Below are 58,456 nucleotides of genomic sequence, written 5' to 3' on the forward strand. Positions count from 1 at the left end.
GATGTAGGATATGTGCTGCCAAATCCATTTTAACTATAAGATCACGGCAGTTCGACAGCACGCAGTGTGAGTAGGCCTATATATCGCCCACTCACGACCCGTAAACTTTTGAATCGGATCATGACACTTCTGATGCACGTAATGTACAATTTTCTCGTGATGTTATGTAGCGTACGTAGGCCTTGAAGCCCCGGTTACTTGCGTAACTGCTCACTCACGACTGGTTAAAGCTTAACCGCAGTAAAACGTCACAGATTTCAATACCGGGCTTGATGCAACAGAAATTGAACTTGACCAGAGTAAGCTATCCATTTTACCTCGGTTAAGTCGTAACAGAGTTTGACTACTTCGGGCAGAAGTCTATATCCGTAGCAAAACAGCTAATATGGCTAGCTGCTATACGCGAACCTGCGTAGGACCATTTTTCTGCTATGTCTAGGACTGCTATGATGATCTAGGCTAGCCCTGAGAATAGCAGAGGAGGAGGTATTTCTTTTCGTTCTGATAAAATAATGTTCTCGCTCTCTTTAGTTGATATCAACAGCGTCTTTTGGTTGGTTTGAGGTAAAGTAATTAAATTGACGATCACCACCCTTCTGATAAAACAATGTTCATAAATTATCCTCAGGAATTTTTTACTTTGTTCCATTCTCTGGTATTTCGAAGTTTACATATTATCTACAGTATATGAATTAATCTTGCCTCCTGCCATTTCTTGATTGGTACAGTACTATTGTATCCATCTCTTGGCACAGGCCAGAGTAAAGTGTAGCTTCCACCGAAGTCCCAGTCTCATCCATGGCTGTGACAGTATGGAAGCTGCTGGGGTATGGGTGGTGCTGAGTAATGACATTCAGAGCACGACTAGTGCATCCGAGTGTTATGAAAGGTGTTGCTCATAGGGTCAGTCGTGCTGCAATAGCACTTTCTGACTCAGTGAGGAAAGCAATGGCAAACTACTTCACTCGTCGTCTTGCCTAGTACGCCTCAGTTTGGTGCTGCCATTGGTTTTTGTGGTTTCCTTATAACCGCATAACCTTTGGTGGTGCTATTTGAGGATCCAACCAGCCTATGGGCTGATGACCTAACAGACAGACTGATGAATTAACCGCAGTCGAAGTGTAGCGCTTATAAAAGTAAGTAAAAAAAAGTGAAAATAAAAACGAATTAATGAGAATTCACAGACACCGTAGAAACTCAGAACCTGGTATCGCAGAACCCCGTGATTCCTAGAAAATTCCAACATTCTCAAAACTCCCCGAAGGATAGTGAATGCTCGGGGGTGAAGGGAGCGAGGAGGGCACGCGATTGAGGCTCACAAGCAGCAGAGTATAAAAGTGTTATCGTAAGCATTATTGTACCAAGCGGGAACCATTTTACAAAACACTGACGCATAGCTTTTCGGACATCATGTTTTATGAAAGTTCAAATTTATTTTAACATCAAACTCCGTGAAGATGACATTATCTAGACATTACTGGGGTATGGGCCAGCCCCGGGGTGTAGTCATAGCGTGGCTGCCCCTTGACTCTTACCAGGAGGCCACTGATTCGATTCCCGGTAAGGTCAGGGATTTTTACCTGGATCTAAAGGCTGGTTTGAGGTCCACTCAGCCTACGTGATTCCACTTGAGGAGCTATCTGACGGTGAGATAGTGGCTCCGGTCTAGAAAGCCAAGAATAACGCCCGAAAGGATTCTTCGTGCCGACCGTACGACACCTCTTAATCTGCAGGCCTTCAATCTGAGCAGCGGTCAGTTGTTACGCCAAAGCCCTTCGGGGCACTACTGCCGTGGGGTTTGTTTCGTTTATAATGCGGTAACTGATCAATAAAGAAACGCCAATGAAATGCACGCGTTGGTTGGAAGTAGGGGTATGAGCCTGTTAAACGTCATTTATCTCGATTAATTGGTGTTGTTTTCATCCGGAATAAACAAATGTCAGAAGATACGTCGTGTGAGGTACATTGAAGCATGCGCTTAAGAACAAAAATGTTTGTATATAAAAAAGAAATTACGTCTGTCTGTCTGTCTGTCTGTCTGTCTGTCTGTCTGTCTGTCTGTCTGTCTGTCTGTCTGTCTGTCTGTCTGTCTGTCTATCTGTCTATATGCACACGCATCACGAGAAAACGGCTGAAGAGAATTTAATGAAAAACGCTATGTAAAGTCGGGTGATGAACCACTACAATCTAGACTGTAAATTATTTTATTCACGCTGAGTAAAATAGTAGTTTAGGGGAAGGCCTTAAATTTAATTCTCAAATATGTATATTATTAGCGGTCCTATCGGTAAATATTACATGTAGAATTAAATTTCCGTTCATTTATGTCTTGTATATTTTTACGGTACCAGCTATGATAAGAAAGATATTAGTAATTCTTTTGTGGCTAAGTCCACATTAACGCCGAACCGCGAGAAAATGGGTGAACAGAATTGAATGAAAATCGGTATAGGAGATTCGGGGAATAAGAAACTACAGTATAGGCTATAAACAAATTTTATTCACCCTGGATGAAATTGTAGTTTAGGGGAAAGCACCTAAAACTTAACTTTTAAATACCTATGTTATTGGTCCTATCAAAAATTACTAAATAACAAAAGTTAGAGATAATACAATTTCCGATTTTTTATGTTTTATTCAGTTTTACCGTATCGACTATTATAAGAGTGGTATTTCAGAGTCGGAAGAAAGCTAAATGTGAAGGCCTACAATATCGAAAGCGCATGACATTCATCAACAATGACATTATACTCACCATTGTTTGTTGTGATGTTCTTTGTCTCTTACACTGCCACTAAACTCCGATATATGGGATTAATGCTGCGTACCGAGTATAACAGCCTGACTGAATATTGGCGGGAAATTTCTGGGGAGGTAGGAAACTTTCTTCTTTAGGATTCCATTCCTCTGGTTCATACATTTCCTGATACTGCTAGTACGTAATACACTGGTTCATCATAGTATTCCATCTATTCGATCCCTACTCTGACGCGCTGTTTTGAATGCGCAGTGTGCACATTTAAGGCAGAGGCTCACTTAGTAGTATGATAGATTTACAATTTAGGCCTATTCCAAATTATAGCACCACAATTCACTAAATAACTCAAAATTCAGCCGTGAAAAGAGGCGTTTCTTCACTTTTATTAAATTATACATTCATCTTATTCCAAATCAGCAGTGAAGAGGGGGTTTCTCCTCTGGCTTGGAGGAAGAATTTGCCCCCAAGTCAGATAGTTCTTTCCGCCGCCAGTGTAATGTGTGAATTAAGATTTTCCGATTTTTCGGGTACTCCTAGGAAAGAGATTAGTAAAAGGGCATAATTTTAGCCCGGGTTTCTCCACTATTCGACCCCCTACCCCTCCCTCTTCCCCCCGCCGAAAGAAGACGAAGAGTAATCACGGCTCTCTGCGGCTTGGTCATTCCAGCTCTAGAACTTTGGATTGTTAGATCGGAAGCATAGTACTGTTCGTTACAAGTGAGAAAATGCGTGTTTTTTTCATTTGCTCGAGTATTTCATATAAAAGCATTGCTTTTAATCGTGCCATTCCTACTGAAATCATTGTAATGACCTATGTTCATTTCAGTTGGGAAAACTACTAAGATAGTCTTTCTGAGGATGTACAGTAAAGAGGCAGGTGAAAATTGAGTGTCCGCCATTATAATGAAAACTCCCCAACTTGATTGTGATTGATGGTAGGCAAGTGGGCCTACTGTTACAATGAAAATTGGTGACTTCCCCGTCGCGTTTCTAGGGTAACGTTAAGAGCTATGCTATTTAATACAATCTTGCTCACAACGTATACACTGCCTAACCTACAATTCTGTATTCAATGTGGAATTCCGTAGCGAAGCACGGGTACATCAGCTAGTTATTAATAGTATTACTTCTTCATTAGTGGACAACCCTGTTGAAACTGAACATAATTTATGCTAAGCTCCGTAGAGTTTTGGCAGCGATAGTCGAATGAATGCACCGTTCTTTGCAGAAGTTGTCCAAACGAGAAGGAAACCTCCAGCCATGTAATCAGGTCCATTTCCCTTCAGTTCATTGGCCATCAGCCATGAAGCGACCCATAGGCTATACTTAATCAGCTGTTGAATGATAAAGGATATGTCACCTGTGATTTGTTCTGAATTTCAGTAGTTACAGACACTAGTAAAAATATGACAGTTCCTCATCAGATAACGTGACGCATGTGGTAAGTCCTCGTGGCTGATTACCACCGCATTCCAACCCTCTAGAATGAACCGATAACAGATGAGGTTACAAAATGTACCAGAGAATCATACAGGAAGGGATGATAGTGGTTACCTGAATCAAAATTAATATTAGTCATGTGTAATTAGTCTTTATTGAAAAAAATGGAAACCTACAACCTGTTTTCCAGTCTTTGACCGGGTCAGGGATGTGATGTATGAATCATATATAGGCTATTAGTACGATGGGGTCGCCACTCCCAAAGTGATTTATGAATGACTGATAGATACCATGAAATGAGAATGGAGAGTGTTGCTGGAGTGAAAGATGGCAGGGACAACCGGAGTACTCGGAGAAAAACCTGTTCCGCCTCCGCTTTGTCCAGCACAAATCTCACATAGCGTGACCAGGATTTGAACCACAGTATCCAGCGGTGAGAGGCCGACGCGCTGCCGTCTGAGCCACGGAGGCTCTAGTCTTTATTATAGCCTATGAAATATTTTATCGCAATGTTGACGCCTGAGCGAGCTCTTAAGGGGTTCAATATAACAATTTTAACTTGAAATTCAAGTCGATCAACTGTTAAATACAACTGCAACAAGATGAAATACACATTTCTGTCATATTACAAAATGAAACGAAAAGTGTTAAGTAATAACTGACTTGCTGGAGATGGACGAATTTAGTGGGTTGAAATTACTCTCTAAAAAGCTAATTTGTTTTCCATAAAATCTGTAACGAATCTGTTGAATTTCACTGTAAGTTTGTGTCATGATGAACGTTAGAAGAGAATTTTAACTTGTTAACCATTCTTCTTTAATCAGGTCTGACCCCTTCTCAGCTATCATAATTACTGGAGCATTCGTGTTGCCAGTGACAATTGATGGCATGATGGAAGCGTCAATTACCCTCAGTCCTTTCACTCCGCGCACTTTAAGTTCGGGATTTACTACCGAATCAGGATCCGTGTCAGGACCCATTTTGCAGGTCCCCACAGGATGATAGAGTGTGGTCGCCATCTGAGGCAACACACAACGCCAGTACTCTGGAGTGTTGAACTCCAAATGGCTGCACGCCGGTACAGTTATCTGTTTCAGTTCTGCTCCATGCTTCTTCAAAGAACTTGTTTTTATGTGCTTGTTAGCAAAATCAACCGCGGACAGCAGGGTGGTTAAATCTTCAGCGTTATTGAAGTATCCAGGGTATATTAAAGGATGCTCTAAAGCATTTCCATTTTTCAGTAATATTTTCCCTCTGCTTTTCGTATTTTGCACTACAGGTACAAATAACAAAATATCGCTCTCTTGAATTAACTTATGATATTCCGCTTCCATCTCTTCGGTGAATCCAAAACCGCTGAAGTAATCTGACGCTGCAGTATCATTCTTTGGGAATAAAAAGTAATGAAACTGAATGTCTGGACAAGAATTCTCATTTGCTTTCTCAGGTGATTCCCCAGTGTTAAGAAAAACTGATAAACACGTTATATCACAATGAACTAGTGTTCCCGTGCGATACATCATAAAATTGTAAATAGCATCCAGTTTGTAAGTAGGAGATCTCACTTTGTCCTTATCCACTGCAACTGGAAGTATAGGAAGCATAATGTGGTCATGCAAATTTTCTCCAACTTTTAAGTCTTCAATTATAGGATTTATTCCAATCTTCTCCAGATGTTCTCTGGGACCTATCCCAGACAGCATTAGCAACTGAGGGGAACTGATGGTCCCTGCTGACAGAATTATTTCCTTAGACACCTTAATTTCATGCATGTCACGACCGTTCTTCAAGAATTGAACTCCATAGACTGCTTTTGTTTCTGGGTTTACTAATATTTTGGTGACCTGAGCATTTTTAGCCACATGCAAGTTCTTTCTGTCCTTTGCGATGCTAAGGAAAGCTTTTGCAGTACTGCATCTTGTTCCATTTCTCAACGTTCCGTGTAGCTCCCCGATACCAATAGCATCCTTGCCATTAAAATCATGAAGTCTTTTATACCCAAGTTCCACACCTCCGCTGATCAAATCTTCGCCTAGAGGATTCTCGTGTCCATATGGTTCAACTGTTAGAGGTCCGCCTGATCCGTGATATTGTGAATAATATTCATCCTTCATGAGATCTGAACGGAAGTCTTCGGATTTCTTGAAGTACGGTAACACTTCTTCGTAGGACCATCCTGTATTACCATCCTGTGCCCATTTATTGTAATCACACCGATGACCTCGAATATATACCATAAGGTTGAGGATACTGCTTCCCCCTAACACTTTACCTCTCGGCCAAGAACAGCGACTGTCTTTAAATCCTCGACAGTTCATCTCTTCGGGTTCTGTTCTGTAAGACCAATCTACCTCGGAGTTCTGTAATATGGGGAATTTCATTGGGATATCAGACACTGGTGGTGGATCGTCTCCCGCCTCCAGTAGAAGTACGTTCCATTTCTCCACCTCCGAGAGACGGCTGGCCACAGTAGCTCCGGCGGATCCTCCCCCAATTACGATGAAGTCGTACTCCGGCAGCAGGTTGGTCGCGTCTGCAGGGTAGATAGAAGTGTCTCCTACCAGACTCTGTTGATCCAACAAGGCGGAGATGAGACTAGTAAACAATACAGCTCCAGCACCTGACAGCCCTGGGGAACCTGAGCCATGAGGCGATGTCCAATGAGAGGATGTGGGCTCACACACAGATGCCATTTTGCCTGCAATAAATATACGGAAAGTTCACTTTCATGCTGTTTGTTAATATGCCATCAAGGTTCTATAAAAGTGCTCTTTCTCCTTCAGCTTCTTGTTAAATTTCAGATTTAATTATATGAAATTATGTGAAGCCGTAGGCAATAACAATACTGAATCTGTAACTACATATTATAGGATAGACATAAAATAAAAATATTTTTCTCTAAAGTTATATTTACAAATACAACTACAGAGGAGATATATACTTTGTACATCCTCACTTCTTCTACATGACCTGACAGCGTTGCTCAGTTAAGGAAACGCGTGCATTTGTGCTCAAATTTGTGGGGGTGAAATCTACTGCAGTATTTGAGAGTTCCTAAATTGAAGAGCTATTATCATGCGAAAGTGTAGAGAGATATTTATTAATTATTTAATCTATTTATTTATTTATTTTATTTATTTATTATTTATTTATTTATTTATTTATTTATTTATTTATTTATTTACGAAGCACAAGATACAGCTACACTGGGTAAATTTCACTTATACTGTCAACAGACTAATATTAACATATCAAAACTTTCATGATAAAATATAACAAACGCAACAAAAAATATCAAGATTAGGTACACAGCCTACTAATAACAACTGTCCAAGTCGAAAACCATGAGAATGTCCATATTCATAGCCAAGTCGCCGAGGGTCAAGATGGCGGTATAACCACTTCACGTGTCAGGCTCCATGGCTAAATGGTTAGCGCGCTGGCCTTTGATCACAGGGGTCCCGGGCTCGATTTCTGGCATTGTCGGGAATTTAACCATAAATGGTTAATTCCCCTGCCACGGGGACTGGGTGTATGCGTCGTCTTCATCATTTCATCCTCATCACGACGCGCAGGTCGCGTACGAGCGTCAAATCAAAAGACCTGCACCTGGCGAGCCGAAGTTCTAGGACACATCCCGGCACTTAAAGCCATACGTTATTTCGTTTCATTTTTACCACTTCACATCAACTTATCCTTAAGATACTACGGTATTTACACCCCTCTCGAATATACTTTTATTTGATGCTATGTCAAGCTTGTTAGTGTTAAAGAGAGTTGGGGGGGCGGTTTAGGAAAGATCGCTGCAGTATTGAGTGCTGAGTGTGGAGAATGTGGAGAAGGTGGAGCGGGAAGGAACACCTGTGTTGCGAATTCCCGTTCAATCACTCGACATGCGCGCACGCATCACCACACTGTGCAGCAAAACACGCATTCCTATTTGCTAAAAAATGAAATAGCGTATGGCTTTTAGTGCCGGGAATGTCCGAGGACATGTTCGGTTCGCCAGGTACAAGTCTTTTGATTTGACGTTCATAGGCGACTTGCGCATCGTGATGAGGATGGAATGATGATGAAGACGATACACACACCCAGTTCCAGTGCCAGAGAAATTAACCAATTAAGGTTAAAATTCCCGACCCTGACGAGAATCGAACACGGGAACCCTGTGACCAAAGGCCAGCACGCCACCATTTAGCCATGGAGCCGGACTCCTATTTGCTATAAAGTTAATGAGAGGCAAACAACGGATGAAATGAGAAAACAACATAGCATCTTTTCTGAAATCTAGAGGAGTGAGTTTGACAATTTCCCGATCAAGGATAGAAGACAAGAAAACGTGATGATCTGTCTGCCAAACCTCGACACAAACCGGTACAAGAGGATCGATAATGTTATGTTATCAATATGTAAAGTTAGTATACTAATTTATTTATGGTACAAGAAAAATTATAGGGTGAAAATTATAATAATATTATAATGTAGGCAGCCCTGCGAGATGTCTGAGTCAACGAGTACCCCTGAGCTGTTAAATTATTTTTTTGCAAGTTGCTTTACGTCGCACCGACACAGATAGGTCTTAAGCGATAATGCTCATAATGCCCATTTAATATGCCGTGGAGGAAACTGGGGTCAGTTAGGGCCTACCTGTCGCCTGATGCGACGTAGTGGTACATTGATTGCCCTTAGTACCTGCTGCGTAGACATATTTCTGAGCTTGGGGTTTCTGTTCCTAACAATTGTAGTGAAGAAGGACACTGCCCTGTCTAACTGATTCATTTTGGAGGGGGAGGCTGTTGTCCAAATCGGAGAGGAGTTCAAGAGAGGTTCAATGATCGCGAGGAAGAGCACTGGGATTAGGAATTTCTGTGAAGCGGTAGACAATGCCTAGTAATTTCATAGCTTGTATATGTTTCTGTGTGGTTCTTGAATTGCAATTTTGTATCGAATATCACACCTACGTTACTCTGTTGCGTAAGTACGGCGATGGGCTTGTTGAGTAGGTAATAATATTATGATATCGGTAGAGAAGATTCACGTAGTGTTATGGTCATGTGGCTACATTTTTGTGGATTGGGGATAAGTTTGCCAGTTCGAGAGGACGTTAAGTGAGGACTGTAGAAGAGCTGCATCTGCTGGATTCCTGATCTCCCTCACGGTCGTATTTTAAGACTATTATTGTTGTTGAGAGGATGATTGATGATTAGCATAGTGACCGCACTGCTTGAATGAATCCTGGGTTGAAAGTTTCACCAGAAAAGTAATCACGCGGTTGGGTAAAGGTCATCTGGTCTTAAAATCAAACGGACAAAATCCAAAGTGAGCCAGTATGATTCCGGGAAGTATTGAACACAGCTTGTATTTAGTAACTGAGAAAACACGGGAAGTTTTTCAAGGATGGCCAGAGGGCGAGCACAGAGCAACCAGTCTTCCAAATCTATTCCTGTCTGCCCATCTTGTTATTAACATAGCACTGTATCAATGTAGCGTGTCGGGTTGAGTGACTCAGAGGGCTGAGGTGCTGACTTCTGACCCCAACGTGGGAGGTTCGATTCTGACTCAGTCCGCTAGTATTTGAAGGTGTTAAAATACGTCAGCTTTATGTCGGCAGATTTACTGGCACATAAATGATCTCCTGCGAGACAAAATTCCGGCACCTTGGCGTCTCCGAAACACTCGAAAAGTAATTCGTGGGGCATAAAAACATTAACAATGTAATTAATAGGGCATATATGCATCGACCTTATTAGTATTGTGCTTCGTGTACATGGACGAAATGAATATTAGTATCTCCCTTTGTCATAAACACAGCGAGTTGCCTATGCGGTTAGGGTCGCTCATCTGTGAGATTGCATTTGGGAGATAGTGGATTCAAACCCCACGGTCGGCAGCTCTGAGGATGGTTTCCTGTGATTTCCCACTTTCACATCAGGCAAATGCTCGGGCTGTACCTTTCTACTCCTAGCTCTTTTCAATCACATCGTCGCCAAAAGACGTACTTGTGTCTGTGATACGTAAAGCAAATTGAAATATATATATATTTACAGTCAGTGTGAGCCTGACGAATTGTAATGTAATGCACATACATTCTATCGAGGCATTCTATCTTCTTCTGCTCCCAGACTTGTAATATGTAATAATGTACTTGTACCATTTAAAAGGCATTGCGTTACCCTACAAGATAATACAGTTTTATTTTAAATTTAATAACATTTTTTTTTTTTAGACCGGGTAGTGTTTTCCTGGATTTGATGAATAATATTGTAACGTGGAGGCGGGTATAGGTAAATAAATACACGACGAGCAACGTTTGGTCTACAATTTGTTAACTAACACTAATTGCTAAACAATTTCACAGGCACACAATCACTCAAGTTTGTGCACGCTCTCTCCCTGTTCTCACTTTCTGCCACGCAAGGTATTCGCTCTGACACATACAAGCTAAAACAATTATACAACATACACTCCGGTAACTGTCAACAGAATCATGGAGCAGTTCACGATCAAATTCACCGTACAATTATAGCAGCCGAAACTTCTCAGTTTACGCGAGTGCAACCAAATTTCACTAGCCTGTATGTGGTACAAAGTTTGCACACTCACAGCTCTCTTCTTATGTTGTCGCTCGTCGCTCAGCTGTACTGTTCCATCCGTTCACAAGCAACACTAACAGCATTCAGTCAACACCATCCTCAGTTGTACTCCGTTGGCAAAACTGATCCACATTGAATTGTCACAGTCTCGCCCACCCTGTCTTATGTAGGGAGGTGGCCCTTCCAGATACTTCGAGAGAGTAAAACCTCCTAGAAATCTGTGGCATCGGAAAGCTCTGGGATCTTCTCACGCTGTCAGGGAAGCCTGCGTCTAGTGACGACAGTAGTGATGGCTGGGGAGGCTGGCCCGAGGCGTATAGCTTGTCTCTGACGGGTCACTAGCTGTGTTGAGAGGGCGGAGCCCACTCGGTGGCGTCACTCGCGGCTGACTCTAGGCGAACTTGCAATCTATACTAGACTTAACTAAAGTTGGCGTATGGGAGGTAAGGTTGGAGGGAGGAGCCATTTCACGATGTTGCCACATTCCAGCATTCCTTTCTACATTCTCTTACCCCTCGCCTCCGGCTCACTTGTTCCCTTGTTCATTCTGATCGCTGTGACATAAACTGGTCTTTCTTCACATTCTTGTTTTCCACTGTAATGGGAGTGATAGCCCACCCTCATCGGAGGGTCTGCCTTACAAGGGCTGCACTCGGCTAGATATAGTCATACTAATTTTTTTAAAAATGGGAGTGATCGCAAATGGGACAAATTTTGCTGTGACCGTGACGGATTTGGTCTCATGCTGCGTTATTTTTAACAGGGACTGGCCTGATAAGCTCAGACAGTAGAGCGCAGGCCTTCTGATCCCAACTTAGCAGGTTCGATCCTGGTTTAGTCCGCTGGTATTTGAAAGTGTTACAGAACGTAAAATCAATAACATTATTATTCTTTAACAGGGGTGGTACCTATAGCCTGACAAATCCTTCAACATTCCCTTTGTCCTATACTTTGTCTCTGTACACCTTATTGGCAGGACGTAAAACAAATAAGAAAAAGTGAATTCAAGGGCAAAAGGGTGCGCGGGGAGGACGGGGAGTCATAAATCGCGTGTACTCTTTTCCACACCACCCAGCGGTAGAGTACCCGGTGCGTTTCATCGTACTCGAAATATAAATTAAATTACTATGATTATACGTACGTAAATAGTATTTAAAATACAATTAGAGACTTACTAACGGCCACAAAACAGAAATAGAATGCCACTCACACTGAACTGCTTGCGACAAGATCTGCCCAGCTGCCCAGAAATTTTATCTCCATGGCAACCGAAGTGGCCCCACCCTCGTTTCCATGGCAACCATACCGCCATTCCCTTTATCCCGCCCCGGCAGGCAGTAAACGGACCTCCCTCTAAGAAATGTCACACACCAACTTTCGTTATTACTAGTATAGGTGAACTTGCTCCTCCGAAGGTCGCATATTAAAATGGAGGACAACGTCACCATGTTAATGAACTACAAAACGCACAGGATGAATGGAGGGAAAAGCATTGAAATTGCAGCAGGATTAAGGTATCAAACGCATATTATTACATGCAATCAAAGGTAAAGTGTGCTTTCAGTTTGAGAAAAACTTTCAATCCATAAGCTATTGGTCAGAGTTGCTACAACGTCTAACAAAGCTGCAGTCATTCGTCCTTATTGTTAATGTTTTTACTGGATGGTTTTCCCCCATGTGGACGAAATACTCTTTTAACGTCATTGCTAAATTTCAGGAAAAATATTCTGTTACAGTAGATACTACAACATTTCTTATCTTCCTAATATGATTCCAATAAACCTATATTATGGCCTTTAAAATCTAGAAGAGTGATATTCTGCTTTGACCTATTAAATGTTTTCCTATCCATGTGGTTAAGTATCTGAGCGAACTTCACAACACTTATTGGACATTCATTACTATTCGGTTCCTTTTATTTAAAAAAAATATCAACTATAGTCTTCCGGAAGTTCAATTTCAGTGTAGTTTTATGATCACCTCCTGCAATTAGTAGTGTTTGCTGATTCAATATCGCTGAAAATTTAACGTTTCTTCAGCTTCTGCCATATCTAAAACGCACGCTTATTCGGCCAATTCTCGAGCATTTCAGCATTATCCTGAGGGCATTGAGAAATTACCCCAACACGGTTATGTTCTGTGGGCTTTTTGATGTTCATGACTTGTAATCAATATCACAGCCACGGGATCTCGACTTTTAAGTGAAATCCAAACCACAGGTACGTGACCACTCATTTAAAAAAATCTCTCTTGCAATGGCTGGGATAAGACTAATAACTACATGAAAGATTTTACATAGAGAATCCTCACTGGAGGTGAAGGAACAATTCGAGGATGCAGGCCAGTCTTCAATGTACAAATCGTCCGTTATATTTTGAAGGTATGTAAATGATATTGTTGTGTAGATGGAAGTTAGTAGCCAAAGCTGGATGGACTCGATTGTCGAAATGCATCGCGAGAAAAATGAACGACATTGCAACAGTTATCTATACATAACGAGAGCTCCAGAATTTATCTAGATCGATTTTGGAGCTCGAGGTGCATTCATTTTGAATATTTAGCGAATTGTCACCAGGTCAACAACGGTACGCCCCTTGTCTTGTTACGCACCACAGATAGGATGCCCAGGAAGGATCAAGATAGATTTTAGACAGACTTGGAGTGATACATCCGCTCTATTGAAGCCAGCGAACATAATTATGTTAATCGTTGGAGACCTCAAAAGCCATGTTGGCTGCTTACGGGATGATTTTGGACAGGTGCATGGGGGATTCGGGTCTGTCATGCGTAGAGAAGCTGGTGAAACGCGCCTTGAAATGCGCCGAATTATGCGATGTGGCGCTGGGAAGTACGTTGTTTAAGAAACGCCTGTGCCACATTATCACATATATTAGTGGTGGTCACAACTCCCAAACTGATTACTGGATGGTGCTGGGTAAGGATATGTGGCTAGTGATTGACTGTAAAATGATAGACTACCTTCAGGCAACATCGCTCCTTAGCGTAGACTCCTGGTTCTTGACTTTCATCTTCTGCTTCAGCCACCTGTCCGACTTTCCATCACCTCAGAACGTATCGAGTGGTGGAAGCTTCATGACATAACAACAGAGCTCGCTGACATCATCTATCCCCTTCTGATTACTGACCACCTTGTGAAAGATCCTTGGGATGAGATCGCTGCACGATTTCGAACGAGTGCGAAAAAAATAACGGGAGTGAAGAAACCGGGAAACCGTTTCGTGGGCAAACAGGTCTAGTGGTAGAATGACGGGATATAGCGTGCAATGAAGTCCAGGAAAACTGCCTAAAAGGAATAGCTCCGATCAAGAATTAACACCCATGTGATCCGCTATAGGGAGCGGAAAACTGTCGCCAAAGGAGCAGTAGGAACCGCCAGGGCTAAATATTTTCGCGACGTCTGTGAGCGACTAGATAAACCCGGAGAAGCCAGCGCTATGAATAGGCTTACGAAATCTCGTCATCGTGCCACTGAAGGGATTGGTCATGTCATCCACATCAAAGATGAACATGGGCAGCTCTTTCGAAACCCGGCGGATGTACTTAAATGAACGTGAACTCCTCTAAGCCATTTGTATTAAAGGTTTCACCTATTCTTGCAGGGTGCAGTTTCACCCATCACGCCTGCCGAGGTTGTTGCTGCCCTCCATGCAATGAAATAAGGAAAGCGACTGGACCTGATTATATCCTTGTTGATTTGTGGTGGGAGGTGGGGCAATGTGTGACCGAATTTCTAGCGCAACTCTTCAAGTGTATTGAAGACTATGAAATACCATCCACCTGGAAGACCAGTGTCACTGTGCCCATCTGGAGATGAAAGGGTGATTTACTACCTTCACTTATTACCGCCCAAATCGCCTCCGTCACCACACTATGAAATTCTTTGAGCGAGTGATTAACGCACGCCTACAAAGGAGGAATGAAAAGAAGAACAACAAGCCGGAAGGTTTGGCGAATAACTTCAGAATTAAATAATTAAAATAAGAATGCATGAATGTTGACATACAAACCAAATTCATCATAATTTTAAGCCATACGGAGAACAATTTCGCCATGGAAATATTGAACCCGAGTGACTTAGGCCCGTAGTCAGTCATGATTTGATTGATAAAATAATATATGGTACATTTATTTAAATACAGAAGTATAGTTGAAAATATTTCGTCTATGTAATGTCGAAATAGGAGCGAAGGAAGGACGACAGACTGGAGCCTGACGGATTAGCTCGACACAACAACATTGAGCTACTTCACAGCAGGGGATCTCATTAGTTGGCGAACAAGGAAATACAAGTCTACAAATAAGTCTTGGTCAAAAAGAGAAGGGGAGAGTGAGCACAAAGGAAGCTCGCTACATGAGTAATACGTTGGGATAATTTTGGCGAACGGAGATTCCTGTGACGTCGTGGAAAACTACAGCGGCTGCGAGTACATTCGCTAGCCTAGGTTCGGGCAGGTGGAGATTTAAATCACGTGACCGCTTGCCGGCCAATCGTAAAAATTTGATGGAAGATTCAGGGATACCATCTTAAGGAATGATGGATGAGATATTCTCGTAACTTCCAAAGTAATCAGTAATAAATTATTGTAAGTACACGGATCGATGTAATGAATTTATTAGATGTCACGCATGGAAAAATAATCAATAATTATTGGCAAATTAAATAAATTAAAGGCTGGATTTCTTGGAAACCAGACAGCTTGAATGTCATTGGCTGGACAAAGACCACGTTGTAAGGGACGCTTCCGAAGGCGCGAAATGTGAGGAGCTAAATCCACCCGTATCTCCTAAATCTGTGATCGCTAGGAGTTCATATTTAATCCAGCAAATATGCTAGCGGAGTGGATTAATTTGATGTAAATTTTAACGTCCAATTCGGAGTGCAAGTACCGATATTAAAAATCCACCCCCTCCCTCAGGGGTATGACGTCAATGAATCCGCGGGAGAAAGCTTCGTCCACATATACGGGACAAGGGATCTTCGCCAAGACACTTGAATTGAATCTCGGGAGCTGAACTGTCGGTCGCAGCTAACTTCGATTTCTACGGGCGTTTAACATTTAATGGCGCGAGCATCCGCCAGTGTTTGTAAAATGTGATCGAGCTCAAGCAACATGAACTGGAAATAGTTAACGTAGGACAGTGTTTGTCAGTTATAAATATCAGTGAAGTAAATTAATTGCACTGCAAGAGAGTAATATAAATTGTACCACAATAAGTACGTAAATAACAGACTGTGTGACGAACAGTATTTTAAGGGAATAATAGCCTGTACTTTGGAATATCGAATCGCTATCATGAACACTTCAAGAGTGCCGTAGGAAACGGGCGTATCGCGTCGGACGACATAAATCGCGACGGGCGTAAAAGTTGACACCTCGTCGTACGTCTCCCCGTCCATTGTGCGGTAATTGGACGAAGATTAAAATAGTGTAAAATATTAAATTTTTGGGTCTAGGATGTTAATTTGTTGTATAAAAGTTAAAGTGTTCAGTGTTAACGTTGTCAATGGTGAAAGTTTGTGATAATTAAGGTATTAGTGTAAAATGGTAATGTGCCCGGAAATCTTTTGTGGAACGACGCCATCAAGAATGGAGGAGTAAATATAGCAGAGAGGGGCCGAAAGGAGCCTCTCATCTGCAAAGCTGTAATGGAATACCGAGAAACTAAGATGAGTACATAATGTATATAATATTTGGGAAATGTTAGCGTGATTGGGAAAAATGGGAATAATTTGATTATACTTGGTTACCTTCTGTAACAAGATGAGGCGCTTAACGACCCCATCCTAAATTTGTAGCACGGACAGTAGTAAATAATAACAATGACAATAATCGGGTCTTTTTATGTATTCAGTTTGTTGGAGATGTAAATTTTGTAGATATAGGGTAGTACGTTAAGTCATGCATGCATTCATATTTTCTTTGTAGTTAATAATAATTTTCTTTACATTTGATTTTGGTTATGATAGTTAAATAAGACCCGATATGTGTTTTTCTGTTTTGTCATTTTAACGAGCTATGTAATGACATTGAAGGAAAATCCAGCTTCGCCATACCAGTTGTGTTTTGTTGCGATTGGTAGGTTTATATTTTCAAAGTGAAGTTGTTAAAATTTGTGAGAAGCGATAATAAAAAAATATATTCCAAGTAAATCATATCTGGAGTGATTAGTGCCAGAATAAATCGAGTTTGTGAAAGGGATTATGCGTTAAACATATTAAGAGTGGACTACCGTGTAACAGGTGAAAATTATTATTTTTAATTAATAATAATAATAAATAAATAATATGACTACTTTTTTGAGGAAGAAGATTTTTTTAAAATCATAATTTGGATATAATAATAATTCATGTGATATCGGAAATTTAGTGAGCCGTGCGTAATAATAAATTTGAGTGATCAGGTGTTGAGTTTGTCGGGAATCAGTTAATGACGTGATGTCGTTTTTAATTCGGAATTAAAGTGTGTGGTAATTTAATTTGATCAATTAATAATATTGAAATGTAGATCGGTGCTAATAATCCGTACATGTTAATGAACGTGTGGTCTAAATTACGGTCCAATATTTTTTTACGTATAAATGTCGTGTCTTAAAGTTGCAATTCATTAGCCGGAACACGTAGGAGTAATATTACGAAACCATGATTGTCAAATTTTGGTAAATATAATTTCAAGATGTTACGATTATTTGTGGAGAATGAACTAAGGCGTAGATCAAAATGAGATAGAAAATGTTAAAGAATCTGCAGTCAGATAATAAAAGGTCGTACGATGTCAGAAATGAATAAATAAGTCAGTTGATAATTCTGTGAGAAATAAATGAATCGAGGAGTATTGAGATAGAAAGGGAAATAAATTCCGTACGAGAGACACTTAGGATATTGAAATGAGTGTAAAATGTACGGGCAGTGTCACAGAGAAATATTGAGTTACGTAGCGGGTAGAATTCGAACCCGTGACAGCATGTACGAAATAAATAGACTGCACCGCTATTCGTTGAGATACTACGGATCTAAGGATAATGAGAGTTCGGAGTCCACATAAAGGATCGTATATTGTAATCATTGTAATGACGAGCGATGACAATCATGATGTCGTAATAATAATAATAATAATAATAATAATAATAATAATAATAATAATAATAATAATAATAAATATTGCAGATAAAGGATTGGACCGCCTTAATTAAATGAGCGTTGATAAATATGTTAAACGGGAATCTAAATGATAATATGCAACCGATAATAATAATAACAATGTAAGATCGATGTTAAATCATCGCGGTCAGATTAATAACAATTGTCATAATAATAACAGTAATGATGCCGTTGGTTGATCAGTGAAATATTTGTAATTGCGACCGATATCTTAATATATTTTGGCGGAAGTGACCGGTTCATTAATAATAATAACCTCTTGAGTGACGTGAATAATAATATCTTAAGTCACCTATTCATTATTATTAATAATAATAATAATAATAATAATAATAATAATAATAATAACCACAAGAGGGATATAATAATAATAATAATAATAACAGTAATAACCATTTGTGTTTGCGTCCCGCATAATAATGGCGATATTAATCAAACGTGACAGTGCCAGGAACCGTTGAGTAATAATAATAATAATAATAATAATAATAATAATAATAATAATAATAATAATAATAATAATAATAATTTCAAAGATGATAATATCATGAATATTCTGACGATAGTGAATTAAATTACTTGGTGACAACATCCCTCTATTCGTATGTTGAATAATAAGAATGATAATATTATAGTCATTTGTTGCCTCGTTATCGTACGGTTTCCGCATGGGACGATGTTACAGTAATATTTGGCGTGTTTGTTTACTTCGCTCGCGATGCGAGGGGGGGGGCCATTGCCACGGTATTTCCCAACCGCTTCTAGTTATCTAATCTGTGGCAGTAGTCTACTGAGGCTACTTTGTAACATTTCAAATCATGTGTAAAAAAAATAATGTAAATGCTAATTCAGTGGTATGGCATCAGCTGGATATCGTAAGATAGGAACTGTCCGTGTAATCCATTTTTCGTAATTCACGAGAAACATTACCCAGTCCGAGTACCGGTCTCGGAAAAATGTATATAGCCGGAGTACATCATCTTAGTTAAATCGAGAAGCCGATCGTAACATGGGTTATGCTCGGGCTCCCGATAGAAGGAAGCTATATCCTTGAACAACGGTTCGATTCAAATGGAATCGATCCGTAAATTATACCTCAAAATGTCATTTTATTTCAGAAGCAACCCAGCAAGATATTGATACCACTTGCGGTATAGCAAGAGATTTGTTTATGTAACATGTGTGGAAATTTAAATATCATTGCCAAATGTATCAAAGTTTCGTACGTCGGATGGCGTAATAAACTGCTCCTTCTGGCAAATTATTTCAAAGGAAACCACTCTCATAATCTTTTTATTGTAGTTAGATGATGCCTTTTTTTAAAGTTAACAGTCACTTCCTAGTCCTATCATGGAGTCCTTAAATTCAAGTTTACAATCGAGCTTTCCCCATTTTAATTTTAAATTGCTCCGTTCATTCCCGTGTTCTATTATGCCGTTATATTTATATTTGATGACTTAAATAATGAACCGACACCCCTGAGATAAATGCTAGTTTGGGACTCGGGAGGTGGACGGGTGCAATATCTTCTTAATCTTCTTAATCTGTTTACCCTCCAGGGTTGGCCTTTCCCTCGGACTCAGTGAGGGATCCAAACTCTACCGCCTCAAGGGCAGTGTCCCGGAGCGTGAGACATTGGGTTGGGGGATACAACTGGGGAGGATGACCAGTCCCTCGCCCAGGCGGCCTCACCTGCTATGTTGAACAAGGGCCTTGTTGGGGGATGGGATGATTGGAAGGGAGATACAAGGAAGAGGGAAGGAAGCGACCGTGGCCTTAAGTTAGGTACAATCCCGGCATTTGCCTGGAGGAGAAGTGGGAAACCACGGAAAACCACTTCCAGGATGGCTGAGATGGGAATCGAACCCAACTCTACTCAGTTGACCTCCCGAGGCTGAGTGGGCCCCATTCCAGTCCTCGTACCACTTTTGAAATTTCGTGGCAGAGCCGGGAATCGAACCCAGGTCTCCGGGAGTGGCAGCTAATCACACTAAACACTACACCACAGAGAAGGACAGCATGGAAATATACCGTTCTGTCTTGTTTTTAACCTCTTTGATCCATAATATTCCAGTATGTTGACTGTCGGCTTCATTAGAATAAACCGGACGAGTTAGCCGTGCGGTTAGGGGCACGCAGCTGTGAGCTTATCTACATCCGCGAGCTAGTGGGTTCGAGCCTCACTGTCAGCATCCCTGAAGATGGTTTTCAATAGTTTCCCATTTTCACACCAGGCAAATACCGAGGCTGTACCTTAATTAAGGACACGGCCGCTTCCTTCCCTCTCTTAGGCCTTTCTCATCCCATCGTCACCGTAAGACCTATCTGGTGTGACGTAAAACAAATTGTAAAGAAAAACTTAATTCCATAATTCCATTAGGATAACAGTGTTACGTCTTGTTGACTGTGAGTTCTGAGGTCAAATATATTATTGGAGATGATTTTTTTTTTTTGCTGGTTGTTTTACGTCGCACCGATATAGATAGGTCTTACGGCGACGATATTTCAGGAATGGGCTAGTAGTGGGAAGGAAGCGGCCGTGGCCTTAATTAAGGTACAGCCCCAGCATTTGCCTGGTGTGAAATGGGAAACCACGGAAAACCATTTTCAGGGCTGCCGACAGTGGGGTTCGAACGTACTATCTTCCGAATACTGGATGCTGGCCGCAGTTAAGCGACTGCAGCTACCGAGCTCGGTTGGAGATGATTCACTGCGCTATTTTTTATTTACATAAAAGCAAGAGCATTTGGGTACGATAAAGCAGGAATGGTAACATGAAAACGATATAATTGTTGGGTTAGACACCTGTAGAATGGATGAATATCCTGATGTTATTATCCTAGAGCCATAAGCTAAATAGTCACCAAAGTCTCAGCACAGTTATATGGTTTTGGAATACCTTTTCTACGGAATTATCATGATCGTGAAGCTAAAGTATAGTTCTCCATTCATGAATATTTGTTTATCCTTCGTACAGAATAGGACTTACTATAGGCATCAATTATAGCGTGCGTACTCTGCTTATTGTTACTATATCTGTCTAGTTGATACAGTGTTTTTCAGTAGAGATATATATATATATATCATGAATTAATCTGTTTCATATCAACACAGGGTGGTCGGAAACCACGTGAACCAGGTATATGAGCGTTAGAGGGTTGGTCATTCTGATAAATAATATGAAAAACATAATTAGATATCTCAGGCCGTTGTCACTTATCAGCTGCTGAAGTTAGTTAATCGGAGCGCTTCGCGGGGGAATTCAAATGAGGTATGCGAGACGATGTTCCGAAATCTGCACTTGACTGAAGACCGGCTTGAGGGTCATGGCGAGAAATCAGCATCAGCCATAAACACACCATCTCCCGAATGCAAGCTCACATAGCTACACAGCCCTAACCGCGCGGCCAACTCACTCGGTGAACCCGGATCAAAATACTGGTACAGGTGTAGACACTTGTGTTAATGCAAGTCCCATATACAGTAATTAGACATTGCAACAGTCACCACATTCACTCAGCTAGCAAGCCACTCAAAGACAAGTGGCAGAGACAATGTTGGTGAATATTAGTTTTTGCTTTTTACGTCGCACCGACACAGATAGGTCAGTAGTATAATTGGGTGGTTCGGCCGCCTCCTCCTCCTCCCGCGGCGCGGGAAATTTGAATTCTGGCGGGAAATTTGAATTCTGGCGGGAAATTTGAATTTTGGCGGGAGATTTGAATTTTGGCGGGAGATTTGAATTTGTAAACAAAGCCACGTGCTTTTTGACAGCTGTCATCGACAACAACGCATCGCTAACCTCACTGCTGCCATCTTGACGGGCCTAAACCTCACTAGTGCCAACTTAACCTAACTAGCGTGAGGTAAACAAAGCCACGTGTTTTTACACAGCCACGTGCTTTTTGACAGACAACAACGCATCGCTAACCTCAGTACTGCCATCTTGACGGGCCTAAACCTCAGTAGTGCCAACTTGACCTCACTAGCATGAGGTAAACAAAGCCACGTGCTTTATGACAGCCACGTGCTTTTTGACAGATTTGTAAACAAAGCCACGTGCTTTTTGACAGAAAACAACGCATCGCTAACCTCAGTACTGCCATCTTGACGGGCCTAAACCTTAGTGGTACCAACTTAACCTAACTAGCGTGTAGTAAACAAAGCCACGTGCTTTTTTGACAGCCACGTGCAGCTGTCATCCGCCATCTTTAATCCAGAGAGCACAGTGCTGCCCTCTTTAGCTACTTACCTTTGACAGCTGTCATCCGCCATCTTTAAGCAGTGCTGCCCTCTATGTGGTGACGGCAAATTCCACGTGCTCTTGTTTGGAAACAAAGCCACGTGCAGCTGTCATCCGCCATCTTTAATCACAGTGCTGCTCTCTTTAGCTACTTACCTTTGAAATGTGGTGGCGGATAATTTGAAAAATGCTTTTTGACAGCAGCCATCTTTGAGCACCGTGCTGCCCTCTTTAGCTACTTACCTTTGAAATGTGGTGGCGGTAAATTCCACGTGCTTTACAAACCTATATGCTTTTCTGACAGCTGTCATCCGCCATATTTAATCCAGAGACAACAGTGCTGCAATCTTTGTGGTGGCGGCAAATTCCACGTGCTTTACAAATCAACATGATTTTTTGACAGCTGTCAACCGCCATCTTTAATCACCGTGCTGCCCTCTTTAGCTACTTACCTTTGAAATGTGGTGGCGGTAAATTCCACGTGCTTTACAAACCTATATGCTTTTCTGACAGCTGTCATCCGCCATCTTTAATCCAGAGAGAACAGTGCTGCCCTCTATGTGGTGGCGGCAAATTCCACGTGCTTTACAAAGCCATGTGCAGCTGTCATCCGCCATCTTAGAGCACCGTGCTGCGGGCAATTTCGTCAGTTATCATCCGCCATCTTTAAACACCATGCTGCCCTCTTTATGGCTACTACCTTAAGCATGTAGTAGCGGGTAATTTGAAAAGTTCTGTTAGCTATCATCCGCCATCTTTAATCACCATGCTGCCATCTTTAGCTAGATACCTTTGAAATGTGGCGGTGGATAATTTGAAAAAACGCTTTTTTGACAGCGGTTATCTTTGAGCACCGTGCTACCCTCTATGTAGTGGCGGCAAATTCTACATGCTTTACAAACCTACACGCTTTTTTTGACAGCCATCTTTAAGCAACAGAGTACAGTGCTGCCCTCTTTGTTGTGGCAGCAAATTCCACGTGCTCTACAAAGCTACAGGCTCTTTTGACAGCTGTCACCCGCCATCTTTAACCAACAGAGCACTATGCTGCGGGCAATTTCGTTAGCTGTCATCCGACATCTTTAATGAACAGAGCACCGTGCTGCCCTCATGCGGGGCAATTTCGTTAGCTGCCATCCGCCATCTTTAAACACCGTGCTGCCCTCTTTATGACTACTACCTTAAGCACGTAGTAGCGGGCAATTTCGTTAGCTGTCATCCGCCATCTTTGAGCACCGTGCTGCTCTCTGTAGTAGCGGGTAATTTGAAAAGTTCCGTTAGCTGTCATCCGCCATCTTTGAGCACCGTGCTGCCCGGTGGCGGTAAATTCTACGTGCTACGCGCAGCTGTCATCCACCATCTTACATCACAAACCTCAGTGCTACACTCTTTAGATAATTTAAAAAAGAAAAATTCTACAGCAGCCATCTCTCGACGCTAATTGCACAAGATGGTGGCTATACATGACTCCTTAAAGGTGCTTATGCGAGATGATCGCTATACATAGACTCCCTTGGGATGCTTGCGCAAGATGGCGGTTATACATGGCTCCTTATGAGGGATGCTTGCGCGAGATGGTGGTTGCTCTTATGAGGCGGCTTAAGGATCCTTGGCTAGAGGTTCCCTAAGGATGCTTGCGCAAGATGGCGCATGCAAGATGGCGGCTATACATAGCTCCTTATGAGACAGCCAGTACTCGATACAACATGTGATCAGAACATTGATTGATGTGTTCAGAACACAAAATAAGTAGAATCGAACACTGTACTCGATACAACATGTGATTAAAACATTGTTTGGTGTGTTCAGAACACTACATAAGTAGAATCGAACGCTGTACAACATGTTAGGGGATACCTTTGTTTAGATTGAAACATAACAAGACTAGAATTGAACACTGCACTCGATGTCGTTACATGTGATCAGAACAATGATTGATGTGTTCAGATCACTAAACAAGTAGAACCGAACACTGTACAACATGTTAGGGGGATACCTTTGTTTAGATTGAAACATAACAAGACTAGAATTGAACACTGCACTCGATGTCGTTACATGTGATCAGAACAATGATTGATGTGTTCAGATCACTAAACAAGTAGAATCGAACGCTGTACAACATGTTAGGGGATACCTTTGTTCTAAGAAGATCAGATTGAAACATAACAAGACTAGAATTGAACACTGCACTCGATGTCGTTACATGTGATCAGAACAATGATTGATGTGTTCAGATCACTAAACAAGTAGAACCGAACACTGTACAACATGTTAGGGGATACCTTTGTTTAGATTGAAACATAACAAGACTAGAATTGAACACTGCACTCGATGTCGTTACATGTGATCAGAACAATGATTGATGTGTTCAGATCACTAAACAAGTAGAACCGAACGCTGTACAACATGTTAGGGGATACCTTTGCTCTAAGAAGATCAGATTGAAACATAACAAGACTAGAATTGAACACTGCACTCGATGTCGTTACATGTGATCAGAACATTGATTGATGTGTTCAGATCACTAAACAAGTAGAATCGAACACTGTACAACATGTTAGGGGATACCTTTGTTCTAAGAAAATTAGATTGAAACATAGCAAGCCTAGAATCGAACATTGTTTGATGTGTTCAGTACAACTTCAATGATTAACACACACACTGTACACATATCGCATAGCTATCTCGCCTAGTATGAAAATCAAAAAACACACTGTGCACATATCGCATAGCTAACACTTCAAATGATTTGCTTAGTACGAAAAAAAATCTATACCGCGTAGCTAACTCGTTCATCACACTGCTAAGACGCTTAGTAATTGTGAATACACTCATACGAAAATCAAGAAAGCACACTGCGTAGCCAACTCGCTCGGCTCACTCGCTTAGTAATTACAACACACACGGATAAGAATGTTGTGAGATACTACATACTTACATGTTTTTAAGGGGGGTGAAAGATCATAAATTATATGTACACATGTTGTCTCCTCCAAGTTGTAAGATGAAATAGACGCAGTACTGCGAGTTTCCGCTCTAGCTCGCGAATGGAAGTAGCATGATATCTCAGCAAAAAAAAAAAAAAAAAAAAAAAAATACGCGTGAGCTTGCAAGTCAGACACAATGATGGATACCGCGATTCAAATCCTGGCAACTTATGCCCGTCGGGAAGGGCATCCGGCGAGCATCTAGCTGTAAATCTCCGATTCTCGACAGATTCTTAATCCCAGTTCTTTGACGTCAGGAAGGGCAACCGGTTGAAAACAATAGTGTAAGAGGCTAGATACTGCTAGTTTTGCGTCAGGAAGGGCAACTCAACAAATTCTTGCGAATTAAAATCTTAGTCAGGAAGGGCATCCGGCTGTAGTGATACAGCGATTTAAAATCTAAGAAGAGCATCTAGCTGTAAAACCCCCGATTCTCGACAGATTCTTAATCCGAGTTCTTTGACGTCAGGAAGGGCAACCGGATGAAAACAATAGTGTATGATGTAAGAGGCTAGATACTGCCAGTTTTGCGTCAGGAAGGGCAACTCAACAATTCTTGCGATTTAAAATCCTAGTCAGGAAGGGCATCCGGCTGTAGTGATATGCGATTTACAATCTAAGAAGAGCATCTAGCTGTAAAACCCTCGATTCGCGACAGATTCTTAATCCGAGTTCTTTGACGTCAGGAAGGGCAACCGGTTGAAAACAATAGTGTATGATGTAAGAGCTTAGATACTACCAGTTTTGTGTCAGGAAGGACAACTAGTCTTAAAACAAAACAGATTCTTAATCCGAGTTCTTTGACGTCAGGAAAGGCAACCGGTCGAAAACTATAGTGTATGACGTGAGAGGCTAGATACTACCAGTTTTGCGTCAGGAAGGGCAACTCAACAAATTCTTGCGATTTAAAATCTTAGTCAGGAAGGGCATCCAGCTGTAAAACAATAGTTCGCGATACAGCGATTTAAAATCTAGCTGTAAAACCCCCGATTCTCGACAGATTCTTAATCCGAGTTCTTTGACGTCAGGAAGGGCAACCGGATGAAAACAATATTGTATGATGTAAGAGGGTAGATACTGCCAGTTTTGCGTCAGGAAGGGCAACTCAACAAATTCTTGCGATTTAAAATCTCAGTCAGGAAGGGCATCCGGCAGTAAAACAATAGTTCGTGATACTGCGATTTAAAATCTAGCTGTAAAACCCCCGATTCTCGACAGATTCTTAATCCGAGTTGTCAGGAAGGGCAACCGGTTGAAAACAATTATCGAACACGCATCGCGAAGGCAAGAGTGTGCAGCGATATGCATGTTTAGACTTGCAGATTACGAAAGAAACATAACAAGACTTGAGTCTTAAAACAAATTCTTGCGATTTAAAATCTTAGTCAGGAAGGGCATCCGACAGTAAAACAATAGTTCGTGATTTAAAATCTAAGAAGTCCATCTAGCTGAAAATCCCCCGATTCTCGACAGATTCTTAATCCGAGTTGTCAGGAAGGGCAACTAGTTGAAAACAATTATCGAACACACATCGTGAAGGCAAGAGTGTGCAGCGATATGCTTGTTTAGACTTGCAGATTACGAAAGAAACATAACAAGACTTGAGTCTTAAAACAAATTCTTGCGATTTAAAATCTTAGTCAGGAAGGGCATCCGGTAATAAAACAATAGTTCCTGATACTGCGATTTAAAATCTAGCTGTAAAACCCCCGATTCTCGACAGATTCTAAATCCGAGTTGTCAGGAAGGGCAACCAGTCGAAAACAATTATCGAACACGCATCGCGAAGGTAAGAGTGTGCAGCGATATGCTTGTTTAGACTTGCAGATTATAAAAGAAACATAACAAGACTTGAGTCTTAAAACAAATTCTTGCGATTTAAAATCTTAGTCAGGAAGGGCATCCGGTAGTAAAACAATAGTTCGTGATACAGCGATTTAAAATCTAAGAAGTGCATCTAGCTGTAAAACCCCCGATTCTCGACAGATCCTTAATCCGAGTTCTTTGACGTTAGGAAGGGCAACCGGTTGAAAACAATTATCGAACACGCATCGCGAAGGCAAGATTGTGCAGCGATATGCTTGTTTAGACTTGCAGATTACGAAAGAAACATAACAAGACTTGAGTCTTAAAACAAATTCTTGCGATTTAAAATCTTAGTCAGGAAGGGCATCCGGCAGTAGTGATACAGCGATTTAAAATCTAAAAGTGCATCTAGCTGTATATCCCCCGATTCTCGACAGATTCTTAATCCGAGTTGTCAGGAAGGGCAACCGGTTGAAAACAATTATCAAACACGCATCGTAAAGGCAAGAGTGTGCAGCGATATGCTTGTTTAGACTTGCAGATTACGAAAGAAACATAACAAGACTTGTGTCTTAAAACAAATTCTTGCGATTTAAAATCTTAGTCAGGAAGGGCATCCGGTAGTAAAACAATAGTTCGTGATACTGCGATTTAAAATCTAAGAAGAGCATCTAGCTGTAAAACCCCCGATTCTCGACAGATTCTTAATCCGAGTTCTTTGACGTCAGCAAGGGCAACCGGTTGAAAACGATAGTGTATGATGTAAGAGCTTAGATACTGTCAGTTTTGCATCAGGAAGGACAACTAGTCTTAAAACAAAACAGATTCTTAATCCGAGTTGTCAGGAAGGGCAACCGGTTGAAAACTATAGTGTAAGAGGTTAGATACTGCTAGTTTTGTGTCAGGAAGGACAACTCAACAAATTCTTGCGATTTAAACACATTTTTATTCCCAAGAGAATCGAACCCGAGACTACTGGGTGAGAGGCATGCACACTGTAGGCTATAGGTTTGTTCCACAGTCATTCTGGGCGAGGAGCGGAATGCATGTGTTAGCTGAAATTGTACGCGTATCTTCCGGCTTGTGTAACCTTGAACGAAAACACGGTGTGCTGATAAGCGACTTGTAACTCACGAACGTCTTCTTAGCTGAGTACCATTCAGCCCATGTAAGCTCTTAAACCACAGTACCAATTAAGGTTGTAAAATATTGTGAAATAGTCCTCCTCTGTAGTGTAGTAGTTAGTGTGATTAGCTGCTACCCCCGGAGGTCCGAGTTCGATTCCCGGCTCTGCCACGGAATGTGTAGCATTTAGCCTATGTAAGTTCCTAACGTAAACTATCATGATTGTACGGAGAGGTTAAAACACACACAGTGCCTACTCCTATCGAAAGAACCTGCACGGTACCGACATGTAGGCTTCTCCTGGTGAAGGAGCCTGCACAAGGTTTAACGTCCCCATTAACAGCCCTTACTTATTGTTAGCTTTTTTGCACACCCCGCCTCACACCATAGTTTTATACGACCGGTTGCCCTTCCTGACTAGGATTTTAAATCGATATCCCGACATAGCCTACTCCCACCGAAGAAGCCTGCGCACAGCTTAACGCCTCCATCCAACAATGAATCACCCTCAACGTCTTGTACTCAAAAAGTAATTTTCGAAGGAGTCTGCACAAGGTTTAACGCCCCCATCAACAGCCCTTACTTATTGCTGGCTTTTTTGCACACCCCGCCTCACACCATAGTTTTATACGACCGGTTGCCCTTCCTGACTAGGATTTTAAATCGCAGTATACGCGATAAATTTGTTATAGCGGGTTTTATAACTAGATATCCCGGTGCCGGCACATAGCCTACTCCTACCAAAGAAGCCTGCACAAGGCTTAATGCCTCCATCCGACAGATGAATCACCCTCAACGTCTTGTACTCAAAAATCATTTTCGAAGGAGTCTGCACAAGGTTTAACGCCCCCATCAACAGCCCTTAATTATTGCTAGCTTTTTGCACACCCCGCCTCACACCATAGTTTTACGACTGGTTGACCTTCCTGACTAGGATATTCTTAGATTTTAAACCGCTGTACCACTAGAGCCGGATGCCCTTCCTGACTAAGATTTTAATTCGCAAGAATTTGTTGAGTTGCCCTTCCTGACGCAAAACTAGCAGTATCTAGCCTCTTACACTATTGTTTTCAACCGGTTGCCCTTCCTGACGTCAAAGAACTGGGATTAAGAATCTGTCGAGAATCGGAGATTTACAGCTAGATGCTCGCCGGATGCCCTTCCCGACGGGCATAAGTTGCCAGGATTTGAATCGCGGTATCCATCATTGTGTCTGACTTGCAAGCTCACGCGTATTTTTTTTTTTTGCTGAGATATCATGCTACTTCCATTCGCGAGCTAGAGCGGAAACTCGCAGTACTGCGTCTATTTCATCTTACAACTTGGAGGAGACAACATGTGTACATATAATTTATGATCTTTCACCCCCCTTAAAAACATGTAAGTATGTAGTATCTCACAACATTCTTATCCGTGTGTGTTGTAATTACTAAGCGAGTGAGCCGAGCGAGTTGGCTACGCAGTGTGCTTTCTTGATTTTCGTATGAGTGTATTCACAATTACTAAGCGTCTTAGCAGTGTGATGAACGAGTTAGCTACGCGGTATAGATTTTTTTTCGTACTAAGCAAATCATTTGAAGTGTTAGCTATGCGATATGTGCACAGTGTGTTTTTTGATTTTCATACTAGGCGAGATAGCTATGCGATATGTGTACAGTGTGTGTGTTAATCATTGAAGTTGTACTGAACACATCAAACAATGTTCGATTCTAGGTTTGCTATGTTTCAATCTAATTTTCTTAGAACAAAGGTATCCCCTAACATGTTGTACAGTGTTCGGTTCTACTTGTTTAGTGATCTGAACACATCAATCAATGTTCTGATCACATGTAACGACATCGAGTGCAGTGTTCAATTCTAGTCTTGTTATGTTTCAATCTAAACAAAGGTATCCCCCTAACATGTTGTACAGTGTTCGGTTCTACTTGTTTAGTGATCTGAACACATCAATCATTGTTCTGATCACATGTAACGACATCGAGTGCAGTGTTCAATTCTAGTCTTGTTATGTTTCAATCTAAACAAAGGTATCCCCTAACATGTTGTACAGTGTTCGGTTCTACTTGTTTAGTGATCTGAACACATGAATCATTGTTCTGATCACATGTAACGACATCGAGTGCAGTGTTCAATTCTAGTCTTGTTATGTTTCAATCTGATCTTCTTAGAACAAAGGTATCCCCTAACATGTTATACAGCGTTCGATTCTACTTGTTTAGTGATCTGAACACATCAATCATTGTTCTGATCACATGTAACGACATCGAGTGCAGCGTTCAATTCTAGTCTTGTTATGTTTCAATCTAAACAAAGGTATCCCCCTAACATGTTGTACAGTGTTCGGTTCTACTTGTTTAGTGATCTGAACACATCAATCATTGTTCTGATCACATGTAACGACATCGAGTGCAGTGTTCAATTCTAGTCTTGTTATGTTTCAATCTAAACAAAGGTATCCCCTAACATGTTGTATAGCGTTCGATTCTACTTATGTAGTGTTCTGAACACACCAAACAATGTTTTAATCACATGTTGTATCGAGTACAGTGTTCGATTCTACTTATTTTGTGTTCTGAACACATCAATCAATGTTCTGATCACATGTTGTATCGAGTTCTGGCTGTCTCATAAGGAGCTATGTATAGCCGCCATCTTGCATGCGCCATCTTGCGCAAGCATCCTTAGGGAACCTCTAGCCAAGGATCCTTAAGCCGCCTCATAAGAGCAACCACCATCTCGCGCAAGCATCCCTCATAAGGAGCCATGTATAACCGCCATCTTGCGCAAGCATCCCAAGGGAGTCTATGTATAGCGATCATCTCGCATAAGCACCTTTAAGGAGTCATGTATAGCCACCATCTTGTGCAATTAGCGTCGAGAGATGGCTGCTGTAGAATTTTTCTTTTTTAAATTATCTAAAGAGTGTAGCACTGAGGTTTGTGATGTAAGATGGTGGATGACAGCTGCGCGTAGCACGTAGAATTTACCGCCACCGGGCAGCACGGTGCTCAAAGATGGCGGATGACAGCTAACAGAACTTTTCAAATTACCCGCTACTACAGAGAGCAGCACGGTGCTCAAAGATGGCTGATGACAGCTAACGAAATTGCCCGCTACTACGTGCTTAAGGTAGTAGTCATAAAGAGGGCAGCACGGTGTTTAAAGATGGCGGATGGCAGCTAACGAAATTGCCCCGCATGAGGGCAGCACGGTGCTCTGTTCATTAAAGATGTCGGATGACAGCTAACGAAATTGCCCGCAGCATAGTGCTCTGTTGGTTAAAGATGGCGGGTGACAGCTGTCAAAAGAGCCTGTAGCTTTGTAGAGCACGTGGAATTTGCTGCCACAACAAAGAGGGCAGCACTGTACTCTGTTGCTTAAAGATGGCTGTCAAAAAAAGCGCGTAGTTTTGTAAAGCATGTAGAATTTGCCGCCACTACATAGAGGGTAGCACGGTGCTCAAAGATAACCGCTGTCAAAAAAGCATTTTTTTTCAAATTATCCACCGCCACATTTCAAAGGTATCTAGCTAAAGATGGCAGCACGGTGATTAAAGATGGCGGATGATAGCTAACAGAACTTTTCAAATTACCCGCTACTACATGCTTAAGGTAGTAGCCATAAAGAGGGCAGCATGGTGTTTAAAGATGGCGGATGATAACTGACGAAATTGCCCGCAGCACGGTGCTCTAAGATGGCGGATGACAGCTGCACATGGCTTTGTAAAGCACGTGGAATTTGCCGCCACCACATAGAGGGCAGCACTGTTCTCTCTGGATTAAAGATGGCGGATGACAGCTGTCAGAAAAGCATATAGGTTTGTAAAGCACGTGGAATTTACCGCCACCACATTTCAAAGGTAAGTAGCTAAAGAGGGCAGCACGGTGATTAAAGATGGCGGTTGACAGCTGTCAAAAAATCATGTTGATTTGTAAAGCACGTGGAATTTGCCGCCACCACAAAGATTGCAGCACTGTTGTCTCTGGATTAAAGATGGCGGATGACAGCTGTCAGAAAAGCATATAGGTTTGTAAAGCACGTGGAATTTACCGCCACCACATTTCAAAGGTAAGTAGCTAAAGAGGGCAGCACGGTGCTCAAAGATGGCTGCTGTCAAAAAGCATTTTTCAAATTATCCGCCACCACATTTCAAAGGTAAGTAGCTAAAGAGAGCAGCACTGTGATTAAAGATGGCGGATGACAGCTGCACGTGGCTTTGTTTCCAAACAAGAGCACGTGGAATTTGCCGTCACCACATAGAGGGCAGCACTGCTTAAAGATGGCGGATGACAGCTGTCAAAGGTAAGTAGCTAAAGAGGGCAGCACTGTGCTCTCTGGATTAAAGATGGCGGATGACAGCTGCACGTGGCTGTCAAAAAAGCACGTGGCTTTGTTTACTACACGCTAGTTAGGTTAAGTTGGTACCACTAAGGTTTAGGCCCGTCAAGATGGCAGTACTGAGGTTAGCGATGCGTTGTTTTCTGTCAAAAAGCACGTGGCCTTGTTTACAAATCTGTCAAAAAGCACGTGGCTGTCAGAAAGCACGTGGCTTTGTTTACCACGCGCTAGTTAGGTTAAGTTGGTACCACTAAGGTTTAGGCCCGTCAAGATGGCAGTACTGAGGTTAGCGATGCGTTGTTGTCTGTCAAAAAGCACGTGGCTGTCAAAAAACACGTGGCTTTGTTTACCTCACGCTAGTTAGGTTAAGTTGGCACTAGTGAGGTTTAGGCCCGTCAAGATGGCAGCAGTGAGGTTAGCGATGCGTTGTTGTCGATGACAGCTGTCAAAAAGCACGTGGCTTTGTTTACAAATTCAAATCTCCCGCCAAAATTCAAATCTCCCGCCAAAATTCAAATTTCCCGCCAGAATTCAAATTTCCCGCGCCGCGGAAGGAGGAGGAGGCGGCCGAACCACCGAATTATACTACTTAGGTCTTATGGCGACGATGGGATAGGAAACGCCTAGGAGTTGGAAGGAAGCGGCCGTGGCCTTAATTAAGGTACAGCCCCAGCATTCGCCTGGTGTGAAAATGGGAAACCACGGAAAACCATCTTCAGGGCTGCCGACAGTGGGATCCGAACCCACTCTCTCCCAGATGCAAGCTCACAGCCGCGTGGCCTTGACCGCACGGCCAGCTCGCCCGGTGACTATTACTTCAACGGAACATAAAACAAGATGTCTTGCCCCTTGGCTGAGTGGTGGTCAGTGTGGTCTACCTTAGTTCAGAGGGTTCTGAATTCGATATCCGGTAGGGCTGGGTTTCAGCCGTTATGACCGTAGAGTACTTGGTAAAGCGCGATCCTATCAGCTCGGTAGTGCATGTTCAAATCCTTCCTGTGGTAACCTTTTTTTTCTTTTTTTTTCATCGTTTGGTGCTTTCAAGTCGGTCTTAAGCCACGTGCAGGTTTAGCAACACCGCCTTGCAAAGCCCAGATGAATTCGCCCGTGAGGCCATCAGACTGATAAAATTCAGCAGCCGATGAAATGATAAGGTTGCGAGATACGTAATGATTCTTTAAACATTATTTATCAGTATGACTAATCCTCTTACATCCATATATCTTGTTCACTTTCTTTCCGACCAACTTGTATATAACTAAATTTACTAGAGCTACTTTAACCCTATAAAATGACACCAAATACTGTACATTATATTATTTACAAACTAACAAACTATAATTCCACAATTTGACGAAGAGATAGGGCCAAAGAATGAAATGAGGCTCAGATACTACTGTGAATAAGTAGATGACTGTGCCGTTGTGTTCTTCCTGGCCTTTTACCTTTATTTGAATTTGGCTCTAAAGTTGTTTCCCCCTGTGGTAGAATAACACCCACGGTATCCCCTGTCCGTCGTATAAGAGGCGACTAAAAGGGGCCCCAGGAGCTCTGAACTTGGGAGCGTCGGTTGGTGACCACCGGGCCCTTAGCTGAGTCCTGGCATTGCTTCCACTTACTTGTGCCAGGCTCCTCGCTTCCATCTATCCTATCCGACCTTCCTTGGTCAACTCTTGTTTTTCCCGACCCCGACGCTAATAGCTAGGGAGTCTTTCATTTTCACGCCCTTCGTGGCCCTTGTCTTCCTTTGACCGATATCTTCATTTTTCGAAGTGTCGGATCCCTTCCATTTTTTCCTTCTGATTAGTGTTATATAGAAGATGGTTGTCTAGTTGTACTTCCTCTTAAAACAATAATCACCACCACCATCACCACCGCTCTAAATTTGGATTTGGCCAACAATATGGGGCGATGCATTCACTATAGTTGCTAGTGTGATCTGTTGTGCGTGTATGAATTGATGTGAACATGAATGGTTCATCCGGCCCGGAGGATCAATATGAACAGTGTTGCCAACTTATATTTTCAAGATCCGCTGAATACTATTAAAAATCCGCTAAAATCCGATCTCAAATAATGAGCAATAAAAATGTGCAATAATAATAATAATAATAATAATAATAATAATAATAATAATAATAATAATAATAATAATAATAATAATAATAATAATAATAATAAAAGTAAATGTCTGCACTCACCTGATCTGTGAGTTTCACTGGGATTAACCACGTGCCTGCGAGCCGGGTGCAAACTAGGTGCATCCCCTACCTCAAGGACCACACACAAAACAGGCCAGTTCATTAAACGGTCTTCCTTCCTAGCATAAATATAAATGCTACTCTCTCACAGTTTCATTATCTGTGGTCATTCGTCAACTAAGAGATAAGTACCCTTTCCCCACTCATTTCAAATTTATGATACCATGATCTCATAACATAAAATCCAAATAACACGTCTTCCTCATGTGATTACTACCTCCTGATAAGAAATACGGAATAGCTCGGCGACAGACTGGAGTACACATTTTTTTAAAACGTAAAATTGGTAAAACACTAAATTCCGCTAAAATAAATCTAGAATTCCGCCAAAAAATCCGCTGTCCGCTAAATGATATTTTTCTCCGCCGACAGTCTTCTAATTCCGCCAAATTTAGCGGAAAATCCGCTAAGTTGGCAACACTGAATATGAACATGAATGTTGTTTACAAGTAACCATTGTTATAAAAAAACCTTCCTTAATACACACTTTCTTAAGAAGGAAGCCATACTTTCCAGTGTCGACTAAGTTAAAGGTAACTTAAAATTTCTTCAGTCGTTCGTACACACAGGTTTGATATAAATGTTACACGACAACACACCTGTAAAACACATTTTTAAACAAGGGATAAAAATACTCTCTTTTAAACAAAGAATGGATGTTTCGTTCTTCAAAGAACATCATCAGTTTCTATCAAGTCATGCTCAAATAAATCTTATAATGTTCTTTTAAAAACGAAGCATGTAATTCTTTGTTTATTAGCGTGTATTTTTATCTCTTGCTTAATAATGATTTTGACAGGTATGTTGTAATATAATATATACATTTAACCTGTGTGTTCGACGGACTGAAGAGATTTTAAGTTACATTCAATACATGCTGGCAACTTCATAAAGAAAAATTATTGGAAATTAAAGAAATTTACCTATAAATATCAAACATGATTTGTATTGAGACAAACAGAAGCAGAGAAATTAAACAGGCGTGGATAAAATAAAAAATAAAAATAAAAAACAAACACAGCTAACTTCTAACTGACGTACTAACAACTACCCTATCAAGTCTCAAAACTGTTTCTTATCTCAGTTATGACTTTAGACATTGATTCTCCCGCTGATCCTTGATACAATTTATTTCACTTGTAGGTATTTCTTATTCTCAAGAAGGCATCCTGTATAGGGTGATATTCTTCTTTTTATTCCTAAATAGCTTGTTAAGATGCGTAGGGAGTGTATATCAAAGTACCGGTGGATGTCAGTAGACTTGTGGTAGGCTCTTGGGCCAACGATGGATCATATTCCTTCTTCACGAAAACATTGAAGAAGCTTGTAGCAAGAACTGACTCATACAACAATACATCTTTATATAGGCTGTGCAATGTGTACAGCAGAGTTGTTCGTAAAAACACAGCCTAGATTTCAGTACTTGTCTCCACCAATTTATGTTCAGTTTCAAAATTGCCATAAACACTCCATAATTAACCAAAATGTTGCCCATCCCTAGCACTGGAAATTTCTGTATATAGTGTAGATAATTAATGATAATATTGTGAGATGGTGGGTTCGAATCCCACGTCGGCAGTCTTGAAGATGGTTTTTCGTCGTTTCCCATTTCCCAAACTCAATTGGGGTCATGGCTGTTACTTTCCCAATCCTAGCCCTTTCCCAGCCTTGCGTCGCAAAAAATTCCTTCGATATGTTTGTACGACATTAAATCTCTATAAAAATAGTTCCGGGTTCGTAAGATCTAGACAAGGAATGCGCTCTTATATGGCTATTGCCAGTTCCGAGAGTTCAAGGTCTGATGTCCTAATGGTTCAGCTTCCATATTTGGTCGCTTAGCAGTTGGTCGAAGGCATTCAGCTGCTGCTCTCGGAGTGAAAGATGAAATGTACAGAGACGTAAGTGGTGAGAAATGTAAAGCGTCATTTATTAAAAACTTTGCTTCTCACTCTTGTGAGCTGATACAATTTATGTACAGCTCAGAGCAGTTCACATCGTGGTGAGTTCGAGCGAACCGTCATAGATTTACACTGCAGTCACCAAGTGGAAAACTGGACCCATTCCCGAACTTGATCGGTTATAATTTATTTGCCAACAAAGTGAACACATTATAAAATAATGATTGCAGTTACCTTGTTCAGAAACCACAGTCGAAGAGTTCAACATGAATAAGGCCCGCAGACACTAGAAGGCGCTAGTAAATTTCATAATATTTAGGCAGAGATTTGTTAAACAGCGCAGGAACACGCGTAGGCTCTGAATTTCACTTATTGAAATTAAATGTAGAATAATTAATGGAAAGAGAAAGGGAAGAGATGTCATTGGAATATGGTAGAAACGGATTGGCCTATTGGGGGTGGAAAATGGGTTTAATGGATCACAAATTGAACTGATACTGAACCAAGTTATCGAGAAGATGGTCTGGAAAATTTTGACCAAAATAAGAAAAATGAAAAGTGTACAGATATAGTGGTCCAGAACAATAACGAAATAGCAAGTCTGAGAGATAAGAAAATGTAAGATATGAATGGATATGTCATTATTAGCATGACCACCACCGCCGCCGCCGCCACTATCAATACTCAACGCGTTCGCAGGTAGTCTCTCACTCGTACAATTTCTTAAATATACACTTTAAAATCAGGTTAAAATACGTCTCGAAAATCCCTTAATAATATTTCCTCATGTTAACGAGTCAGTTGGTTAGGAATGGAAATTAAATGAAGACTTGATGTTTTAGACTGAGTTGATTTTGTAGGTTCTCTGTAGCTTTAAATTCCTTGTGTAGATTCAGAAGGGAAGAGAATAAAAGTCACTCACCTTTTATCCTACAGCTTCCTCCTCAACTACGTCGAGTCATTTTGCTAACAGTGCACTCACTGGCGGTTTCCCATTAAAACATTTACCTCTTAGGCGTCCGCCGTTCGATATCTTCATTCAACATACAAATATTTACTTTAATCGGGGTCCTGACATTCAACAAGTCGAATCATCGTAATTGCCAGTCTGTAATACATTAAAGAGAAAGTTGCTGAATTGCACATGTGCTGTATTGAATCTTAATAATGAAAAGTTCACATCTTCTATTGCTTTGCTGTATAACGACGCACTAACACAAGTAGCTTCTCAACGACGCTGGGGTGGGAATGACTTAGAAATAGGCCTTCGTGATCGTAATGTCTGTCATTTTACTGCTGTGAAAAAAGGGAAACCACGCAAAGCCATCATCAGGGCGATGGCAGTGGCGTTTGAAACACCCATCTGCTAAATGTAGACTTGCTCGCTACGTTTCTTGTAAGATCGGAGTTCTCTTTGTGACACCTTCAAATGGTCCGATTTCCAACATTGGTGTCAACTGTTGGTTTAAATTACTATTTTTGTGCACTCTCGGTTTTGTATTAATGCAAAACTCGCGTAGAACGTAAAACAAAATTATGATAGTGATATGTAGGAAGCCTGACAGTACACGGAAACTATGACATTCCTTTCCGGAAACTCTGATTTCTAAGACTGCCTATTCCAAACGATTCCAACTGAGGTGTTCCCACTGCCCGGGCAGCAGCCCGGGCGCTGCGCTGTAGCACCGGCAACGTGGTGGGGGAAGGAGGGGAAGTGGCAGAGGCAGAATCACAGGTCGTCACGTCAACGCGCAGCTGACGAAAACAATAGTATTTATGACAATTCTGTGAACACATAAACAATTTATTCTGTACATACATTGCGTTTGGCTTAATATATATTTAGCGTTTAAGTCAATTGTTGACATCGTTTTGCGGTAACTAAATTACCAATATTGGGTAAAATCGATTTAGCAGTAGAAATTCTAAGTACAGCCGCTAAGAGAACATCAGACGGAGAAGTTCTATTTCTACATTTATTTAAATTCAGAATTGAAAACATATCTTCGCATGCATAAGTAGTACCGAATTTTTTTATGTACAGTCCGTCAGCGATTCCGCTGGTGGCATCCTCAATAGCTCTACCATCAGCTGTCATAGATGGCCTACGCATCACTTAAGAGGTGTACTAGGGAAATAAGGAGTGAGGTAGTTTCCCGTTGCTTTCCTCACAGAGCCAGAGTTGCAATTGCACATCAGTTTGCCAAGCCCACTGAAATGCATACACCAAATGACCCTATGAGCAACATTTTCACACCATTCATAGCAGGGACTGGCTGCATAAGGATTGGCATTACTAGTATCGCTCATACCTCAGTCACTTTCATATTGTCAAAGCCAAGGATACGACAGAGACAGATCTATGAAAGTAACAAAATTGCTCTAGCCCACACCAGAAGACATAGTGCACTGTAAACACTAGGTCCTGCCAGCAAAGGCATTAGTACCGAATATCAACGTAAAATTTTAAGGTAAGTGCACAAAGTCTGGGAAATTCCTGTGGATGAACACTTTTGTAAAAGGAAATTAAATCACCGTTGTAGTGGCAGTACCTGTCCTTTAGGATTGCGTTGCACTGTAGTTTTATCAGCTCTATTTGGAAATATGATGGTGGTTTTTCAGTTCGTGCTGAAAATGGGGTCAAATATTTCAAGTTATGGTGCCATATCATTCATTTATTTAAATAGGGCATTGAATTCATAGTGCAAAGCCTGTAACGACATCTGATAGTCTCCAAGATTTCCGTAAGTAGATAAATGCAATGATTTTAATGAAGTAAAATTGTCAACATTTCCGGCTTCAAGCTGACTTTTCAATAACAATCTCTGCATTTTGGAAGCCTTAATTCTATCACACATGGTGCTAATCAATGTGTTTCTCCCTTGCAATGAAATATTTAAAGCATTCAAATAAGACGTTATGTCCGCCAAAAAAGCGAGGTCAGCTACCCATTGTTTATTCCGCAAAGTTGGTTGTGGAGAATCTTTCATCTCCATGAATAGAACAATTTCAATTATTGCAAAGAAGGTTGCAAGCACTTTCGCGCAACTTAACCAGCGCACAATACAATAAAAGGGAATGTCGCTACATTCTGCCTCGAGATCCTTTAAAAATTCTTTGAACTGCCGATGGTTCAAACTTTGCTTTCTGCAGAAATTTACACATTTTGACACAGTATCTATAACAGATTTAAAGTTGTGAACTTTTCTTGCACCTAATTGTTCTTGATGTGAAACACAATGTACTGCGTGGACTCGGTGGGGGAACGAGGGGAACGGTTCTGCTGAGTGCAGCACCAAGTGCCCGAGTTGGAAAGGCCTGGCCTATTCGCATGTCGCCAAAAATAGTTTGCCATGCCCTTGTGAGTCACCTGTGTGGTTTTAAGAGCAAACTATTTTTCGTACCTTATTTCACTCAATGATTTATCTCTTTGCGCTCGTACCGGGCGAGTTGGTCGTGCGGTTAGGGGCGTGCGGCTGTGAGCTTACATCTGGGAGATATTGGATTCCAATCCCACTGTCGGCAGCCCTGAAGCTGCTTTTCCTTGGTTTCCCATTTTAACACCAAGAAAATGCTAGGGCTGTACCTTAATTAAGGCCACGACTGCTTCCTTCCAACTCCCAGGCCTTTCCTATCCCATCGTCGCCATAAGACCTATCTATATCGGTGCGACATAAAGCCGCTAGTAAAAAAAAAAAAACCTTGCGCTCATATATCGGAATTGTTCTGACATCACGATTTCCTGTTGTGCTCGAATGTTGGAACTCTTTCGATGTATGTTTATTCTAAATATAGAGCACGTTAATGACATTGTTATCTTCTAGAGACTATTTGGTAAGTGTCGGTGTTGGATATTATTGTTTAAAGAGGAAGTAAAACTGAGCAACCATCCTCTATTAGCACTACTGAGAGGGAAAATGGAGGAAGTCCGACACTTCGAAGAATTAAGGCATCGGCGAAAGAAAGAGGAGGGTAATGAAAGGCGTGAAAATGAAACAATTCCTAGGCCTCGCTAACGTAATGCCGCCATAGTTGGTAGGTAACAAGATTTGATCAAGGGAGATCAAACTAGAAAAGCAAAAGTGAGGAGCTTGACACGAGAAAGTGGAAGCAATTTCAGACTCAGTTACGGGAAGTGAGGTCGCCAACCCACGCTCTGGGGTTACCTCATTTCAATTCCTGTTACTAAAGAAAGGTGATAACGTGGATGTAATCTACCCCCCCCCCCCCACTCACAAGGACTAATGGATAATAGCAGTTCGTAAGCAAAGCAAAGCAAAGCAAAGCAAAGCAAAGCAAAGCAAAGCAAAGCAAAGTCACCTCCGTACAGGCCATGAAGGCCCTTGGAGGAGTGGAAGGTAAAGGCTTCCACCATTGTTAACCTCGGCACGTGATGGGGTAGAGTGGTTAGCTCTACGCCCGGCCACCTTTGCCCCCAGGAATTAACCTAGTACTCATTTTTGGTGTAGGCTGAGTGCCATATGCCATATGCACCTCCGGAAGTGGAAATCTTGTTTCTTAAATTTTACGTCTTCCTGACGGGCATTCGAACCCATGTCCTTCCGGGCGAACCGAACACGCCTTTACCGCCTCGGCCAGGCAGCCCCTAATAGCAGTTCGTGACTTTTAATTATATTTTTATTGTTGAAGCGAAGAGCCAGTGAACGGAAAGCAGCACTTCTACTGTCTTCAAACTTAGAAAATTACAAAGGAGGGTGCTGCGTGTAGTAATAGTTGGAACAAAGAAAAAAAAAACTCCTCTTCTCCGGAATGATTGCATTGAAACTACGACTTCATCGGGTTATTCGTTTTGAAATGTTCTGTACGAGAGTAAGCATAAGTAAGAAAGGTAATTCTAAAAATCTAGCATTTATATAATCATGCGAAGTCTTTTATTTGCCTTTGAGATAAATCAGATCTTGTTAGCCTTAATAATAGATATCCATTGTTAAGTACGGTGGAATTTAGGAAGTAACATTAAGTACAGAAGAGCATCTGCCAATATATTTTCAAACTCCCAAGTCGGAAACCCATGACTGTGCTATGCTGTGTCATTCAAAGACTCGACGAACAAGTACAAAAATCGTAAGTCCAGTATTCAACAGCAAAGTATCAGGAAGGGTGCGTGGTAGGTACAGGAAAATACAAATATGAGGAAATGAGAAAATATACACTAATCTCCACACCAAGATATAACATGTATTTTAAAAGAAAACAGGCCTTGACAAGATCAATAGAAATGGAATCGAGAAAACAACATGTATCGAAAGAGAGAGTCGAATCCTCATATAAGAAAATGTTACACAGTTAGTTAAATGGGCCAGAGCAAATTACATTTCAATAAAAGCCAAGCGTGTGATAGTAAATTAAAGTATTTCCTGCCAGCGGAAATGAATACAAAGCTGTACTACCTAAGAACAACATGTAGAGAACAGGGAATGTGTATGCAAGGGGAGGGAGATCGAGTCCTGCATTGGTATTTATTTGAATTTAAGCTGGAGGGAAGCAATGGAATACTGTTCTTTGTTTTAGATTTCGTGTAATAATAAGTCCTTGTCCACATGTCATCGCACTATATCTTGCGCAGAATTAGATTTAAATAATTGAAATAATTGAAAGTTCTCGCTGTAGAGGAATGAACGAGATATTACATAAAAAAAGAACAAAGTTCAAGTTAGAGCCTGAAGGGCATGACGGGAAACAAGCTCCCAATGTTTAATGCTTCAATGGAACATAACACTTCGCTCATCCAGCGTCACGCGATGCACTTGGTCAGGATTAAAATGAACGTGCACGTCAGCCGAAATGTCTCCACACAAAACCGCTATCAATGCTTGACTGACTTGAGAGGGAAATAATTGGCATATTTATAGCAGCACAGATGGAATGTCCTCGAATAGCGGAGACATGGAGCAGCTTCAAGAAAGTTCGATGACGTCAGTAGTCACATGTCAAAGAAGCCGATGGAAGCTCAGCATGGTTAGTAGGTTGCTGGGAGGCGAAGATGGCGGTTGTACCAGAGTGTTGAGCAGGTGGAGATTTACTTTTCTTGCTATTTTAGGGAGCACGTTACACCATATATCTATCTTTTTAAGAAAAATCAATCAATCAATGTCACCACTAGTCTGCATTTAGGGCAGTTGCCAAGGTGGCAGATTCCCTATCTGTTGTTTACCTAGTTTTTCCTCAAATAATCGCAAAGAACTTGGAAATTCATTGAACATCTCCCTAGGTAAATTATTCTAATTCCAAACTCCCCTTCCTATAAACGAATATTTGCCCCTATTTGTCCTCTTGAATTCCAAATTTATTTCATGTTGTGATTTTCCCCACTTTTGAAAACACCACGCAAACTTATTCGTCTACTACTGTCATTGCATGCCATCTCTCCATTGACAGCTCGGACCATGCCATTTAGTCGATCAGCTCGTCTCCTTTCTCCCAAGTCTTTCCAGCCCAAACGTTGCAACCGTTTCGTAACGCTACTATTTTGTCGGAAATCTGCAAGAACAAATCAAGCTGCTTTTCTTTGGATTTTTCCAGTTCTCAAATCAAGGAATCCTGGTGAGGGTCTCACAAACTGGAACCATACTCTAGTTGGGGCCTTATCAGTGACTTATATGCCCTCCACTTTACATCCTTACGCCAAACACTAAATACCCACCTAACCATGTACATAGATATGTACCTTTATTTATAATCCAATAATTTATGTGATTACCCCACCGGAGATCTTTCCTTATATTAACAGGTAGGTACTTTCACCCAATCATCTCTTCGAGTAGAGCTATGTAACCAATCAAACGTATTCGTCTACTGAGTAATAGACAGGCAAGTATGTCAGATATATTGTTTTCAAGGTAAAACTAGGCTGTTAACCTAGCCGAAGTGCCCGAGAAAAATATGCTATCCTTTGGCTTCCTCATATTGGTATTCGCTGAGACTCGATAAGATGTCAGAAGTTTGTTCCAGAGGTAGTAGTTACCGTATAAGAAACCAGTGGAAGGGAGCTGTTACATTTGGAGACCGGCCTCAGCCGGAATCGAACCAACTAACTTGGGATCAGGAGGACGACGAGTACGTCAATGAGATCGATAAATATTCCATTATATGCCACACTTTGATATTATGAAACATGTAAATTACATGGTGATACAGCTGAAGAACACATTTTCAGAATTTTTACCCCGGAGCCCTCGCTCCGACCAAATTTTCAGTGATCTACATGAGACGGTTAAAATAACTCTAAACCGTGCCACAGTTGGCTGCCTGGCACAGGTAGGGTAACTATGACCTTACATTCGGGAGTTGATGGGTTCGAATCACACAATTTTGGCAGCTCTGAAGATGGTTCGTCCGCGGTTTCCTATTTTCACACAAGGACAATGCTGGGACTGTACCTTAATTAAGGCCATCACCACTTCCTTCCCAGTTCCAGCTTATCCCATCTTCACCGATCTTCTGAGTCAGTGCGACGTTAAAAAGCAGAATTCCGTAATATAACATTATGCAATGTATATGATATTTTATTTTGTGTTGTAAAAATCCCACAATCCAAAGGAAGACTGAGTCTCTGTATATTAATGAGGTATCAATCGAAGCATCTTTTTCACTTCAGTTTGAAGGAAGGAAGGTAGGAAGGAAAAACACTTTTCCCTTTGTTCTACACTTCTTTTCGGTTACTTACCGGAATCCAGTTTTTACGGAAATGGGCCGTGTTCCAGAGATTGTCAACACGGACCATTTCAGGCCAGATCTGAGATCGTGGCTTTACGCTTTCGGGAAATATGCTCCTGCATGTGCGGCGGAAAACTGGAAAAGAAATTCCTATCAAGTTTTTCACTTTTATCTCCACTGAACGAAACCAAATCCTTTTCGGATTTCACGCACCAGAATTCGTGACAATCCACATTCAATTTCATATTAAAATATTCTCTGTATTTTCGAGTCCCGACTTAAACGGCTCATAACTTCCGAACCGCTCGTTCGATTGCGACATTCGTAGTGTTTTCTGAAAGGTTTATCAAAATGCTACGAGGGAAGAAGTTAAAATAAAACTTCCCTTAGTTTAGTCGATTATTGTTTTCAAACTCCGGTTAAGCTGCCATTAAATTTCGTTTTCTTTCGGTACTAAGTTATGCTAGTTGCTTTACGTCGCATCGACACAGATAGGTCTTATGGCGACGATGGGACAGGAAAGGGCTAGGAGTGGGAAGGAAGCGGCCGTGGCCTTAATTTGCCTGGTGTGAAAATGGGAAACCACGGAAAACCATTTTCAGGGCTGTCGACAGTGGGGTTCGAACCTACTATCTTCCGAATACTGGATACTGGCCGCACTTAAGCGACTGCAATTATCGAGCTCGGTACTAAGTTATGCATTCCTCATTTTAATGGAATTAGTATTCATATTAATTTTGTTCGTAAAGCTAGTATAATGCAAATAGAAAGTTTGAAGGTATAATGGCACTTCTAAATGTCTGTTTCGAGTGCTTAAAAACATATGACACGCTTAAAATCTCGAACAACAGACATAGAGGGAGTAACGCAAAAATGAATTAATATTCTCCTCCTTCACGTCGTTCCTGGTGAAACAAACATATTTCTACTACCTCTACCACGCAGGTTAATAATAATAATAATAATAATAATAATAATAATAATAATAATAATAATAAGAGAGGAGTGTCAGGACTAAGAGAAGCCGAGAAATTTGAGAGGAAGATCCTCCGCAAGGTAATGGGTCCAAAAATCATGGATGGCGGTATAGATTACGAGGAAGGGGAAAAATATACTTAGAAAATGAATGATTGAGTCAGTGAAGATAAGATGACTTAAATTTTATGGACATATGTTTAGAATGGACGACAAGAGGCTGGCATAACACATTTTTAAACACTTGACAGTAGCGCTCCTCCATGTTCTCAAAAATTTCATAAATTTGTAAGCGCATTCTATAAAAGAGGAACATACAGAAGAAGTGTGTTCAAATCAAGGCAGTTTAAATTCATGAGAGAATAGTTCTCCACAGTAGACTTACTGTCAAGTGTTTAAAAATCTGTTTTTCCAGCCTCTTCTCGTCCATTGTAAACATATGTTCATAAAATTTAATTCATCTTTTATCTTCACTGACTCAGTTAATCATTCATTTTGAAGTTTTCGACAAATAGTTTCGGGAGGTATGAAAGGATGTGGAACAGTCTGGATTAAATAGGGAATACATCCTAAACTGAACAGTGATCGACAGCTTCAGAAGCTTCCACGACGAACAGAAAATTAATATGGGATGGACAGAGGAAAGATGACTGGCTGCCAGAGGAAGAATGCAAAGATTTTGAGTTGCAAAGAAGGCTTCCAGTAATGTGTGATTGTTGCTTAACATGGTATCAAATGGCCGTAAACGAATATAATAATAATAATAATAATAATAATAATAATAATAATAATAATAATAATAATAATAATAATAATAATAATAGAAGAAGAAGGAAGAAGAAGATACGTGGAACCCTATATGGTACGCTCCTCTGTGTTCACAAAAGTTTCATAAATTTGTAAGCTCATTCTATAAAAGTGGAAAATACAGAAATGCATTAAAAGAAGTGTGTTCAAATCCAGGCAGTTTAAATTCAGTTCTCCACACGCACGTCGGTATGTTTACTATCTTACGCTCTTAAAGAAGACCTCGAGTGCAGTACTTAAACCAGACGATGTATGAACACTACTTACCCAGACCTGTTGAAAATGACTGCCGGCAGTCCTCGGGTTCAACTAGAACTATTCACGGAGTAATTGTGGTGAGACTCTTTATCGCCTGTCATTGCTCTTATCTTGGGTTGACGCTTGGCCTTCATTTGAAGAAGGTTATCAGTAAGTAGGAGTGAGCTAGAAATACCCCCCTCGTAGAAGCTGTTATTAAGCGTTATTTGCTTTATTTGAAGAGACGCCAGATTGTCAGAAGTTGGTTCTATATGAATGTTATAACTGTCGCATTTGAATTTAAATGCTTCTTATTCCTCAACAAGTCGCTATGCTGTTGATTCAGCGATCATGGTAGTGAATTATACAACTAGTAATGCTATAGAAGTACTGAAAGAAATTACAGAAATACCTAAACCGAGAAGTTTTGAATATGGATTCCTAACTAAACTCGTTCTCATAAATTAAGGATAAACCCCCTGTGGGTGGGGGACGCAGACGAAGAATACACCCACGGTATCCCCTGCCTGTCGTAAGAGGCGACTAAAATGGACGACCATGGGTGTTTAAATTATAACCATGAAACTGCTTGTGATTTGTACCATCACGCAGGGAACTCTCTGGATCACCTTTACTTGCGAGTAGTACCGCTATGTCAGGTTCAGAATTAGGTTTGTTATTAATAGCAGCAGGGAGTGGTTCACTCTGGGTTTACAGTACGTGTGATTAGTACCATTAGGCCCATATGCGGAACACCACGGGCTTACGTTGCCTATGATCAGTAACATTATGTGAGAAACACCACGGGTCTGGTCGTTGCCTGTGATTAGTACCACTATATGAGCGACACCGTGGGTCTGTGTCGCTTGGGATTAGAACCCACTGTGTAGGGAACACCACGGGATAGTTCGGGTCCCTTTGATTAGTACACCTAGATGAGGAACACCGTGGGTTTGCGTTACCTATGAGTGGCGCCATTATGTGAGAAACCCCATAGGTCTGCGTTACCTGTGTGACGTATAATACATGTGAGTAGTACCATAACGTGTGGAACACCGTGAGTCTACGCTACTTTTGATTAGTACCGCAACATGAAAAATATCATGGTTCTACTTTACTAGTTACTAGCTGTAGTACCCGGCGTTGCCCGGATAGTTTTTGATTGTTTACCTTTAATATTTGTATTACCAGTTAGTTAAGTGTAAAGTGAATGCTTATAGAATTAATTTTGAGAAGTTGATTTTACCACCTATTAAGTAGTTTTAGAGTTATTTACATGTATCTGATTTCAAGTTTTAGGTTATCTAATTATCTAGCAAACAGTAACCTCGGTCATTTTATACTCTTTACTTTTAAGCCCTTCTCAGCTCCTGCCTCAATGGAGGCTGAACGTGGACTTAAACGGTATCCAGAGCGTCACAGTTCGTATCAGCGACACATAAACAATGGATTTCCACATTAATGTTGGTTATTTTCCTTATTTTTGCACGTCATCCCCTCTCATTCCCCAGCACCAGCGGGGGCTTGGTGTATCTGACCTCCCCAGTAATGTTTTCTATATAGTAAGTCATGTGTATACCAACCTTGATTGAGAGGTATGCTAGATCACACACACATACGTCCTTAAACTTTGTCCCTTTGGACATTTTCTATTCTTTGCCAGTTCTCACCCACCTGCCGATTAGGACTGAACTTTATCTTAAACGAATCCAGAGTGTCACTGTTCATCTCAGCGACCCCGAAAACTACGGATTAGACACAAATATCGGTCGATTTCGGTTAATTTTTACATTTCGCCCCTACTTTAGAGGCTAGGAGTTTCTTACCCCTAAGGTATATTTTTCCAGACAGTAGGTCCAATATACACACATACGTCCATTATCTCGGTCATTTTCGAAATTTTGTTTTTCAATTTTTCTCAGCGCTATGCGAAAGGAGGCAGAAATTTGACTTCTAAAGAAGTTGGAGCGTTACTATTCATCTCAGCGACCCCGAAAACTATATATTCGACACTAATTACGATTATTCTTATATATCCTCCCCCTTGTTCCCCACCCCAAACGGGGCTGAACTTGGACCTTAAAAATCCCGGGGTGTCACTATTCATCTAAGCGAGCCCGAAAGTATGGATTCGACACTACTTTCGACGATTTTTATATCTCACCCCCTTCGCCCCCCGCCCCTAAGTGTTTGTCTCCTGATCTCCTGATCGTAAAAATCCGGAGTGTCACTATTCATCTCAGCATCCCCGAAGAGTAATCGAGACTCTTTTCGATTATTTTTATATATCACTCCCCCCTCGCCCCCATCCCAAAGGGGCTGAACTTGGACTTTAAAAAATTTGGAGTTTTACTATTCATCTCAGCGACCCCGAAAAGTATGGATTTGTCACTCTTTTTGTTTATTTTTACATATGAACCTCTCACCCCCGCCCCTAAGGGTTCCTGGGGTGTCTTACCCCCACGTGGTTTGTCTCCTGATACTAAAAATCCGGAGTTTCGCTATTCACTTTGGCGACCCCAGAAACTATGTATTCGACACTATTTTCGATTATTTGTATATATCACTCCCCCCATCGCCCCCCACTCCAAAGGGGGCTGAACTTGGACTTTTAAAAAAATTGGAGTGTCACTATTCACCTCAGCGACCTCGAAAAGTATGGATTCGAAACTATTTTCATTTATTTTTATATATGACCCCCCTCATCCCCCGCCCCTAAGGGTGTTTGGAGTGCCTTACCCCCACGCGGTTTGTCTCCTGATACTAAGTCGTAAGTGTATCAAATTTGGTTGAAATCGCTTCAGTGGTTTGGGAGGAGATGTGGTACAAACCCACCCACCCACATACATACAATGACTTTTATATATATATAGATATAGATAAGTACCATTATGAGGTGCCGTTGACCTGGATTTTCGACCCTTTTAGACAACAAGCATCATCGATTCAGGATGCGCTTCGGAAGCAGTCCCTTGATCAGTAAAACTATTGTTTCAAGATAGTTTCTGGAAAGGTGGGGCAATGCACGTCAGATCCACTGGTTGTTTTAAGTTCATAATCATTGTTCATCATCGTCTCTTTGAATTCTCGTCAGTGGATCGATTTTGGATTTATTTTTAACTTTAAGCATTGCGAGTTAGATCCGCTGTTTATTTTAAATTCGTATTCATCCATTCATTCTTCATCATCACGTTTTGAATTCTGGTCAGTGGATGAATTTTGAACTTTTGAAGTACCATTAGGGGTCGATGACCTAGCAAGCATCATCATCATCAATTAAGGATAATTGAAGTTTTTGGTGCTACTGTTCTAAACTAGTGCTGATAACTGCGTCGCGGATTCTTATTCCATTCGTTTACTTGTAGACAAAAGAAAATTTAAAATGTCGGCAAATTGTGCTTCTAATATGGTTATACCTCTGTTTCATTTTACTTATTTCTACATATTCTCAGTAATATTACATACGTTTACGTGTTATGTGAAGAATGCAACATTTTTGTACATATCTAGGTAATTATTTAAACAATTAAAAATGCATCAGCTCTTTTAATTTTCAGACTACAGCAGGGCCTCTGTGGGTACATGCGCCGGTGCACTGCACGGCGCAAGGTGCAGGAGACGACTTCACTAGGCTAACCAGAGTGCAAACCCCCACTCCTCTTTCCCTACATCTGTTTCACCCGTTCGGCCTGTCTCCACCTTCTTCACCTTCCCCGCTCATTCTTCCTTCACTTCGAAATATTTATGCGCGGTGAGCGGAGACACTCTGTTGTATGGGACACTGTTACAGGTGTTAAACGAACACTTCTTTCACTTTGGTTTAAGCACACAATTTGCCTTTTCTAGCTCTTCTTTTCCATGTTATTTGCAATTATGCTAGTAATGCCTGGAACAAGGGATCGGCTGACAGAAATTCTGAGAGCGTTCTTTAAATTACCATCAGAAATACTAGTACGCAATCTAGTTTTCGAACAAGTCAAAACAAAAAATAGACAAGCTTTCACATATGCACGTGGGACCATTTTTTTTTTTTTTTTTTTTTTTTTTTTTTTTTTTTTTGGCTAGTTGCTTTACGTCGCACCGACACAGATAGGTCTTACGGCGACGATGGGGCAGGGAAGGGCTAGGAGTGGGTAAGGAAGCGGCCGTGGCCTTAATTAAGGTACAGCCCCAGCATTTGCCTGGTGTGAAAATGGGAAACCACGGAAAACCATCTTCAGGGCTGCCGACAGTGGGGTTCGAACCTACTATCTCCCGAATACTGGATACTGGCCGCACTTAAGCGACTGCAGCTATCGAGCTCGGTGCATGTGGGACCAAACATACAGATAATCTTAGCTGCTTCTCGACACAGCTTAGGAAAATCTTCCTTCGACAAATTCCCGAGCAAAGCCTTGGTACTGAAAAATAGATTCTTTTGATGATCACGTAATAATTGTCTCACAGATGAAGCATTCGGCTTTATCGTCACGACTGAGAAAAAATACGAAAGTTCCCAGTTCGATTGAAATGGGTTTCGGAAGTCTTTGCTTTCTTTGAAACAGGTTGCTCCATTATTACGTTGTTGTCTTGCGCCTATCTATTTCACTGATAAACAAGCCGTCTATCACCGAATGCATTGTCGCCCTCAGCACACTACACCATCCGAATCAAGCCGAGTTGAGCCGAATCGGACCGGTGTACAGGGCACAGAGCCTCTGCGCCTCGGTTTGCACGCGTGAGATCTTGGGCGTTTGAGAGGCCCTGGACTACAGTATAGTGAAATAACTGGCGAATTTCACCTCATATAGAATATATTTCAATTGCTAACGTTGGCTTTAAATTCCTTCAAAATTGGAATTTCTAACCCTTGACTGTGAAATATAGTAGACCCGAGTGCCTCTACTGCATACAACAGCACTAATACTTTCTCATAATCTGGGGTGGCTAGGTGCCTTTCATTGCTCAGAGTTTCTTAACAAACTCTATGCAGTATTGGAAACGAAACCCACGTTATTCAAGCTATTTGCAAGATAATTAGTGGTGAACAAGAAGAGTCACCCAGCTAGTTTTATCTTTCAAAATATATACGGGTGACTTCGTGCGATGTTGAGCGGTCGTTCTCTGCCTACAAGAAAATTGTATCGGACCAGTGCCATAACATCACACTGGACAACATGGAGAAGTACAGTACTTGGTGACACACTGCGCATCACGATGGAAAAAAAGTTAGCGTGCTATTTGTGGTACTAAATAGGGGTTTAAAGAGAGATTAAAGAGAGAGATTTAAAGAGAGAGTAAAATTTATTTGTTTCGTTTTCAGGGCATGATGACATCAGGAAATTGATTATTTTACTTTAGTACGTAACATCATTTCTATATATGAATCATTTTGATTATGCCTTTAGTTTGATTACAGTAAAAATTTAGAAAAAAGGTATATTATATCCATTATCTAAAGCAACAACGATGACTTTATCATAAAATATGGAAGTATTTAAAAATAAAAAACCATAATAAAAGGAATGTACGAATAGTTTTGTACATTTAGTGCGTTAATACTGTTACATGCTTTATTAATATTGCATACTTAATTACATATTTCATGAATATTACATATTTCACTGATGTTTACTACATTTTATGTACATATTTCGGATTTTCATATAACATACAAATCCGGGCCCTACTGATAACTCATGTTACACACACACACACACACACACACACACACACACACACACATACCACGTTTATTGCAGGAAACGTGCAAAAACAGGCATATAACGGTGGGTCCAGACTTTTGTGTAATCCGTATCGTATCGTATCTCCGTGTCATCATTCCGTTGCAAAATGTTGATACGGTGATACGCAACGGCTCATTCGCTCACTTGACGAAGTTTTGTCGTCGCATCAAAGGGACGACACGCAGTGCAGACATGCTAGTGTGGAGTGCACGTGTTGCATCACACCACTGCTAATTTCCGCACAAAGGACAATGCACAGTCATCACAAGGGAACATTATTTGTATTTTCGATTCCGTATTTGTTTTCGTAATGGATTGGAGTAAGGAGTGCGTGATAAAGCCAATCAATGAGTACAGCAAGAGAGGAACGTGATACGGTAATCCCAAAGCATTGAACATTTTAATAAAATGAAAGAAATAACATCAGTTCCCATGGCAATCAACCCTGTGACATTTTTGAACCTTCTACTGACCGATTGAAAATTTGTGACGCCAACAGATGGGACTAGAATAGATCTGCGATAACCACAAACATCGTAATTTCTTATTTCTTTTATTTATTAACATACTGAAGTTGGATATACCTTCAAGTTAGGTGTAGTCATTGCTGATTGAAAGCTGGAGCTTCAGTTTATTTCTTCCTGTTGCATGGATTTGATACGGGTTCTCGGATACGGATACTCATGGATGATACGGTGGAGAAAAATTCTCCCGATACATCATGTCATATCACCGAATGATACGCAACAATATTACACCAGGAGATTGCAAGTTGCTGCCCCGCTTTATTTTGAGTATGTACACAGGTTTCAACATATGTGATGAGTGATGGCCAAACACATTGACACATGCAGTACTATAGGTTGGCGTACTCTAGATCAGATTGTCGAGCAGCTATTGGGTTATCGCCTCCCAATCATGCACTAGTGGCAGTTAGAGCTCCTGAACAGTCCTAAGAGGTAGAAAACGTGCACCTACGCATCACTGAGAGCATCCCAGGTGTGCTCTATGGATTTGAGGTCGGGAGAATAGGCACGCGACTACATTGGCCTCATGTCTCCTGCTTCACGGTACTCCTCCGCGATAGTAGCTCAATCTGACCCTACACTGTAGGAACGTGGGACTCACTGCACCCTTGATAAGGCAGACTTAGTCTTGCAGAAAGTCATTCTGAAACACCTGAATTGTTTCAATTCCTCTGTCGAAGACGTACAGGGGTATACGTAAACGGATGATAATGCCACCCCAGAACATAACACCACCTTCATATTAGTTCCTATCGAGGGTATTAGAGGGTAGGTATCTGATTCTGATTCACGCCAGATGATTAGAAAAACGAGAATCACATCAATCAATCAATCAATCAATCAATCAATCAATCAATCAATCAGTGATCTGCATTTAGGGCGGTCGCCCAGGTGACAGATTCCCCATCAGTTGTTTACCTCATCACTGTTGAGATTATAGTTGGACTTGTCAGTGAAGACGCTGTAGACGCCCATTGATATACCGCCTCGACACGTTTCCTGTCCGGTGTAATCGTTGCCACAATCGTAAGATGACACTTCGTGACACATGAAGCTACAGTGACAGCCGTGCTGTGTTTGGCCAACCATCAGTCGGCCTAATTAACCAGCTCCTAACATGTGTTCAGTGAGCCATTTCCGATTCACAGTCACCATTAGGAAGTCCCAAAATGACTGCCCAAAGCAAATGTAGTAGGTATTATTGTGTTATTTGCATTCTATGATAGAATGGTGGGAAGTGAGGACATCATTAGAGTAAGTTCCAATTTCAACTTTTTAAGGATTTAAACAGAAATAAGCATTAATGTTTATATATTTCTAAATATTTTTGAGTGTGATTTGATAGAATCTGACGTTCCTTCAAGAACGAAAGATGTCCTTCCAATTTAAGTTGTTTCTTTTTCAGATTTAATTAAGTTATCATATATTTTCTGTTTCTGGTAGTTTAGAAATTTATTTATCCGAAATTAGTTTCGGCAGGCTGAATACACTAACAGTTATAAATTTACTAGGAATATTCTCATGAATAGAAATTCCTATGTAACATATCCTAATGAAATAATTTATAAATGATCTGGCGCGGAGCTCTGTCACATACAACTCTATGTTCAGGAACAAGCTAGAACACTAAGTGAGACTTATAATAATCATTCACCCTCGGTTTCATTATTGTCTATCTGTGGGAGTATTAAGCTGAAAATACTGAAGTTATTTTCATGAAGATTGATATTTGAACAGAGGGCAAATCCAAAAGAAAAGTAGGCTGCACATTATCAAAATATTCCTGAGTAAGGGAGGAGAGATCAGAGAATCCTGCATGTATTTTCACAACACTTACTTTGACGAAGAAATAATAAAATCTGTCACCTGTTAATATATTTGTGAAAAGATGTGTTTATATATTATTATTATATCATTATATGTAATGATGTAGCTATACTGACAAGTGAGTGTGATTTTCTCCAGGAACATTCCGTACACTCCAGGAAAATGTTATTACTAAGCCTATCGGTTATACGTTCCTACAAACTCACGATTATGAAGGCTAGAACCTACAAAATATTAAACCCTTAAAACTAATCTTTTCACTGAAGTGTGCTCGTTTTCTTCTGCTGCCCTGAATCTCCGCTAGATGGAATTGTTGCTGGAGATATTATAACAGTTATTTATGCAACTCGTGCGTATAGTGGACGTTTTTTCCACGAGAGGAAGGATTTAAGCACGAGGTGTTAGCCGAATGCTTGAATTATAGGAATGTAGAAAAGTTCATGCCGGTCATACATATCTATTACCTTAAAAATGTCAATTTTAGGGAAGGATATATACCGAAAATGAGTAGAATTGTTGGGCTTTCTTCGATTTACGTTGTTACAGTGAGCATGTAGGTACAGTACTGTTTGGCATTTTTATCATAATTGCATCTCCTTCGATGCACATTGAGAAGGGTAGATGTGTAGCAGGCCGTCAAATGTCTAGGGCAGCCATTCCCAAAGTGCGGTCCGCTGACCCTGGGGGGTGACGATTATCCAAGGGGTCCGCAATAATAATGTAAGTTGTTGTATTTTACACCACATTTCATAGATCATTATATATGAAATTTAGGAAGTATGTCCTCTCTGTTGTATAATTTACATACAGTATACGTAACTCTTAATTTGCTCGATACATGCTACAAGTTAGCAGCAGATGTTACAAGGCATTGTAAGTCATGTAATTGTGAGACACTTGGGATTGCTGGTATACACACTCAGACCAATTTTTCCGTCTCTGCATGAGAAAATCTCGTGGATGAGAAATCCCTTCTTTGAAACTGAACATGAACTGCCCTCCCTTGAGGAAGATCAACTAGTTGAAGTATTTTGGTAGAGAGAAAGTGAAAAATAAAATGAAGTGTGATAAGGGTGGAGAATCAGATGGAGTGGCATGTTTAGCTCCATGAAGTTCCATGAATGTATCACAACTCCACGTCTCTGATCGACGTTTAGGTCCATGAAGTCCCCTATACCCAACAATTTCTACAAAGGAATTACTGCGTTGAATGCTTTTCATGACAACATACCTGTGTAGTTGTACATTTTCTGCTCTCACACAAATGAAAACCGAAGTACAGAAACAGAGCTAATGTACGGGCTGATCTTCGTTTCGAGTGACTATGCTTGTAAGACACTTGGTCTTTGAAAAACAGCACTATCCAACAAACTCAGCAAGTGATATTTTCCAAGTAAGTTTCCAGATCCAGATTTTTGTAATAATTATACTTGGTCCAAGGAGAGTTGGAGTCTGACATTTGAGCGGTGAAAGCAGTAACTACGAACCTACGAAGTATGCTGCGTTGTCATTGTTAACTCTATCCGCGACATATTTAATCAGATATGTTGGGCTAATGCAATTCAATAAACTTTGACCTGTTCCTAAGCTTGTGGTAATAACTCCATCATTTAAGACAAAACACGTCATTGGCGATAAATATGAGATTTCATAATCACTAAACTGACACTAAAATGAACATGTTAAATAGAGAGTATACCAAGCTCGATAGCTGCAGTCGCTTAAGTGCGGTCAGTATCCAATATTCGGAATATAGTGGGTTCGAACCCCACTGTCGGCAGCCCTGAAGATGGTTTTCCGTTGTTTCCCATTTTCACACCAGGCAAGGCCACGGCTGCTTCCTTCCCATTCCTAGCCCTTTCCTGTCCCATCGTCGACATAAGACATATCTGAGTCGGTGCGACGTAAAGCAACTTGTAAAAAAGGAATATTGAGAATAGAACTCTACAACTAGCCACTGATTAACTTACAAAAAGTAAACTAGCAACGAAAACAATAGTCAGGAAACAAGACGTAAATAATTAGCCTGCATAAACTAACAACATCTAACACAGCTAACACAGTACCACTCCGAGTAATATCACAAAAGGGTATAAGAGCAAGCCAACCTACGTGGCGATAGCTTCCTTAAATGTGGCATCTCTGTTATCGTTGCCATAGCAACAGACCATTTTCGATCAGCTTTAGTCAAGTTTTTCTCGCCGGTGGCGCTAAACGTCAGACTCCAACTCTCGTGGGCGCAACTATAACCAAGTGTCACATTTTTTAAATTTTTCCTGTAAATGAAGTTAAATTAAATTAAACTTTCAAAGAAAGTAAATATTAGTGCAAAGTTGTAAGAATAAAATTAATCAAAATTCTGCTTTTTTGTTTACTGAATGAAGTATTATGTTCTGTTACTCAGGGGACCTTGGACATGTGTGCGATATGCTCAGGGGGCTCAGAGACAAAATGTTTGGGAAACCCTGCTCTAGGGGAACAGAAATATTATGATTGTGTACATCGAATTTTTTTAACGTAAATATGTCCTAGTGCTGGAGGTCATCGGGAAATTTGTGTAAGGAAATAGTGTCATGTAACAAAATGTGTGACTCGAGATTATTTAGCAACAGTACCTTGAGAGCTGTACAGGCCGTGGATCTCTATAAAGAGAGCTGGACAGAGTGTGATTTTCATGGCCATCCATGAATACTTCACATCACAGCCTGCACGGTTGCTAGGTAACTTCGCGTCGCACACTTTATTGAAAGACATATTTATGATAATTTGATATTGCCAATGTTTTTTCTTTTGTACGCAGGCCTCGTTAAAGTAATCTGGATAGGGTTATCACAAAATACAATAAAAATGTTGAAATGTGTTGCTATCGCAACACGAAATTGGTCACATTTTTATGTGTTACCTTCTCTTTATATTGGAGCAGCGCGTAGTTGCTAACTTCTTGATGCAGATACATTGTGAATTCAGTGATGTAATACACCAAGTCATGATGTGTGCAGTAAGGTTACTTTATTGAACATGTGCGATGAAGTAACTCTATTTCACAGGGTCCAGGAAAGGCCTACTTTTCAAACTCAAAGCTGTTCAGAAAACGCCTAGCTTTTTGTAGTAGATAAAGATACATTTCCTACAATGTTCGTATAAAGACGGATCTGTGAACCAGAGGTACAACAGCTAATACGTACATACAGAGGAGTGTTGATGGGGTGGTCGTAACTCAAGGGGATCACTAGGAATACTTGGGTGTTAATATAATGACAGATAATCATTGGGATAGTCACACAAACGGGATTGTACATGATAATTGGGATGAGGGTATTTTGAGGTTGTAGTAAGGATATGCAGGAGAGAGCGTGTAAGTCGTCGGTAAGACCGCATTTGGAGAATGGCTGTAGTGAATGGAATTCTCACCAGGTTTACTCGATTCGACAACTGGAAGAGATACAAAGGACAGAAGCATAATTTGTAATAAATAGTGTTACGAAAATGTTGCAAACTTTGGGATGGGACTTGGGAGTCAGGAGACGAACAGCTTGAAGAAACGGTATATACCGAGCTGTCAGTGGAGATGTGGCGTGAAATGACATTAGTAGTGAGTGGAGTTTTCAAAATGAGGAAAGAACAAAATATGAAGATAAAGCTGGAATTGAAGAGGAGAAGCGGAGCAAAATTTTTATGAAAATGAAAATCCACAGCCTGTTTTCAGTCATTTGACCGGGTCAGGAATGGAACGAAGCCCCCAACTAGCGGCGAGGAAATGAATTGTGCCGGCTGCCAAAGCCTTTCGCACTCCTCCGGTGCGATGATTAATGAATGACAGAGAGTGTTGTTGGAATGAAATATGACTGGGAGAACCAGAGTATCCGGAGAAAAGCCTGTCCCACCTCCGCTTTGTCCAGCACGAATCTCTCGTGGAGTGACCGAGATTTGAACCACGGAACCCAGCGATGAAAGGCTGGCGCGCTGTCACCTGAGCCACGGAGGTTCGCAAATGTTTATAAGAAGGGAAATTAGGGATTGGAATTGTTTACCAAGAGAGATGTTCGATAAA

General features: G+C 41.0%; 1 protein-coding gene across 1 annotated transcript; it reads right to left on the reverse strand.

Moving 5' to 3' along the window:
* Nucleotides 1-4,259: 4,259 nt before the first annotated feature.
* Nucleotides 4,260-46,430, reverse strand: LOC136877365 (glucose dehydrogenase [FAD, quinone]). The gene is made up of 2 exons (XM_068225073.1): nucleotides 46,356-46,430; nucleotides 4,260-6,896 (listed from the first exon to the last, which is right to left on the reverse strand). The coding sequence occupies exon 2, from the start codon at nucleotides 6,889-6,891 to the stop codon at nucleotides 4,993-4,995; it is 1,899 nt and encodes a 632-aa protein (XP_068081174.1). The 5' UTR covers nucleotides 6,892-6,896; nucleotides 46,356-46,430; the 3' UTR covers nucleotides 4,260-4,992.
* Nucleotides 46,431-58,456: the final 12,026 nt, after the last annotated feature.

The sequence above is a fragment of the Anabrus simplex genome, chromosome 1, assembly GCF_040414725.1.
Source record: "Anabrus simplex isolate iqAnaSimp1 chromosome 1, ASM4041472v1, whole genome shotgun sequence".
In the NCBI taxonomy this organism is placed as follows: Eukaryota; Metazoa; Arthropoda; class Insecta; order Orthoptera; family Tettigoniidae; genus Anabrus; species Anabrus simplex.

Excerpts from the sequence above, each read along its gene's own strand:
- LOC136877365 (XM_068225073.1), bottom strand. The coding sequence starts at position 6,891 with ATGGCATCTGTGTGTGAGCCCACATCCTCTCATTGGACATCGCCTCAT.